This window comes from Dreissena polymorpha, chromosome 1 (assembly GCF_020536995.1).
Source record: "Dreissena polymorpha isolate Duluth1 chromosome 1, UMN_Dpol_1.0, whole genome shotgun sequence".
Lineage (NCBI taxonomy): Eukaryota > Metazoa > Mollusca > Bivalvia > Myida > Dreissenidae > Dreissena > Dreissena polymorpha.
This window is the reverse complement of record NC_068355.1, coordinates 36,220,696-36,292,784: the sequence shown is the minus strand read 5'-3', so window position 1 is coordinate 36,292,784 and position 72,089 is coordinate 36,220,696. Positions and strand designations below refer to the sequence as shown.

The 72,089-nt window shown below is 33.3% G+C and overlaps 3 protein-coding genes and 1 long non-coding RNA gene across 4 annotated transcripts; 1 reads left to right on the top strand and 3 right to left on the bottom strand.

Moving 5' to 3' along the window:
• Positions 1-1,148: 1,148 nt before the first annotated feature.
• LOC127876980 (furin-like protease kpc-1) lies at positions 1,149-16,706 on the bottom strand. The gene is made up of 12 exons (XM_052422546.1): positions 16,503-16,706; positions 15,921-16,016; positions 15,232-15,346; positions 14,620-14,748; positions 13,740-13,834; positions 13,268-13,356; positions 11,342-11,544; positions 11,006-11,227; positions 10,594-10,679; positions 8,391-8,494; positions 6,364-6,475; positions 1,149-5,863 (listed from the first exon to the last, which is right to left on the bottom strand). The coding sequence occupies exons 4-12, from the start codon at positions 14,620-14,622 to the stop codon at positions 5,836-5,838; spliced, it is 942 nt and encodes a 313-aa protein (XP_052278506.1). The 5' UTR covers positions 14,623-14,748; positions 15,232-15,346; positions 15,921-16,016; positions 16,503-16,706; the 3' UTR covers positions 1,149-5,835.
• A 793-nt stretch (positions 16,707-17,499) lies between these two features.
• Positions 17,500-22,621, top strand: LOC127876952 (uncharacterized). Its single transcript, XR_008048167.1, has 3 exons — positions 17,500-17,803; positions 18,466-18,516; positions 21,779-22,621. It is a non-coding gene; the product is annotated as an uncharacterized LOC127876952 (long non-coding RNA).
• A 3,933-nt stretch (positions 22,622-26,554) lies between these two features.
• Positions 26,555-43,374, bottom strand: LOC127876946 (neuroendocrine convertase 2-like). Its single transcript, XM_052422502.1, has 13 exons — positions 43,094-43,374; positions 40,199-40,294; positions 39,163-39,279; positions 38,465-38,593; positions 34,694-34,788; positions 33,721-33,809; positions 33,049-33,251; positions 32,005-32,226; positions 31,050-31,147; positions 29,598-29,701; positions 29,091-29,202; positions 28,364-28,692; positions 26,555-27,652 (listed from the first exon to the last, which is right to left on the bottom strand). The coding sequence occupies exons 1-13, from the start codon at positions 43,265-43,267 to the stop codon at positions 27,315-27,317; spliced, it is 2,106 nt and encodes a 701-aa protein (XP_052278462.1). The 5' UTR covers positions 43,268-43,374; the 3' UTR covers positions 26,555-27,314.
• A 4,248-nt stretch (positions 43,375-47,622) lies between these two features.
• On the bottom strand, positions 47,623-52,279 carry LOC127867602 (uncharacterized). The gene is made up of 3 exons (XM_052408921.1): positions 52,062-52,279; positions 48,552-50,348; positions 47,623-47,700 (listed from the first exon to the last, which is right to left on the bottom strand). The coding sequence occupies exons 2-3, from the start codon at positions 50,346-50,348 to the stop codon at positions 47,623-47,625; spliced, it is 1,875 nt and encodes a 624-aa protein (XP_052264881.1). The 5' UTR covers positions 52,062-52,279.
• Positions 52,280-72,089: the final 19,810 nt, after the last annotated feature.

Genomic DNA, 72,089 nt, shown 5'->3' with positions numbered 1-72,089 from the left:
GCGTTAAATAATGAAATAGGAATTTTGAATTTACGCTTCATTGTGCAAACATATTTAGTTTTAATGCAACTCTTTGGAACTATTGAATTGCCCATTTACGCAGATGGAATACTTCCGCGCACTTCACAAATGTTAACAAATGAACATAATTGTTATTGAGTGACGTTAGGCATTGCTTCAGCGGAAAACGTGTATTTTCAGAGAGGAGACGGTCAGTTCTGTTGTACCTTATTTTGCTAGTTGTATACGGGAAAATATAAGATATTATGGTATTAGAATGTTTTCTTTAATTCAGTGAATGTAATGTAACCGTCGTACAAGAGATTGTATAGTATAGACTAGTGTAACCTCCATGATGAATGCTTTGAATGATCGTGACATAAATAAGACGCTTTCATAAAAATAGTCCGTTCTGAGCCCATCACAGAGGTGAATGTAATCAACCGTCGTGCAAGAGATTGCCGATACGGTACGATTTAACTGATTGAATTCCCGATGAGAGCCACCTCTGGGCCGGAAGCCCGGAATGATTTAAATATAATTCCGAGTAGCAATCAAGTGAATTTATTATTAAGATTTAAACAGATCGTTTCAGACCGTGAATATTTTTTGTTGCATTATATTGATGTAATCTGGCTTTTTGTTCTCATATTACAGCCAGCGATTATTTCAACACCAAGTATACCTATAATTTTGTATACACTGATCATTTCCAGTGAAAAACGCGATTATTACAAGAAAACAAAGTAAACCGCAATTCCATAGCCCTATATAATCGAAAACACTATTTAATTAAAATCGACATGAGCCGACATAGGAAAAATAACGCAGGGATTATAACTAGTATACTACCTTAAAAACAATTAGAGTAAGGTAAACATTCAAATGTTATTTGCATTTTTGAAAATCTCAAAAGCATGTGTACATGAAACATTAATAGGCATTTTGTGATTATGTATCAAACCTATATACTACAAGCTACCGACAACAGTTATTGTTTTTTTAACATTCACAATCTGGTATATTACTTTAATTGTGTATGTTTTTTATGTTCAGTATGAGTTAACAGTTGCAATTCTATGAAAAAAGAAAACAGATTGGCAGTATTTTTCCACGATAAAGAGAGCAATGTTACAACATCTGTATCGCTATTTTTTTCCTCTTTATTTTATTCTTTATTCCGATTTTATGGAATTTTTAAACATATTGATACTCAAAAATCTGATCTCTGAGAAAAACCAGTACTCAGTATTTTAGGAGATCTTGAAATTGCTCTCAGAAAAACCAGAGACCCCCATGTCATAAGGCGATAATAACTTTATCCAAAACATTATCGCTACACTTGGTTAGTTGCATCACGATTCATAAGGTTGCAAAATCTTTATAAAAACAAGAGAAGCATTTTCAATGCTTTTAATACACAATTAAAAAAGTATAATTATTCCAATATCAATATTGAAGCATGAATTATTGACGATAATCATAAAACATTTTGAATAATGTAAATATAATGAATATGTAAAAATAATGTTAGTTGAAAAAACAACAACACATTTGTCTATGAAACACGGATGCCCCCACACTGTACTTTTGTGTCAGAAATTCAATAACGTCGAAGAAAAAAATCAACCTTGATAAGGCACATTTTTGGCTGAGACACGATAAATGGAAATGTACAAGTTTAACCTTTGTATTCTCTAATATCTTTAGGTATGTCACTTCAAGGTGGTACCCCAGTTTTTGCACCTGACACATTCTCTCATAAAAGTCAACAGGTGTGCCAAGTACTGTCAATTTTTAAAATGGCTTAGTTATGGCTGCGACATGAATGGAAATCCTCAATTTTACCATTTCCAATTTTTTACTTTCAAGTGTGGCCATGTCCCATGGCACACGTAATTTCATTAAGGTTTACATTTGTGAAAAGCTACTTAAATACCCATCAATATATGGCAAACGTATGGTTGAGAGGTGATTGTTTAATCTATTTTATTGGCAACTTTGATCGTTGACCTGTACAAGTGACCATGACCTTTTAGGTAAAGAGGCGGTGATACACGCAACATAAGTTTTTTATGGTGACTATTAATGGTATTTTTTTTTAAATTGCATGATTCATGAAAAATGTGTAGTCCACACAAGAAGTTTCAATACCAAATTTCGCCTTTGACCTCTTAGTACATGTATGAACTTGAAATTGGAGATAGGGAGGAAAGAAATACGTTATCTTATGATGGCTGCATTTGTGCCAAGTTAGTTTAACATCCATCACTATATGAAGAAGTTCTTGTACTGACCGGAAATGTTAGTCTATAAACTGGCAAAATTTGACTTTTGGCTTGTAATTATGACTTTGACCTCCGAGGAAGGGACACATGTATTACACGTCAAATGCTTTATATTAGAGGTCTGCTTTTTTTTGAATCCACCAACATATGGCAAAGTTATGACTTACACTATATTTTAAAGTTGTTTATTGGTCTAATTTATAATTCGAACTCTAAGAGTGACATTGCCCTTTGCGATATGGAGATGGGTGTTACATCCGACACATTGTCTTTTGATGGTTTAGATTTGTGCTATTCTAAAATCCATCTATACGAGACGCAGAGTTGGACAGTGCGACTGCTAAATGCCACCCCTTTTGAGGGGCATACACATTGATGAAATGGCTGATGCATACCAATGTAAAAGTAATGGAAACAAAGAAGCAACTTCTTAAGATCAACTTTTAAATCACAAAACCTGTATTGAACAAACGATACAAGTAATAATAAATACTGAGTCACATTAAGAAAATAAAGAAATGCCCGGAAATCAAATGTCCATTAGTCCATTAAGTGCTCATTAAAGAAATCATTATTTTCAGTATATGAGAATACCCCTGAAAAACCAAATTCAATAGCTATTCAATAATGTCACCTTACTTGATGGTTATTTTTTTTTAACATGTCAGGGCTGTTGAATGAAGACTTGTCCCTGGATGTAAAACATGTTCCCAGAACATTTCCACGTCATAAATACAATTTAACTGATAACAGTCATAATCTTGTACAGTAAAGATGTTATACTAAAACAACTGAAAATCATGACAACCCAAGTTATCATAAACTCCTCATTTGCATAGAAAAATAAAACATTCAAACATAATCTGGAAGGACAGACTTATACACCCAACCAATGCCCAACATCACACACAAGGAGTCAGACAGTATAACTGCTATATTCTCTCCTCCTTAGGCATAACAATGTATGAATAAATGTTTTCCTTATAATTAAACATTTACTTAATGCCACTGACAAGTGAGTTCGACTTCCAAGTTGCAAAGTGACATATCATGCCACACATATGCACCCTGCATATACTTATTTGTGAAATAAATACGAATAAGAAAGCTACAAGAAGGCTTGGCCAGAATTTTCAATTATCCTTAAAATATAAACTCATAAAATAATTAAAGTTTTCAAAGATGTGACAAGTTTCGTCCAGATTGGTTCAACATGTATCTTTTATCCAATCAATTTTTGCTTTGCTTTCCGTTATCTAGTTTGTGGCATTATCATCCTCTTTTAAAGCTTGATTTGACATGTTATGGTCATGACAGCTATGTGGACGATCGATTAAGATAAATTAGACATTAGATCTCAATGTTGATAAAAATTAGTTCGAAATGAGTAAAACTCAGATTCCATAGCAATTTAGTGCTGAGCTTGAACTGCATTGAGGTGTGAAAGACAAGGGTCTTGAACTTGACCAACTGTCTAAGTTTCCAAACAATGCCGAAACAATAGACCTATAAAATATGAACAAAACAGATCCAGTAGTGAGATCATGAACTTCAGCTCAAACACTAGAACAAGCTGAATTAAAAAAAAACATAAAAGTAATTTATATAAAGCTAATAATAGACTATTTGAAATTGCAATATTCTTTACAGTAGTGAGATCATGAACATCAGCTCAACCATAAGGACAAGCTGAATTAAAAAAAACAACATAAAAGTAATTTACATAAAGCTTATTATAAACAATTTAAAATTGCAATATTCTTTACAGAAAGTTGTGAAACATTTTCAATTTTTATTTTAACCCAATGGCACTAATAATCCGTGCTTTTCCCTAAACACAAAATAAGAAACATATTGATGAATGTTGCTTCTATAAATACTAAAAGACTCTGTTATGATTTAAACAATAAATATGATGCCAACATTAATCATACATGCAAGCCGTTCACGAGCATGATAAAACAGACGTATCATCCTGCATTCTGCCGATTTTGTAGTCTAATTCAGCTATGACCATTCAGTTCACATCATTCAAAGCAATTTTGTTTTCAGCAACTATAACAGGAACATTCACTGAATGTGTTTCATGAAACCATTCAACGATATAACTACAGATGTTGAGCTTTGACACCTCTTTTTAAGAGGAACATTATTTGAAATGCACAAATGAGTACAAACGGAAAATGTTCACACAAACTTGACCTCTGACATTGAATCTTAAAGCAGGGCAAATTGTTTCGTTTATAGTAAATATAGTTAATAATCATAATCTAATATTAAAGCGTTCACAAATGTGACAAATACACCTACTCCGCTTTATCATAGATATAGATGTCATGTCCATGGCTAATTTCAAGTTCATATCACTCACTCAGGAATAAATTGATCAATGTTTGTGAAACGTGTTTGTTTCACATGTTCATTTCATTGCGATGAGGTATTTGACTTTTCAATTTTATATCATGAACAATTGTGTAGTTCACTCTACAAACGTACATTATTTATTTGTAAGTCAAATACTTTGGTACGTTCAAAGCCACATAACTCATGAATCATTGCACATGAACTTAGGGCTGTTACATCTACACTTTTTTGTGATGACTTAAATGAAGTTTAAATGAAATTGCTAGTAAAATCAAGTAGATTTTGTAGGATGCACTTATTTTATAAATCTTCTAGGATATGAATCATTAATACATATTGAACCTTAAAATTGTGAACTTGACATTTGATTACAACCATCTGTCATTTACATAACCAAAGTACAGCATTTCGATATTGGGAGAGTATCCATTTTCATTTAGGACTTGAAAGTGTTATCTTGATTATAAAGAAAGCCAAATGGTTTGAATGCCCATGTTTTTTATATTATGTAAATATTTTGACATTTTAAACCAAAGTCATTCAATTGCTGGTATAGGGAAGATTAAAGGCTATATACATTTTAGACAGACCTATGGATGACAGACAGTGAGTCCATGACAACCACTTACACTGGTTATGTGTGTAAAAGTATTTTGGTACAGATCTTTTTTAATACATACATGCCGATCTACTCATATTACAACTTATAATAATGTTATTGATTTTCTGTGGTTTAAATCTAAAACATAAGTAAAATGATCTGTGTAATTGACTGTTTTAAACAGTGAAGAAAAACATTGTCAATTATTATGAATGATATGCACAAATTCACCATTATTCTTTTTCTTGTTTTCCTGAATTAATGAAAGTAAGCATAAACATGACCAGGTCATGGATATATTATTTCAAATTCATAAGTGTCTAAGTAGGCGTTTAATTGTTGACCTGATTTTCGGCAAGTGGAAATAGATAGCGTTTGATCCTAGCCAAAAGTTTATACATTATTAAAATGGTGATAAGTATTCCAACCACGGAACCCGCAACAGTCTGCAACTCAGGACGTTTTTGTTCAGGAACTTCATTGTAGGCATCAAAGTACTTTTGAAGTACATAACTTGGGTCGTAGTCATGAAAAAAACTGTTGTTAGGCTTGCACATTTCACACTTGCCGTAGATTATTATTTCAGCACGAAACTGTTCGAATTGAAATCCTGAATAAAAACATGAAAAGTTAATTTGCCTGAAATACCAATTGTTTTGATTCAATAGTTTAAAGAACACTACACATTAAAACAAGCAGTTTTTAGTCACTTGTTATATGAAACGAAAATAATATGGGCATTACCACTATAAATTGAGGGAAAGATTATTGTGTCCATCCAAAGTCTGGATTTTTTAAAATGACACTTGTAAACAGAAGAAAAAATGTTATTATTATGTGCAAAATTTACTTTTTCTGTTCATTGGTCTTGCATGATTATCGTGTTGCTTATGTTGAATCCTGATGTTCCATATTCCAGCAGCTTTTCACCCCAAAACTGAACTGTTATGACTTTTGATTATGATATAAACTTTAGTGTTGTATTACAACAACTTTGAATGAATAAGCTTTTGCTATTTACAATAAGGTTACCTGTTAATTCAACTTTATTTTATATTTGTGCAATAAAAAGGATACTATTTTGGAATATCAGTAGCACTATTTTCTTACATCATAGTGGCACTGAATGTCCTGTTTTGAAGTGGAGGCACCATCTCCCATTCCTTTGCTTTCAGGACCATGGCTGTTTCATTGAGCAGACCAAACCCAAAGTAAGCATTGACTGAAACATAATTTCACTTACTTCTGCGACGAGTGCATGACTTATTTGAAAATGCTGATCACATTTGTTAATTTTTTAACTAAAGTATCATTGGTCTCAATGCGCTACCCTAAGACCCGAAGGAAGAGCTACTCTAAGGTGGAGTTAAGATGAATAAAATTACTTCAGAAAAAATACATATTAAATTTCCATGCAAATTGTTACAGTTAACTATGAAACTCCAGAAACTATATCAGGAGAGAATTGTTTGTATTAATTCACTGCTTTTATAACAGGACACAAATTATAGACATAAATGATTGAAACAGGGATCGTCGCGTTTCAATGGTCAATACAAAGCATTTAGAGCTTAAACCTGTTTTTAGGGCTGGCCGATCCGAACACTAATCCCCAAAACTAAACGCGCGTCTAATAATCCAAATTAAAAGTACATATGACATATCACGTAAACATTCATGCCAAAACGTGATGCGCAAATCGAATATTACACACATATTTGTTATGTATGACAGAAAAGTCGAAAGTATCGGGCAACTATTTACACAATTAAGGGATAGGTCTTAAAGTTATATGATCATACATGATCTTCCAGAAAGGTTATGGTTATGAGGGTCTGTATCGCATTTATAACTTATCTCAAGTATATTGTGAGCTAAATACAAAACGGGATCTGTCTCACATGAGCAGTATTTAAAATCACCATTATTGGTTCTGGGTATTATTCATCTGTGTACATTTGTAGTGATTATTAATATTTAGATAAATGTTATGCTTTTAAATGCCCTTTATAAATCAAAGCACTGGCAACGAAAATCCGATCATTAATTTTGAAAGAAGCTTTATGTTCCAATACAAATACCTAAACATATATAATTTATTTTTACATGGTCTTTAACATGTTGTTTTGGCTTAAACAGTAAATAAACAGCGAGTATACTGTTATATTAAGAGGAGTCAACACATCAATTTGCAAACAATAAGCAAACAATTAAACTCAATAATCTTTATTACCGTAGCATATTGAAAGGTGTAAAACTTTTCATTGATATATAAAAATAGAATACAAGCGATTGAAAACAACATCGAAAAATAACACATACGCCAAAAATGGGATGCCACACATAAGAGATCTATTTATCGATATTTAATATACCCTGGCACAAATGCATATACAATTTATTACCTTATATTATATATATGTCGTCTTAAATAAAGTTTTATTCATTTTGGAGTATCCTTTTTCGTTGTGATAGTCGTTAAAATTGCGAATGTGAGACTCGTTTATTGATATTGTTTTTCAGCAGAAAATAACTCAGAATATGCACCGATAGAGAAATTTTGCATAAGTAATCGGGTTCCATTATAAATGTCATAGAATGCAGTAACATCACACATCTATGAATAAAATGTGTGGAGACAAAATTACTGGGATGTACAAATAAAGCAAAGAAAAAAGAAAAAATAGCAAAAACGCAAAATACGCAAATGAATGACTGAAAAACACCTTTTGAAAAATAGGTTATCATCATTTTTTTTTAAAGGAAAACAATCCGGATTCGAACACAAAGTTTTAAAAAGTAATAGCATGGTAAATTGGCATAAAAGAAGAATAGACGTTTAATCTGATGCCTCATAACAAGCAGTGGAAGTGTTTTAGGTCTTACTCTGTATTTTGTAGCACTTGTGAGTCGACATCTTTTGGTAGAAACATTTTTTAAGACAGACCATTAACACTCACTCCAAATAAATAGTTCTAATAAATATCTAAATCACATGGTACATTCTCACCTTTGTACAGTTTATCAAATGTGTTTGAATCTATTAACAATCATTATGGTCTTTCAAGGGTGCTGAAGACTGAAGAAATCGAGTATGCTTAACTATAAAAGAATACACCTCTTACTCAGATACATACATTTCAGGCCAGCACCGTTGGTTCGTTTCGTCACATGCTTGGCAGCATCTAATGATGAAGTGTACGCTATTATGTATGCTGCATCTCTCCAGGTCAGATTTCGACTAAAAAAGGATAAACTTATTGGTTGTGAAATATAAACAATATGCTATAAAATCACGCGCCTATACCTTGTTCTATTCCAAAATTTACAAAAATAGAAGGGATTTTTTCCTGCGGCTTAATTAAAAAAAAAGTTATAGCTACATTCCACTTAAACATGGCGTAATATTCCGTGGTGCATATTTCTTAAGAGTTAACTTTCTCTTTTGATTGCCATTTAGCAATCGCACCATTTATTTTGTTTTTATTTCCTGTATCCTATGGGTTTCAGCAAGATTGTGGTGCATTTCACTAGGGACTACGTTGAAAGACAAACGTGTGGGTACGTATATTGAAGTAGTGTGCTATTGTCGAAGTTTTACAGCCGAAACTCCATTTTCTGAAAAAGCCTGAATTACGACGAATAAGATTTTCTTAGAATAAACTCCACATATATTGTGAATTCATTTTTAAGACGGGGTTTTCTTTAAATTGTAAATTGACTTGTACAATCTGAAATAAAAAAAGTCAAGAAAAATGCTTTGAGCTATGGCAGTTTCACAATGGGAGCCCACGGGAAGTGGATTTAGTATGAACATGGCATTAAGAAAACCATATACCGGACCTTAAGAGTTGACTTCTATACACAATAACTATGAAATGGCATTTTCGGATTGATATCTTTAATTCTTGCATGAATTTATATCACACTGTATGTGTTTCTATAATTTTATAAAAGTTACACACTAGCTTGCGATGCCTACGGAATAAAATAAAAGAAAACGCAAACCAGATGGCTTAATTGTGACATACATAGGTGCGTTTGTGAGGCATTGCTACTTTTTTGATCGATCTAAAAATTGTATGTGAGGAACACTCAGGTTAATACTGAAAATGTTTGTTCATGATCTCACAGTTTGTAGTTTTCTTTAGGTAACATTCTTCTTTACTATTTTGTGACCGTTCATGATTTAAAGTAGTGCATATTTCCAAAGAGTTCATTTTCTCTTCTGGTTTAAAAACCATTTAGCAATTGCACAAATGCCTTTTGATGCTATTTCCTTTAACATATGTGTAACTACAACATTTTGATGCTTTTCATTCGGGACTAAGTAGAAGGATGAACGTTTGACATGCGTTTACTGAAGTACTGTGCTTTTGCGGAAATCTCACTGACGAAATCGTGTTTACTGAGGGTACATGCAATTTGGCGAATCGGCAATTGTTAGAAGTTGCATGACCAATCTTTGTTTTATTCCAATTTAAAAAAGTATCATTCTCATTCTGAAATGAATGAAAGGCACAAATGTCTTGAATATTGGCATTTCCATAATTAAAGGGACCCTATAAGATTTAGTGTGAACTAACCTTATGGCTCTAAAATACACAGAATGCGACATTGTCGCATGGATATTACGTATTATACAGACTAGACTATTTTAACGACAGGATAAGTTGAGTGCAGTATACAAATATATAGTTACATGAACTTAACACAAAGAGGGACACCAAAGGAACATTAATGTGCATTTATTTCAAAATTAGGTCAGCGGCCTCCGCAAATAAGACTTTTGAAGTTTTCTCTACATTTTCTCAGGAAAACTGCAACACACCTTGCTGTCAATGAATTGAAATATGAACACCATTTTAGGTAGCTTGTCACCTAAGGAACTTTTCAGCACAATTTTTTAGAAATAGTGTTATCATATTAAATACAGATTTTCAAAACAAAATTTGAATATATTGCAATATATCAAACGCTAATGTTTATGCCAACCATGATTTGACAGAGTCAATTTTGTGGAAACTATTTGGAAATCCAATAATTGGTTTAATGAAATAGTTTAAAGTGTGCTTGTTATTTCAAGCGTGTGCTTGCCATGGAAATAACATTTGTAAAAATATGGTACCGTAATCCAGGAAACGTATTGCCAAGTTCGGTTAAAATCCACCAGCAGGTGGTTTAAGAGCATAACGTTGAAGGTAAATGCTGATGCAGGAAATTGTTTTCCGGATGGAAACTGACCACAACACATCACCTTGAGTACATTCAGCTTAGGTGAGCTAACAATGTACACTTAATTGATAAAGATACGTGAAGAGACTGGAAAAAGATACATACTTAGCTTCAAGCATAAGGGCAATGAATTCTGCAGCTCTAGCTGTGCCAGAAAATGCTTTACAGCCATCGTTGTAACTTGTGGTCGTCTACAAACATAGTAAACGATGAAATAGTCTTCCTAATACGCTATGATAGAAGTTCTATGCGTAAATATTTATAAAACAAGTCAATAACAACAGTTACTAATCTAATAATTAGTTCAATTATGTATATTAAATTATAGGAAAGATGTAAAACGTATCCAACATTCTTATGTGAAGCTCTTTAACCTTTTGATCAATGCTGTTAATGGTTGTGTCATTATAGCGGACCTATGCAATGATTATCTTCAGTTCAGCACGACACTATTATTTTGTGATATTATCTCTCTATTTAAACAAAACCGCGAATATTGTGATATTTCAACACATACCAACGGATCCCCAGTCAACAACTTATGATCACCGACTGTTGCGGCCAGAATACAAGCTCCTTTTCTGATGTATGTTGGACGACTTCCGTTAATACCCATACTGTTAAAAACCAGTGTGAAGATGCTGTTTGCAAATGTTTCCAGATTTCGGTCATGTATCCAGGTTTCGTCGCCAGAATTTCCCGCTGAGAAGACATAAATGCTTCCCTTTCCGTGCCTACCCTGAAATTTTAAAACTATTTTTTTCCAAACATTTCAAGACAAATGAACTTGATGAATATAATTAGTTATTAACAAGTATTCTATTATCAGTTCAACTCTTTGAAAATAACAAACCTTCTCCACTCCTTCCTTTAGCACTGATCTTGTAAGAAGTTCGTTTCTTATGAAGGGCTCCTCAACATTGAAGCTACACGAAAACATATCAATTTCGTCTCTTTCATGTTCCAACGCAAGATGGACCTTGTCGTAATTAAAATGTTTTCCTTGCCATCGCCCCTGTTCTAAATACCGTTCTTCAATGCTAAAAACTTTTAAAGCTGAAAAGAAGACAGTGATTTTGTAAGGACTGACCTTTGGTACCATTCTCATACTGAAAAGGTACATATTTTCCCTGTAGTATTTCCTCTAAATTTCCTTGTAAATATAAGCTTTATTTTGTAAAAAAATAATAATAATTTGGACAAAAACTGACTACTATGTGTTTTGTATAAAATCCCAGCTTTTGTCATCAAATGCATTTTAGCATATGGTAATTAAGGACTAGTTGCGAGGCATTTGCGAAAGGTATTATAACAAACTTTAAAAACACATTTACGCATGCCTAACTAAGAAAGAAACGCATACAAATCTGAAGGGTTTCGCCACAATTCCTTCACAGGTAAACACAAACAAAAAACTTATTGCAAAATATTATTAGAAATATGCTTGTTTAACTATGAAGTAATTTACTTAACTGATGCGACCTTTTCGTAACCCCATCCAACCTTGACGCAATCCTCAAGCAAGATGTACATGTGAGATTTCTATGAATGAAGTAACATCAAAAGAGCCACGTTTAGAGCGGTATCAAAGTTTTTATAACATTTGACTTTTTTACCTAGTTTTGGAACGCATGTAAGTCACATTAAAACTCGATCTACTTACTTGCTTTGTCAAGTTAAAATTCTCTGAACATGTTTCATGGAGATTAAAATCATAAATGTGGAATCTAGAGTAGCAACTATGGAGGTTGTTATATAAGATTTAACCTGCTCAATTAGTTAAAAAAAATTTTGGAGGCATGTGACCGAGCTTCAAACATTGTCTAGGTATTGTCAAGAAGACCATTCTGACAAAGTTTCATCAAACCAGAGTCATAAATGTTGCTGCTAGTGTTTTGCCAAGGTTTTTCAAAATTTGACCTGGTGACCTAGTTTTGTAAACACGTGAACCAGTTTCGCACTGCGCTTAAATATTGTCAAGATTAACATTCTGACAATGTTTCATCCTGATTCAGTCATGCAATTGACTACTTGAGTGGTAACAAAGTTTTTGTTAGATTTGACGTGACCAGAGCTTTCTCTTTTCATTCGAAAAACTAGAAAATGGCTTCAAAATCTACCATTAGAAAATAAAAATCAATTTGTCTAAAACATTTTCTTTATTAGAACCCATGAAGTACCCAAACTGAGCAGAATTTTTTCGTAGTGACGCAAATTTGGCTACAGAAAATTGTGACCCAGTTAAAATCATGCCTGTGACCTAATGTTTTTATGGTATGACCCAGATTCGAACTCTGCTTTAGAAATTGTCAAGATTAACATTCTGACCAATTGTTTTCATTAAAATGAGTCATAAATGTAGTTCTTAGAGTGGTTATATGTGTGTTTTCGAAGATTTAATCTGGTGACTTAGTTTTGGGTCACACTTAACCAAGAATCGAACTCAGCCTAGATGATATTGTCAAGATAAATATTTTTACTAAGTTTCCACACGATTAAGTCATTAATAATTGTCTTAGGGTGTTAAAAAGGCTGTGTTTTTACTCCCTTGACTTTTAACAGTGACATTGGATTTGAACAAGTCACAGATACTGCGTGTGCAGTGTATTCATGTAGTGATTCAATATTTAAATGTCCAATATACTTTTACAATATTGGACTAAAAATCAAACCAAAAAACCATTCCACCGTATGTCCACTATGAAATGGTTTAACATAAACACAAATACAAATTATTCATATTCTCTTACTATGTATCTCCATTCAAAGAAATACTAACCAACTAATGTTGCATTGTATGCTACCCCTGCTAAACATATGTCATTGCCCTTCTCTGCCGCTATCACACCAGCACACAATGTTCCATGCCTGTATTCATTGACACATCCTTTGTTTAATGAATTGATTTATAATATCAGTTTGAAACAATTTTTACTATTAGACTTTGTGACCGTCAGTTTGAAAAATCTGATTTATTTAAATCTTACACAAAAATAAAAATAAGTTATCCAATATAAATAATATTCACAAACTCTTAATCATCAATGTTTCTCCAATGGAAACTGTGTTCCTTTAGGCCTAATTTTATATATTGATTTTGTATATTTTGTACAAAGTCATTTATAGAATTTGAACTACATATGAAAAGGAAATTACTTTATGATATTAAAAATATTTAGAAATAAATGAAAGCATCCCAAAAATATTAGTTTGTTTGCCTGAAACAAGAAATATATTAAGCCGTAACTTACACTGTTACTTCATCAAACTCCCTGTAGTTGTGATTTTTCTGGGGAGTAATATAAGTTTGGTTCTTGTCGATAAAACTACGTGACAGCTTTGCATTCTAAAATATAAGCAGACATTAGTTATAAGCGATGCATTTTTGAGAAGAAAATTTAATGGATATATTTATATAAAATGTCAAGATATGTGCACAAGTTATTAGAATACATCAATTAAAGACAATTTCTCAAATGTTTACAAATGAAGATATTTTTAGCAATTTTCTTACAAAAAAAATAGTGATATTGTTTTCGTTAATTGTGCATTTATTGTGATTACACAAAAAACATGGAAATCGGGACACAGTAATCACATGTTATATGAGTTTCCGGCTAAAACTTTAGCCCAAACCAAATTTGTGTGTGTGTGTGTTCATGCGTGCGTGCGTGCGTGCGCGTGTGCTTGTGTGTGTGTGTGCAGAGAAATAATCAACATGAAGTGAAACATTTTGAGTCAAAGATGGATAATAAATATGGTATCAACCATGTTACAATTATATAATGTAATTGTCTGACTCAGGAAGCATAAGATTAATTTCATATTACCAGGTTATGGTTCTACACAGGGAATGGACAAAGACAGCTATTTTGTATTTGCACACTGATACAAAATCCATTATCAAACAACAATGATTCCATAATTTATAATTGATGTATAACAACAGAATAATAATAAACAAATGCTTTCAATTTTAGGCAAAACCAATTTAAAAGAGAGTGTGTATTCGTGTTAATAAATATTTACTTCTACTGCATTAAAAAATTAAGTTCACATATATTCTAATGAATCGATAAAGTCTAAATTCCATTTAACAAAAAAGCAGGGAAATCAAATATGAGGACTCACCATATTTTTCACCAGGTCCGGATGGTGGATTTCTATTCCCGTATCAACGACAGCCACTGTGACTCCCTTCCCGGTGTAACCCAGGGCCCAGGCTTCCTGTGTACTGGAGTCTTAGTAGGGCTCACAAACCTTCAAACACAAATTACCTATATATGTAGTTTGCTGAAATAGACCCACCCAATGTTGTTCAATACTTAATTAGTGCATGTTAAACAACAAATGGATGAATAATTTTAAATCCATTTTTTTTTTAATTTTAACATATATTATTCTGTCAGAGTGATCAATTAATAACTCTGTTGATTAAATAACTGTTCTAAAAGGATATTTAATATATATTTCAAGTTGGTTATCTTTATAAATCAAAATATTGTGTTCATGTATGGTAGTACATGCGAACAAGGTGTGAGTCAATGTAAATATAACCTTCAAATGTGGTATCGTCACTGTGTGACCCAGTTTATGAACAGTGTAAAAAGCTTAACAAGTGTAAATCTTATGGTGCAGAAGAAAACTGATATGAAGTATAAAGCTATTATTGGACGTCTTCTGTACACACAATGTAAAGCAAGCTCAAATATACTATAAATGACAATACAAGCTTAAACTTACCAAATGTGCAGACCGTTTTCCACGTGAAAGTAATGCCTCATAAAGTTTGTTGGGTGTAGTCTCTCTTGGGATCCGGTGCCTCACTGTGGCCCGTTGGTATGGGGACACCGATAATCTAACATTGAATGTACAGGGTTTATAGTTCCTGATATGATCACCTTTTTTAAATACATAAAGTGTGTTATCTCGTATTTAAATTTGTCAATTTAATTTTTTAAACGCAAAATTGAACATTAATTGTAGTTTAGTTAAAATTGAGTAAATTATAAAATTTCGAAATTGGAAATGCATATCTGAAAGTATCGTTTCAAATAACTTAAACAGAAATTTATTTAGCAAATTTATCTCAAATGTGTGTTATGGTAATCCTTTGTTCTAATAGAAAGTGCGCAAACAAGTTGAAACCACGTTTTCGACACGATACGGATTGTAAAGTTTCATACAAAAAGTGTGATCTAGAGAACAGTGAGATTAAATTGGGTATTCCACGGGCGTTTAGCAAAATCGGCGTTACAACGATAAATTGATGTATGAGCAGTTCTATCTTTTTCCGAATTGACATTCTTCGAATATAAGATTGTGTCAATATATAAATTGCGCTAAATATGTATCTCGAAAATTTAATGGATTTAAATATAATGTAAAAAAATTATTGCATGTCTCTAAACATTTTCAATGTCTGACCTTACTTCATTTGGAAAAGCCTCCCTGAAGTAATCCAATTTCTTCTTGGCCTGATTTAAATGTTCTTCTCGCAATCCCAAAATAAGAATGTTTAAGGCAATCTGAAAACAAGCAATCACAATACGAATGCACATTTTATTCATTAATGTAATGGGTCACTTGCCTTAAATAAAATGCTACTAGAGGTTTCAGCAATTTCTTTCCTGATATTGTTTCCGGGGTGTCATTTTCGTTATTATAGATTGAGAAATTAGATCCCGACCCTTCCAACACATTTTTTTTTAGTTTCTTGATGTAAGGATGTGTTTCTGGTGATTCGGAGATACCCTGAATCAGAAAATCAGAGAATCAAAGAATTACGCATAAGCAGACGTTTGGGTATGTAGTGTAGCTAGAAGTATTTTATGAATTGTTGAGCTAATAATATTAAATATACAACATTTATTTGTGTAATGCATTATGTACTGACGATTGCTCATTTATGATTATTAACAAACATACAAGTTTCATTCAAGTATACATGATGGCCACATAATAAATGGCTATATTCTTTCATGGTGAAACTCTTTTTACAATTAAGTCATTACCTGTGTAATATAGGTAAATCCAAATGCCTCTGTCTGAGTTTTAAACTTATCAAGACTAAGGGAATCTATTTCAAAAGCATAGTGTGTTATAGTTTTCTCCAAACGAATCATCACTTTTAAGTCCACGAACTTCAAAAACACATAAACTGCCATTAAAACTTTAGATTTCATTTCGTATCGATAACGAATACAAACCCTGTATCTCTCTATACGTTTAAGTCTAAATTTAGAACTTAAATCAAGTGTAAACCAGATATCTTACTATGACCTTTTAAAGTGTATGCGACACACAAAATGCAATGTAGACGTATATTATTAAGTGTTTATGTTTGAACTATGATAGTGTTCAATGACTTTAACATTATTTGCAACATATATAATAAATTAGCAGTCATGTATCTATTTGCTAAATCATATTTACAAAAACATACCGATATCTGAAGATAGAATACAACAAGCAACACTGTATAAAGAGATTTAATAATCTGTTTCATTTGCAGTAAATCATAAGTTACTTTGTTAAATAATAACTAAAAGAGTTAAACGTTAAGACAGTCAAACAGTCTAAGTAGCGACTTCAACGTTTGCGTCTAAAAATAGCTCCCCTTCTGATTGTGTGGTGAACAGCATGTTTGTAAATTGCCATAACATGTATAAAACACATTTAATTTTCAGCAGGAAATTACATTTTTAGCAAGGTAAGATATTTTTCTTGTGTTTAAGAATAGTTATAAATTATTTTAATAATAAATTAATGACGATTATAACGAAAGTTTCCATCATAGTTTTGAATTTCAACGTTCAAAATCCGCAATTTTTGTTTCCATAGGTGTCGTATTTTCCGCTTCCTGAATGATTGGATTTTGGGAATTGTGGGTAGACATTACATCATTTCTGTTGTAAACAGACGTGCGCACATAAGTAACTTGCAAAATTGAAGATTAAACAATATTTTCTTTAAAAATTTTACAAAAAAAGGGCTCAGGTGAACTTTAAATGCATATTTTTCCTTTTTGTAATTTCGTTGTCATCGATTTTATTTTATTTTATTGAAGACGAATCTGTTTTCATTTCGAAACAAGAAACACTGACCTAGTTGTCGTCTGCGCATTTTATTTGTTTTGCTTTTACAAAGTCAAGGTCGATCTGTTTATAAACCGGAAGTTGTAATATTGAAAACGAAAGTAAACAAAACAGGTGCCCGAAATTTCGACCGAGATAAATAATTTACTACTTAACTTCTAATTTTCATGATTTAAGTAATGCAAATTCACTGACACCAAAAGACAAACATAATTTGAGTAGGTAGCAATAACGTTTGTGTTATTTATTTGCAAATTTAAATAGAATTTTGATATTTGACAGCTTTGACATGTTTCAACTTTCAGTGTTTGGCAAGTACATCTTACTTATTATGTGACTTAACATTAAAAACTTGTTACCTTTTTGGGAATTATTGATGGTGATTTGAAGGTTCTTTGTATTGCACTATAAACTTGTTAGACATTAAAAAACTATCATGATTTAATGTGTACATGATAATGCAGCTCTGCTGGTGATGTGCATTTTTTTTTAATTTGAAAATGTTGAAAGCATGATACATTACATCAGTTTTAAATGGACAGTAATGTTATTTTGAGAAGTTGAAGTGATTGGAAAGAACTGTTTGCATGATGCATGAACATGATACTGATTATTATATGTTTTAACCGGGACACATTGACATTGCAATTCTAATTATAATGCATCAATATTTATCTTATTACTTTTCATTTTTTTGTATAATTGTATCTTTAGTAGTTGTTGTACTGATTCATATAAATAAATGTATAATTAATTTATTGAAAGTGGAATCAAAACAAATGTATTTTCTTTTAATTGAAATAAATACAACCAATGGGTCCCTGTATTTGAATGTTTTGAAATGTTATATTTCTTGTTGTGTTGTTTCCATATTTTACAGTTCAATTGTTGCACATACCAGAAGCTTGCAGCCAGGATTGATGATACACATGTAAGTATTTTTTATTTTTAAAATGCAATTTCAGAAAAAAAAATGTCTGGAGTTACCAATGCAGAGGTGATCGCCATGATCAAAAACAGAGGCATGAGTGAAACATGCAAAGTTTTGTTAATGGAACAACAAGAAAATACTAACAGATGTGCTATTATGAAATCTCTAGAACGATTATATAGCAAATATCAACATTTGAACAAAAATAAAGCGCGAGTCAAAGGAAAAGAAAATTTAAATAGATTCATGGATACCAAATACACATGTCCTGAAAATCAAGTCAAATCAGATGCACACATTAACTTAAAACCTCTTAGCCAGATCTGTCCAATTAATGATCCGAAATCAACAGAAACACTATCCACTGTTGTGTTAAGTATAGCAAGTGAACTGGGAGAAAAAAATTCTGAGAATTTGCAGATGAAAGATGAATTGGAGACTGTGATTGAAGAGAACACAAATTTATGTCTCAATTTAGATGAACAATCAAGGATAATACAAGACAGAAACAGACAATTAAAAAGAACATCAAGTAGGGAGATTTATTGGAGAGAGAAATGTCAGAAATTAAATTATGATGAAAGAATTTACACTGAAGATGATATGATAACCAAACACATGACAATAGCAGGACTTGAAAAACAAGTTAAAGACAAAAACAAACAAATAAAAGAATTAAATGAAAGACTATCTGAATTGGAAGTTGAGAACTGTAAACTTAAAAAGACTAAAGAGGCAATCATTTTTGATGAAGAAAGTAAAACTTACAGCACTGATGCTCATTTATGTGTATATTCATTATTAAATTGCAATGTAGCATTTGAACAAATTGGACAAGTAATGTCAGCAGTTCTTAATTTAGTAAATATTCAGCCAAATAAATTGCCATCTGTTGGAACAATTCATAATTGGTCGATTGAACGTGGATTAATATCAAAAAAACAAACGGCAGATTTAGTAACAAAAGAAAATACAACCTTGCATAGTGATGAAACTTCAAAATATGGCACTAAATGGGGAGCATTTGCAACAAGAGATGATGATGGTTGTTACACTCTTCTCGGTTTGCAAGAAATGGCAACAAAGTCAAGTGATGACACTTTAGATACATTTAAAAACATACTCAAATATATAGAGAGTGTTTCTTCTGATGGTGTTGGAAACAAAATATTATTCAATATAAAAAATACTATGTCCGATCGTGCATCTACTGAAAAAAAATTCAATGAATTACTTAAAGATTACAGAAATTCTATATTACCAGAAGTATTTAATAATTATGATTCATTTTGTGAAGAAGAAAAAATTGCATATTCTAAAATGAATATATTTTTTTGTGGACTCCACACTCTTGTTCATTTAGCTGAAACTGCTCAAAAAACATTATTAGAAACAGAAAAATTACATTTCAACAATGACATTCCTAAACTAAATAAACATTTTGATAAACCTTCTCAGCCAGGTACAATACGGCTTATTCATACATCTTGCAAAGCATTTGCAAGACGGGGTGATGCAAAGAACGGTTGCCATAGTAACTTTTTAACTTTTCTGAGTGACACTTTAAAAAAAGAAAAAATGTCATTTCCATTGCAGCCTTTAAAAGGCAACCGATTTAATATTCTTTTCACAAATGCTGGACAAATTTATTACTTTTTAAATCATATGTGTGAATTTTTGGATAAAACACCAAACCTTAATTTACTGTTGGCATCTGTATTACATGATTTAAAAGAAGATTTTTTTGTAGCAGGTTGTAAGGCTCTCGGCCTTGTTTCAAAACTTATTACAACACCATTTTGGAATGTGCTTGAAAACAATGAAATTAGTATATCTATGTTTAATGATCGTTTGATTATACTTGCTGATTACCTTAAACATGCCTCATCACACATTGAGGATTTTATTTGTGGAAAAATGATGTTGTATGATGATGTGCCTGTTAAAGAAGATAAAATATATAAATACCTCTTGGAAAGTTCTGAAATTGATAAGCATGTTATTGTTATACTCAGTGTTATGTTACCTGCATTCGCTCAATTAATCAAAAATCATTATAAAGAACATCTTCCTGGTGGTGCATTGGTCAACCTAAATCTCATACAAACTAAGAGTGTAGATAAACACAATAAATTCCCAGAACGTGTTTTTTCTTATGTAGATCATCTGCTGTCTTGCAAACCCAACATTAATACAATAACTATGGAATCACACATTACATTTTCACTTAACAAAACATCAGAATGGCTTCCTGAACATAGCAATGCTCATGAAATTATAACACAAAGTCGAAAGGAGGTAAAAAATGAAAAAATTAAATTCAAGCAAAGAGAAGAAAATATACATGCAAAACGCCTTGAAAAGCAGCTAGAAGATTTCAAAAAGAAGAAGATATGGAAAGGAGGAGAATTGCTAAACTAGAAAAAGAAACACTTGATATGACTTTTTACGGGTTATGGCAGAATGAACAACAGATGGAAGATGCCCTTTATAAAATTAAATCCAAAACTGAACAAGAAAAAGCTTGAAAAGTTCAACTAAGATTTAGAAAGAATGTTTTTAAACAACAATGTAGTGAAGATATTTACAAAATGAGCTCAACCATTAATGGAAAAAGAATAAGCTTATCTGTCGATAAACTAAAAGAAAAAGTAATTATACTAATGAACAAAGCAAAGGAAATTCCTGCATCTGAAACGCTACATGACTTGGTTGGTAGAAATATAATGCACAGATTTATAGAAGAAAATGGACAGTACAAATGGTACAATGGAACAGTTATCTCTCAGGTATTCTTAAAAATCAAAACAACAACATGTGTCTGTGCTTTACATAAAACTTCATTTGGACTGACAACTTTGTGTTACAATATAGTTTAATTTTTAGTTTAAACCTATTTATTTAAGCTCGAATGCATAGAAAGCCTAAGGCTTATTTGAAATGCTCTGGAGTCCATTTCCTGGGACTAGAACCCGTACTTGGTGTCTATGGGGGAGATCTAAAGAACGCTCTCACAGTGGGGATCGAACCCATGACCTCATTGTCACTAGGTGGACACCATATCCATTACGCCACGGCGACCATAACTAATACAATATAAATAACGTAACATATAACATTACAGCATAAGTATTTGTATAATAAATCAATTTCATGTAATAAAATAGTAATAAGTGAGCTAACAAGAGCACACATACGAATACATGTTTTCTTTCAATGTGTTTAAAATAAATATGTTAATTTTTTTTCCACTGTTCAATAGGTTCCTGGCTTTCCGGAATGGTTCAACCTGAAATATGAGGATGATGACGATATATACACGGCAAGGCTAGAAGAGGAGTTCCAGGATGGTGACGTTTTGATCCGTGTTTAGAATATAAGAAAGGTGGTGAGACAAATGCATCTTGACATGCTGTTTAATGATTAGTGAACGACATTAACATAACAGAAGGGGAGCTATTACCACATGTTTTAAGTCAGAATACTTGCATTTATGTTGTACATTTTTTTTTGTCAGTGTGTGATTTTACAGACATGTTGTGTTTGACTGTAGTTTGCCATTATTGTTTATGGCAAATGTGATTGTTTATATAGAGGATATTTGTTGGATTCGGTGGAATATCGATTTTATTTCACGAGTGATCATATAAAATATGTATTTTTTATGATCACGAGTGAATTAAAATGGATATGCCATCGAATCCAACAAATTTTCTATTCATTTTATGCTTTTTTCACCGTTTATTTACATTGTAAAAGAGTTAAACTGTATAATTTCGCTGGATTTATGACGTCATTTCGTTTAAAAAATGACGTCATTTCACAATAAAACAGTGAAAAATATCGACATTTTTCACGGTTTAAAACAGTGAAATACCAGTTTTATTTCACTGATATTTTTCTATAAACCACCTGAAAGCATAAAATAAATTATTTTCTTACTTTGACATTCACATATTTAACATTAATCAGCAGACAACTTGTATTCTGCATCATAATATCACATTAATAATTTCAACACTCAAAATGTGTTTTTTACATGAAAAATCGCCTTTTTTTCAATTTTCAAAGGGAGATAACTCCGCTAATAGTCAACCGATTTTCTTTTTTTTTCAGTGTTGTACTTGTTATGTCATTCCTTTCAAAACTATACATATAATCACTAAGTTCTCACAAAAGAACTAATTAAATAGCTTGAAATGTGTTTTTAGCAGAAAAATCACATTTTTTGAAATTTTCAAAGGGGGATAACTCCACTTACGTTCAACCGATTTTCATTTTTTTTTCATTTTTTGTACTTGTGATGTAATTCCCTTCAAAATTTTGTATAACATCAATTGGTTATCTAAAAAAAATAAAAATAATTGAAGTCGCTAGTCTAAGGCAGAATCAACTGACATACATGAGTACAGAAAAATGCAAAAAATATCATAAATAGTGACTGAATTGTATATCTTACAACTGGAACTTTAAGGGCTTCATAAAGTTAAAGCATGGTAAATTTTAGGATACTTACATGCATCTTAAGCAAAGTTATCAATTATTTCATTTACTTGTATATTATACAATACCTTAGTTGTTAAAGTTTGAGATAATTCACAAATAAGATAAAGATAAATTGCCAAAGAGATCAACATAAACCGAAGCCCGATCGCCCGGGACATTCATATTATAGATCCGGGCAAATAAAAAAGAATCGGCTAGTCCGAGTGGACAAGTTGAACACGTGAATGCCTTTTTTTCTCTAATAAACTAACAGGAAAATGTTCAGTTAAACACTTCATTACTTTTGGCTTAAATTACGATTCAAAATGTAATGCTTATATTTAAATGATAACATGACAGGTATATTTCAATAGTAACCTAATAGTCTATACTCTTCTGAAACAACGAAGATAAATCGCTTAGTTCGATTCACAATAGTGTTGCAGTTAGGTCCCTTGTATTTTATAATTCTCATTTGCAGTTTATCTACATCGCAGTTTTTCAAGACATTGATTGATCACAGACGACACCTTATTCAAAGTTCTAGTCCTTTTTGTTTGCTTATAAAATGAATTTATTAGTTATGTAGAATAAATATGTCTGCAAACAATGTAGTCGCGAAAACTCAGCGATGAATATTCAAACTACATGACAAAGTCATGTGTGCTGACACAGATTCATCTCGAGAAATTATAAGGTTGCTTTCTGTTCCGCCTTCCAATCGGTTCCGAGAATCCTTATGCGGGCGGGGTTAATTGACGGCTGTTAATTTTGATTGACGTTGGTCAATGAAGTAAGAGTTTACCGCAGATTGTTTAACAAATAATTACAGTTTAACCATTTACGTAATATTAAACGGTAATTATTACAAGACATTAAAGACCATGTCGGACATAATCCTCACACATTGTAACTGTAAACAATAGTTACGTTTGAAAAGTTTAAAGCAAATGGTGAGTAGTTATGGCGAGTAAGTAGTGAAAGCAATAACCTTTAAATAATCTACGAGGTAGCAATTTAATTTCAGTACATGTATTTTTCGCTTTTCTATAGCAATGTGTTAATATTTGCTAATTAAAATCTTTTAATACGCATCTACGCTGAAGGCGCTGAAGTTGTTTGCTATCGCATAATCTTAGCCGCAACTCATTTTTCTCAATAAGGTTATAGCTTTTGTAATCGTAAGTTTGAAATGAACACAAGCCATTCAGATTTATAAAGAGTGTGTTTCAACGCACAGGTCGAGATGTGTGTGCACTGTTTGTTATCATATTTATAATACAGAGATCACTTAGACAAAATAACAACAATATGTCCCTTTTTGACGTTCTGAAAGTATAGAGAGTAAGATGGAAATGAGAACCAAAGACAAAATAAAATTTGCAATTACCATCATATTAAATGAATATTGTTGGAATATCGAATACCTATCACACTAAGAATATAGTTTAATGATGGATATTCCATGTACAAAACTTTTGAATATTAACACCATATACAAATTCAAAATATACAATAAGATAATTGATGAAAATATATCAAAAATAAATCTGCGAGCAATACTTTTTATTAATAAATAAGGTAGTCATAAATACAGCACTCTTGACCCGTACTTTTTTGTTGATGCATTACTTGTAACCCTAACAGTTCACACGGTGTCACCAGGTCTATGTCCTACACATCAGTATAGAACACTGCTTTCCCTGAACTTTGGCTACATCACTGTGTCTGTGCACAACGTAAACGATGTAGCACTGTTCAGTGTCATGATTTCCGTATTACTCTCTGCAAGTTCAAACGACACATAACACAACGTGTGGCCCAGATACAATTTCGCGTTAAAATCCATTTCGCAGAATTTCAGGGTCTGTACTTATTCACTAAATCGTCAGGGGAAGACATTTTTCACTATCGATAAACACAGTTTTTCTTTCAAGATGAGAAAACAAACATTACCGAAATAGTTAAGTGTCACGATAAGAGGAAAATTGTTTAATTATCTAATCACAAATGTTTGCCGTTCACGTTCAGCACGTCTGGAAATCGTTCCTGAACGCCTGGATACGCTACCCTTATTTGCCAGTTTAATATTTGCTATTTTGAATTAATTTTTGTATCGAAAAGCATTGTGCTAAAATGTGCCATTTACAATTCAAAATGAGATTTATTTTTAAAAATCCGCGTCATGCGAAAATGGGGCTTATGCCATATGCGCCCATCATATATATAGCCCACCCAGCCTGCGCATCTCTCAGTCTGGCCAGGACATACATACTGAGAACATAACGACTTGAATGATTTTATAACGGACATAATCGCCTCTGACCAGATTGCGCAAATGCACACGTTGGGCTTGAGTTACGCTGGCCGAAACGCCATCAGACACATTTTCGCATGACGCGGCTATGAAAGTGTGATTTAAATGTGTCGAAAGAAAACTGATTGTTGATCAAATATTATCATACGATATATTTCGATGATGAAGAAATAAACTCATTATAAAACATGAGAGGACGCATATGATGTGATTTTGCATTTTTCGAAGCCGTTCGATTGGCCTATGTTAAAAAGTCGAACTTCATGTCTTCGACTGTAAATAATGTTTAAGACGTTCAAAGAGCGAACAACTGCAGTGCCTTCAGCGCTTTGATTTCTATATACGCTTCGTTAAATAATATTCCATTTAACACGATATTACCATTATGTGTCCATTTGTGAATAAATATAGTGGAAGAACTGAAACCTCTTGCATAGATGTTCCAATAATTTTGTTCGGTGATCAGTACCTAACGCATAACGTTTTCGAGAACGTGGTATAAACCTCCGTTGTTCGCATGCGAACAACTAAAAAGTGTGATGATGATGCTCGACATTGTATTTAATGTACTGTATCAATTTCCATTTTAGATTACGTAAATGGTAAAACTGTTATTGCTTGGTATTCTATCTGCGGTAAACACTTACTTCATTGACCGACGTCAAGCAAAATAAACATTCGCGATGGCGCGTTTATGGCGATTATGGCGGTTACGCGTAGAAGTAGTTTGGCACACCTGCCCCTATGACCTTCAAGGTGAGCTGTGTTATATAATTTCAACGTAACAAGCAGTGGACTATTTTCATGGTTCATACATTTAATGTGGGGAAAATGTACTTGTTTCTATGGAATGCCCATGATCAAACCCATGTAAACGACCATTGTTTAGCCCCCACAAAGGTTTCGAACATCAGCTTGTGATAAGCTATGAACGCACTTTGATGTCAACCTGACTTTGGTATTGAACACCATAACGCGTTCGATGTTTGGCGTTTGCGGTAATAACACAAATGCGGTTTCCTGTGGCAAATCATTTTGATGCTCTCCTTTCATCTCCGTCTTCCCCTCCTCCTGATCTCCATAGATAGCAGCAGAAACATCAATATCATCTCCAGAATAATGACTACCAACATCATAATCCTTATCACCACCATCACCGTCGTGATCAGTTTATCTTCGAAGTCATTATCATAATTATGTCATCAACATCATAATCATCATTATACACACTTGTGGTAAGAACTGTTAAAATTTTTTATTTATGAGTAATAACTGTCTGCATCTAGATTTTTCACTCTGTATGACACACATTTGATATATTCTGAGACGGTTTTTAGAACAAATTGAAGTGTTCACTATATACATGTAAAACAACTATATAAAAACTACAAACTATACAAGTCTAATATACATAATTTGACCCTTGGTCGTGGCAAGTTTTGATGTCAGGGTCATGATTGGGAAAAACTAAGCGGAGGATCACTATAAGATGTAACAATACATGTCCATAAAAATTATGTCGACCCTGGGGACTGATTAGTTTGACCATTGGACATGATTTGAACAAATCCTATAGATGAAAACCAGACAGTTTTACACATCAAATACTCGACTCATGACCCTTGCGATTTTTTGAAGTTATTTACTTTAGAAGTTTCTATAAGTCATTCGACCAAATTGGCATAGAGAGTTTCGACCTCGGAACATGATTTGGACAACCTAAGCGCAGGACCATTCAAAGGTGACATGCTAATTGACAATTGACTGGGGCTTCAAGGAAATTAATTAAAAATTTGTGTTCTTTTTCGATGTTCCGATGGTATCCCAAGGAATAAAACTGTTAAACTCGGAGGTGTCCTGGCACACGAATTGTAAGCATTTGAACATGAAAATCGGGCCCTGTAAATCTCTTCTATTGGAATATGCGAAATAATAAAACACGGCTGGAAGAATTCTACGAGTATATCCCATATGATCCAATGCATTACGGTTTGGGTCATTCGTCCGATCTCATGTCGCTTTCTTCTTTGTTCATTTGACTCTGTGGGATGAAAACGGGGGTCACTTGTCGTTTTTGTATTGTCAATTTAAATAGGTTCAAAACAAATGTAATCTTAGAAAAAAGATTATAGTAATAAAATATTATGGTGACTATCGCAACAGCAACTAGGGTTACAGCCACTTGAAGCCAAGTGTGTATTGGCAGTGTTTCATAAACATTGGATATCTTTTGAAGTAAGTAACTAGGAGCATTTTCTTCAAATAAGCTGGCGTTGCAAATCTCACAATACCCAAAGAACGTTATTTCAGCATGGTGCGGCACAAAGTTCCAATCTGAAAAGATATTGACATACTATAAAAGTATAATGCTTTTCAGAAGTTAATATATACAACACACATACAATTGATGAGATCCATGTTTCCTATAAAGTGATTAAAGTGAATACGGCAGACAATCTGTGTTGAAAAGTCAGATCTTTTAACAAGAACTGTCGGTTGATTGAATACTTGGATATTGGAAAAACATGGTAGGGCATATTTGTCTCTTATTGAATGATAATGATAAAAAGTGTTATGAAATTGTTTATGCATGAACAGACACCTTTGGCATTGTTTGTTTGTGTTTGTTTAGTTGGAATTTTCCCGTTTTCAACCGTATAACAATCATTTTACGGCGGCCAGTACTGTCCTACTTGAATCCGAAGTAGGAGAAACTGGTTGTAGAAAGGAATTCGTTACCAATACCCACACACGTGTGGCCGAGCTGGGATTTAAACACGCGATACTCGGAGTTTGAAAGAAAATGTTTTAAATGTCTTATAATTATATTCTAAACACATAAACACTGCCATGAAATTAATAAGGAAATAATATATGTATATACCGCAATTATACGGTAACTCAATAACATTATATATAGTTATATAGTACACACAATTTATTGCATACGATAACACATTCAAGCAAATGATAAACCTTCATATAATATTTGTAATACTTATCATGGATCTATAAGATTGTGAGAGGATTTAAGAAAATACTCACTGAATAATTCTGTCCATCGTGTGTGATGTACGTTTATGGTCCATTCACCTGCTGCATTTTCACCCCAAAAATGAACTGAAGAGAAGCTCCATGTTTCATGGATTTGCTTTTTAAAGTCAAACGTGTTGTTACCTGTATAATGATTCAATACGTAGCTCTCTGTCCCTGATGGGGATACCAATATGATATCAGTCGCCTTAAAACTGGCTTCATCAGAGGACAATTTCATGTTTACTGATACTTGTTCCACATTTGTAACACAATTATTTGATGATGGTTTGCATGTGTGAACTAATACTTTTGACTTGACAGAATGTGCGGAATTGTGTCTGAAATAAACAGAATTAGATAAAAATGTTCGTTTGCAGCATTTTTACTTTTTTTTAGGAATTCTTGAATAAATATCAAGTCACCGTTTATACACCAACCATACACCTTACAAAACGTTTTAGACAGAAATTTGCGTAAAAATTATTCAGTATTTGAATTATTGAAAAAAGTTAGAAACACGATATCAACTTACACTTTAATTCTTAGTATAACACACAAGCTTAAATTTCTTTATGTTCACATAATATACAATTTATTACCAGTAATTATCTTATATTTTGTGTTGAGGTGCCAATTGTGATCAATAAAATGGTTATTATTCTTCATTTGTATGTATTTTCTTAAATTCAAACGTAGAAGTAAGTGAAAAGGTAATAAATAATCCATGCTTTCTTACATAATAGCGGCACTAAATGTCATATTTTGAAGTAGAGGCACATTTTTCCAATCCTTTGCTTTCAGTACCATGGCTGTTTCATTGAGAAGACCAAACCCAAAGTATGAATCAACTGAATCGTAGAAATACCACATTCATGAGTCATAAAATTGTCCGTGCTTCCTTACAAAATATGTGAAAACTTCTTTTTGACATGCATTACTGACAGAACTGTTTTATCATATATTGTTTTATGTTATATTTATCATCTAAAAGATGCACTTCTTCTTTTCAATTTGACACAGCTTTTTGTTTATTTAGGTGTATTAAACATGCACATTTATGGCATACACCATTAATTTCGAATCCAAGTTTAATATTTTAAACATTGACAAGATTTTATTTTTTTAGTTGAATTTAAATGTATATTGATGTCTTCGCATGTAATGTGGATGTCATATCCTTTTAAACAATGACTATCAGAAACACTTGCTTTGAAGGAAATTTTAATACTCTAATTTTACATACATTTCAATCCAGCACCATTGGTTTGCTCCTGCTCATGTTTGACTGCATCAAGTGAAGAAGTGTGCACTATAATATAGGCAACATCTCTCCAGGTTAAATTTGAACTGAAAAGCACAATATTATCCATGACTTTTTGTGATATTGAATAGACCGGTGAATTTGAATTTTGAGCACAATATCTCAAAATTGATAAGTGTTGTCCTTCCCTCAAGACTAACCGTATGCTAATTAATATAATCTTATGATCTCTTGGTCTTGTGTGGAAATCGATTTTATTATACAAGCGTCCTTGACATTGATCTTTGATTGATTGACCTAAAAATAAACAGGCTTCTTATTGAAGAATAACCAGCACACAACGTCAAAGCATGGTCTAGATATTTTGTTAAAGCAACCATGACGCTTGAGAAAACAGTTCTGACCTTGATCTTTGACCTGATGACAAAAAATTGGTGAAAGAATTCCGTATGTTTTGTGCAGGTATAATATTCATGTTAAAAGGCACTGCAACATTGACCTTGGACCAACAACTCAATAGGAATCATCCTTGTCCCCCCCCCCCAAGAAACCAGCGTACAAAATACAGATGATTACAGTTCAGATAGTTCTCTAGATATCTCTTACGTTGCCCTTTAACATGTTTATCTCAAAATCAAATGAGCCTCATAAATAACCATAATAAAATTACGCATTCTTTAGACACCTTGCAGAAACAGAGGAACAAAATAATTTTGAAGAATTTGATACATCTGTACCATGTGACCGTTTCTGTTAAAATAAAACTTAAAAGGACTTGTTCACAAATGTGCGTATATTTTATATATCATAAAAATATTTTACTATTATTCTGTAATATTTGAATAGTTTTTAATAATTATAGTAACAAAGAAAAAGATAAAAAAAATTGTGCATGCTATGGATATTGAACAAAAGCTAAATCGCTACACCAAGCAGGTCATCGGCCATTAATAGGATATAGTAAAAATCCTACATAGTTAATACACGTTTTGGCTAAATTGTCGATGAAATGTATTAAAACTTTGATCATGGACTACAAGTAAAGAAACATATGTTTAAAAAATATATTTCTCAGTTAGGAAAATATTTTGCTTGTTTGAATATAATTCATACATTTTTCTTTGAAACATGTTATTTTGCAAATATGTGAATACTTTTTATTAATGTAAACTCTTCTGACAGCCGTATACTTGAACAGATGAAAATAAGTTTGAGAATTGAGGTTTACGGTTACCATATGAGCAAGTATGTGAACACTCATTTTAAATCCACCAACTGTGTTCTGACCTGTAGATTTTTAATGTTTTAAAAGCAACCAAATATTTAAGATATTGAATAGAATAATTTGGTTAAGGACCAAACGAAGAAAATTCCTGCCATAAAATTCACTACATTGTGTATGTGGGTTATACAACAACTAACAAGAATACATACTTAGCATCGAGCATGAGTGCTATGGATCCTGCAGCTCTAGCAGCAGCCGCTGACGAGCCTGAAAACGCTTTACAGCCATTTTTGTTACTTGTGGTCCTCTACAAACACATACGAGAATGACACAAACAGTGTACCCTTTTGTTGCTTGAGTCAACGTTAGGTTTATGAAATTGCAATAATAACTAACGTTTGTCACAAATGGGGCGAATGATACCCCTGACGCCTGTTGTTGCAATATGGCAATATATTATTTGAAAAAAGGTTATAATCATGAACCAAAATACAATGTTGAGATGAAGCTATTGCTAGGCAACAAATGTGACACAAAGATTGTTCACAAGCGTTGCCTTTAATTTTACCTAATTACCTACTATTTTGCCACACCTGACCCATTTTCAAACTATGTCAAGCCTTAATTGGGACAAATATTTTTATCAAGGTATACTAGTATTTTTAACAAGTTAACACACATGTTTTACCATGATTCATAAAGAATCGAGAAATAAATGAGCATCTAGAAGAGCGTTCACGATGAATATATTGATTAGAGGCAACACACAAGGGACGGCAAACAACAGACAAAAAGCTCCATATAACCATCTAAGGTGAGCAAAAACAAATTATATCATATTAGAAATGTTAAAGGCAAAGATGCCCTCACAACACTTGTTTAAACACCGAGAAAACCATAGGTCACTAAATAAACATAATAGTGTTTGTTTACTCAATAAACTGCAGAAAGCCTACAAGTTGAATTCAGTTCTTTACGTCTTTTTTTGTGGCTGTTCAACTGTGAAACCAGTTTAAGAGTAGTTGCCACCACAATTGTATTTTACACATTTTGTGATCTTGACTCTTAATATTGAGATATGTTTTACTAAACATCGTGACTTATTTGAAATTGAAATTCTGTCAATATTCAACAAGTCCTTTCGGCCTTCTGTGAAATACTTACCAAAGGTTCTCCAGTAAGCAGCTTATGATCGCCGACTGTTGCGGCCAGAATACAGGCACCTTTCCTTATGTATATGGGACGACTTCCGTTAATACCCATACTGTTGAAAACCAGAGTATAAATGCTGTTGGCAAATGTTTCCAGATTTCGATCATGTATCCAGGCTTCATCGCCCGAATTTCCCGCTGAGAAGACATAAATGCTTCCCTTACCGTGTCTACCCTGAAATGTGAGAATACATCTTTATCTTCACTTCTCCAAACCCACAAACATGCTCATGTTTATCCTTTCAAAAAAGAAGAAAATGTTTGCAGCCTTGTAAATTGTTTTCTCTGATCATATGATCATATCGCGGTAGGTGCAGATTTGGCAATTAATCCGCTTTAATTGCAGAAGTGACATGGTGATTTTTTCCAGAATCACATACGGGGAATAATTAGCACTCTAGTTAGTTCGGTGCTTTATTTGCAACGTTAATGTGACCTTTTGAGATGTTTATAGATTATACAAAGACATTGTATCAATGTATCCCCTTGTGAAATTGTAATCCAAATTAAAATGGAACATACGGGGCAGAAGACATCAGACAATCTGTGATTCAAAGGCAGACAACTAGCATATCATTATATAACATCTTCATCATACAGAAAAATAAATCATTATGATGAAATGTGTACGTATAAGTTGTATATTCATATTCTGATGACAAACCACCAACGCCTTATGTAATCAAGTATATCAAGCTGTTAAACATTCTGATACAAATAAATACCTTAAAAAACGACCACAGACTCAGCAAAATCCTGATATAATTGCAAAGGAACAACAACACATAAGGAATAACGCATGCCTGTTTTATTGTTGTATATTGAATCGTTCAGAAGTAATTAGCCGAACAAGTTTGTGAGTACTGAAAGACAAGCAAGTGTTCATTCTGATTCCGTTATAGCATCATCTGATTCGTAATAGGTGGTATGATAATAAGTCGGTTAAAATAAGTGTCATGGCATTTTAACAATAACATGTGATCTTCATAAAACAAACCTGCTCCACTCCTTGCTGAAGTACAGTTCTACTTAGAAGTTCATTTCTAATAAATGGTTCCTCGACATTAAAGCTAGATGAGTAGATGTCAATTTCATTCCTTTTATGCTGCAATGCAAGGTGGACCTTGTCATAGTTAAACTGCTTCCCTTCCCAGAGCCCTCGTTCTAAATACTTTTCTTCTATGCCAAAAACTTTTAAAGCTGAAAACAGTGACAAATTCCAACAGAGAAGTTGTGTTGTAGGATAATCGCTTATGAACAAGAAACATAGAACTCTAAACTCTCAATCAAATGATTGTTGAACACAGAAGTTTTATCAAGTCAATGACGGTTTCTGGACTTCATCTAACCTTCATTTAATGTAATTATGAATACAAATGTATCACATATTAATTATATTAATACTTCTTCTTCAGTAAATATGTAAAAATTATATTAAGCATTAACTAATAGTGGTCTTGACCTTAAACTCACCCACCCCAGATGCAATCTTAAGCCAGGTCTCAAAAGAAAGGTATTTGTGTATAACGCTTTGTCATAATTCAAAAGTTATGACCTTTAATTTTGAGCTCTAGTCCCATAATATGTCCATTTGGCAATTTGTAATGACATGAACATTTGACTGTTTGTTCTTATGCTTCCATATATATCTAAAAACTCGAACACTTGCCGACTAATGTTGCATTGAATGCGACTCCTGCTGAACAAACACCATTGCCTTTCTCTGCCGCTATAACACCGGCACAAAGCGTACCATGTCTGAAAGATGTGACATTTATCATACCGCTTCATTGATATAATCCTGAGAACACGCTGCCTGATATATATTTTATATCAGTTCAACCGGAAGTTGTAAGGTGGTAAATCATATAAATCGAAATAAACTATGTATTCATCAGTTTTAGACTTTTAGTACATCAGACTCAAACATTCAACTAAACACATAATGTGATACCAAGGTCCAATATATTTAAAACAAAAAACAAAACAAATTAAACAGCAAAAAACATATTTTACCACTATAAAACGCCCGTGCTCATGACGTCATGATTAACATTGTCAAACGAAAAAGAGTATATTCATTCCCGCCAAAAGTGTAGCGTCGAAGCGATTTTGTTACTTATTTCTTTTAAAATGGGGATTAAGAAGTATGATAAACATAAGAACAGATTACTGCCTGATTGTTTTGTAATATATCTGGCTCGGTACGAATAAAATAACGTAACGACAAGCCTCTCCATTAATATTATTCAAAACCTCATCTGATATATTACAAAACTATACCTGCTTTGATATCGTTAATAGGCAAAATAATCATTAAACATCATTTTAACAACTGTAACCACTGACTTTGATATAGACAATTCAAGGAATCTAATTATTTTTTTAATTGCTTTAAGAAATATTTACATGATAAAATATTAACGCAACATAAGTATTGTTCAGCAATATTAAATAGTACCTATTGACACTTTGGAAATTTAGTTTATTTTTTCAAGTTATATGGCATATTTACTTTTATAAAGCAATATTTATACTTAAAACAACAAGTGAAAAGAACTTAATGATGTAATAAATAGGTATCCTTATTAAAAGATACTCAACAGGGTTTGTTTGTTTGGCTGTAACCAGAAAAATATTACATTGTAACGTCATCAAATTCCTTGTAATTATGTGTTTTCTGTGGTGTAATATAACTTTGGTTCTTGTCGATGAAACTAAATGACAGCTTTATATTCTGAAATATAAAAGGAATTTAGTTAAAAGCAATCCATTTTGATAAGAAAATCTCATGCAGATATTAATACTAAAAGTATTGTGCAAAAAGTCTGCTCACTACACTTATAACTGGCAATTTCTTAAATTTTAGAAATCAAAATACTTAAAGCTTTTTTCCTCTGCAAAATATATGCTTTCAGATATATTCTATATGCTTTAGAAGCATTAAGTGTCATCTACACCAAAAATATTTAAATCCTGACCGACTTATAACATTTTGTGTTTTCGCAACAAAAATAATATGAGTGTGCGAAGAAATAATTAACATAACATGAACAGTTTTAAGTCACAGTGAGATATTTAATAGTGCATGCTTTATTTTACAAAGGTATTAAGTGTTTTAGGCCAGGACCAAGTAATTGTTCGACCCAACGAATTTACAAGGGACGTTATTTAAAATATGCATACACGTACATATACAATATTCAGCATCAAACTGATATGTTACCATAATTGATAATTATTATCTTACGCCAGAACTATTTTGAACAAAACGTTAAAATTTTAGTCAAAAACTATTTGAAACGAAGTTCGTATTTGTATCACCCAATATTTGTTTCTCTTGCTGGCCAAGAATATTCCATTTAATTGAGAAATTCAAATCATATTTTAGCAAAATATTCCATTTATCACGGACTCTAGATTACACGGATTCGAAACGGGACCGTTAAGCCAAATATCTTGTTGTGTCTAAGTCACGTGACCGTGTCGTAACTATCGATCTTTTATCGAAGCGCCGAGGTTATACATTTGATGTACCCACTCACGTATTTTGTTAAATTATAGTTTCATTTCTAGGCCGATTTTGACAAATTATATATCATTAGAAAGCTTACGTAACGTAGTTTTCAGATATATAAATATATATTAAGTTTTTCTTCTGATTTCGGCAGCCCGGCGAGTTATAACTTTAACTTTTGCAAATATCATACCGTTTTGGAGTTTTAGAATCTAGATTTACGATTGACATGTGTGTACTTTATACCGATTTGTAGCGTTTATATTTGGAGTTCAGTTTTAAAAATAACATCTTGCTTAGGAGAATAGAATTCTGTATATGATAGAAGAAAGAAATGGTTTAAAAATGAAAGCAAGTAAGAAATGAAGGCGGAAAAAGTAGCGCGCGGTCCTAACGAACCGAACTGATGCTATGGTCTTGGCGATAAGGCTTTTGTTTAGATACCGGCCATTGAATTCCCTTTGCCATGATTATTATATTTTTTATGGAATATATTGAAATATTTTGTTCTAGAGACATATCAAAAAAGCTAAGTATTAATGAAGCTTAATAAATTAACGATTTCAGCTCTTGATTATAACACAGAAAGGGTGTTAATTTTATGATGAAACAGCGTATATAGCGGACCCTCTTGATATTTTTCGGCTTTGCATACTTCAAATATAATGGGTGTCAAAACATTCATCGTTTGTTGTTTATTAGTAAAGGTAATTCTGTAAAACTATTTGAAAGGTTATTAACCATAAATTATCAATTAATTAAAATTATTTAAAGATTCTTGAAAATCACGGTCAACTGTCTATGCATGTATATTGAAATATCTTTATAAGTTATCAGAGTTATAAATATATAGAATTCTAAATTATAACTCTGTATTATTTGTATTTTTCGGAAAGATTATTTAACCCCGTTGTGGTCAAATGAGAATGCTGTTTTTAATCATGTTGTTCCGTACACTACCATACACTCTTTATAGGAATACGAAATGACGGAGTTTTTTAGCGGTACCCGCTAAATACGTTAAATGTTAAGTATTATATTTTTAAATGTTTAAAATGTACATGTATAGGTATTAAGCACTTATAATTACTATGATTAAGCTGGCTGACATCTATACAGTATTTAGTTTATGGCAATCTGTATGGGCAGATGACTATAAATGTTTTCAATACGCTACATATCTTATAAACGCAAAATTGAGTATTTGGCGTTACATTACTCCAAGAAATGACCACTAATGCCACGAGAAGACATGGAGGTATCATAAAAAGTGTAAACTGACCAGACATTGCCACCTGTGGTTAGGGACCAATATACAAGTATAGGTCCCTGCTGTGGCGTATGACACCATAGTGTTATTTAGTATTGGTCGGCACAGTATCTGATCATAACGTGATAATTGGTTTGTGCTGAACACAGGGGCAATAAAACCACAGATCTATCAATAAATAAGATTATTGAGATATCTTTTATTGAACACCGCGATAAAAATGCTCAAACCACGGACTCTAGATTACACGGATAAAAACATGAAAACATTCTCAGAATCATCACTGCTATATGTGTAATCACCTAACAATTCGTCTAAAAATAATTTATATATTTGAGTTGAAGACGATGTACTGCTGTATAAGTCTGAATAAACTATCTGTCTGCCTGTCTAAATCCAAGCCGTCATCGTCCCAATGAAAAAAATCTGATTTTGAATAGTTGGACATGATGCCCTGATGTCAAAATACGAAATGACCTTCGTAACACCGACCGTGATTTTCAAGAATCTTTAATAAATTGATAATTTAAGGTAAATAACATTTCATATAATTATACATAAATACCTCGTTGATAATAAACAGCAAACGATTAATGTTTTTATACACCCATTTTATTTCAAGTATGCACGCAAAGCCGAATAATATCGAGAGGGTCCGCTATATACGCTGTTTCCTCATAAATTTAACACACTTTCTGTGTTATAAACAAGAGCTGAAATCGTTAATTTATAAAGATTCATTTATAATAAGCTTTATTGATGTTTCGTGAACAAAATACTACAATATATTCCATAAAAAATATAATAATATGGCAAAGGAAATTCAATGGCCGGTTTCTAAACAAAAGCATAATCGCTTAGACCGTAGCATCAGTTCAGTGCGTTAGGAACGCGCGCTTCTTTCTTCCGCCTTCATTCCTTAATTAATTTTAAACAATTTTTTTTTAAACGTATACAGAATTCTATTCTCCTAAGCAAGATGTAATTTTTAAAACTGAACTCCAAATATAAACGCTGCAAATTGGTATTAAGTACGAACATGTCAACCGTAAATCTAGATTCTAAAACTCCAAAACTATATGATATTTGCAAAAGTTAAAGTTATAACTCGCCGGGCTGTCGAAATCAGAAGAAAAACTTAATATGTATTTATATATCTGTTTACTACGTAACGTAAGCTTTCTAATGATATATAATTTGTCAAAATCGGCCAAGAAATGAAACTATAATTTGACAAAAGACGTGAGTGGGTACATCAAAATGTATAACCTCGGCGCTTCGCTGTACGCTAATTGTAAAAGATCGATAGCCACAACACGTTAAAACGCGCGGTGGTAAAACATAAAATGTGTATTTCTTGTGTTTAACTCGCTATAAATCCATTAATAACAACGGGAATATACTAAAAGTTATATTTTTTTGAAAGAGGAATAAATAAGCAACAAGATAACGTATAAACCAATAAAATCGGATGAATAGTTTTTGCATAAGATTGAATTTACTACAATAAGGGTCAAATACTCGATTCATCTCCTATCAATATACACTCCGTGCATTTATCAATTGAGAAATTCTAATCTTATTTTAGGAAATCAATAGAAGAGGATATGCAATTAGAGGACCCACCATATTTTTCACGAGGTCTGGATGGTGGATTTCTATTCCCGTATCAACGACTGCCACTGTGACTCCCTTCCCAGTGTAACCCAGGGCCCAGGCTTCCTGTATACTGGAGTCATAGTAGGGCTCACACACCTACAAACACACATTACTGAGTTTTTATAAATTACATGATAGTGAATAAATATTTCTTAATCAATATAAGTTCTTGCTACCCAGTTAAGTATTCTGCTGAAATAGATACACCTCGGGTATAAACACTTAGTTAATGTCCAAAATAAATGGAGTAATTATTAAATAAAATAGTTTAATAGTAACATGATATTGAACATATTTTGAGATAATTTTGGGTTAGAGTTTCCTATCAGAAAATTAATTATTAATTCTGGTGATGAAAAAACTGATCTTCATTCAATTATTACTTATTGAAACTGTCCGAGTTGGCAATCTGTTAACAATCAAAGTATGTGTTTGTTCATTTGTGATAACACATGCGAACAAAGTGCGATCCAACGTAAATAAACCGTTCAACAATGTAATCTTCACTTCGTCACCCTGATTATGTACAGTTTATGCCGCATATGGAGGACAAATGTGGAAAATACAACTGATTTTAAACATGAAACTATACTTTTAAAAGACTTTTTGCACAAAATATAAAACACGTTCAAACACAGTAAATAGCAAAACAAGCTCAAACTTACCAAATTTGAAGACCGTTTTTTACGTAGGAGTAATGCCTCAGATAGTTTGTTGGGTGTTGTTGCTCTTGTGATCCGATGCCTCACCGTGGCTAGTTGGTAAGGGGACACAGATATAATCTAAAATGAAATAAACAGACAATACATCGTTAGGTTTATCAGGACATTTAGCTGATAACGAGGGAAGTATTTATGTTCACATGGTGTATATCGTTTCTCACTCAAATCTTCATACGACTTCAATATAGTTTATCTCATAACAATGTTCATTCAGCATGAAACTCTGAAGTACGTTTCCACTTAGCGATACGGAGCAGGCGATTACACATGTACCAAATCGAGTGTATAATACAGTACTGTGTAAATCAAAATTCTTTGCGAAGGTCTAATGTTTGCACTATATCGTATTCCTGCTAATGCGCAAATGTAAGACCACCGCTTATAGTTAACAATGTAATACCCTTAAAAATAATTAAATACCCTTATATGGTCACATGTTTTATTTTGTTTACATGAAATGTGATATGTTAGAATTGTTAATCTTAATTATCAATTTTATTTAGCAATTTTATTTTGAATGTTTGATATGGTAATCCTTTGTTCTGCAAGAAACCGCCCCGAAAGTGTTGAGAAGTTATAATATCATGTTTTTCACTTCAAAAGCATATGAGTGTTTCACGAAAAAGTGTAATGTTGAGAACAGTGAGAATAATTGACACTTGTGATAAACAATCATCTGTATATGGAACTAATTATGCAGACCATATTAGACTTGAACCGCTTCAAATAAGAGCCGTTTTCCATATTCCCCATGTCCCGCTGGCGTTTAGCAAGATCGGCTTAACAAAGATATATTGATGAATCAGCACTTTCCGTTTTTATCTTAATTGACACAGCTCGAATGTAAGATTATGCGCATATGTTCGCGATTAAAATTGCACGGATTTCCAAACCCGAAAATTTAAGTGATTTATCATAATGAGCTAAAATAAAGTATAATCAGTGTATGGTTCCAACCATTTTCCAATTGTGATCTTACTTCATTAGGAAAAGCCTCCCTGAAGTCATCTAACCTCTTCTTGGCCTGATTGTCATGATCCTCTCGTAATTCAAACAGAACAACGTTGGAGGCAATCTAAAACACGCAATTACAATACGAATAGATGTTCATATAATGTTCATTCATAAATATAATTCTTTCTTGCGCAAACCGTCACAGTCAGGCTTAAAAAATGTAAAAATAAAAACCAATTTTCAATGAAACTGTATCAATTTATTATAAAATAGACTAATGGTTTCATAATGACATGTTAAAAAAAATCTAAAAATAAATAAATACTATAGCTTATTATGCAAGCCTAAACAGTACGGTGTAGAATGGTGATAAATGGGACTTTTCACATTACTTCTTGATGTCTTGCATCGTGTTGGATTGATAGGGGTTTTACTTTCCTATCTAGATTTTGGGAAGAATGAAATTCCAAAAACATAATCCGAAAAGGAATTGCTACTCATTTAATAGTTATGGTGTGTGCAGTTTCAAGCTCACAAAGAAATGTCCTTAAGTGAATCAATATTTAATAAGCTTTATTAATTACATTAACACATTAATATACTTTTTTACAAATGGGCTAGCTTTTCAAAAACCCGATTGATCTGTGTATATATATATATATTACGCTGACACTTTTAAAATTCTTTCCAAATCAGATGCCATATGAATTGTTCTTGTTTGAATATAACATACACGATTGGTGGATAAAATACTAACTCAAGCTAAATTTTAGGAGAAAAATAAATACTCTTTGGATAAAAACAAAGCTGATTTTTCTAAATTGTCGAGATTGTGTTATCACCTATGGGTCACCTATTGGTCAGCACCGTTTCTACCTACAGATAAGATGGATTTGCCCAAAGTGGTGGAGATCTGGATAACACATATTTAAGTTAATACTGTTAATATGATTAATATGTCATTTTCCACACATTGTGATATAGATTGAGTTAAAATAGATAAACATGCCTCTACTATCTGATTTGAGAATACTCGAATATGTGCACAATTAAAGCTAACAGCTCATAAAGTAAACAAATCAATTATTTAATTTAATCGATGAGTTCAAAAATTCCATGTTAGTGTTTATGAGCTTGACTCTCAGTACCCCTTTGAATATCGGGTTTAAGTTATATTTTGAAAATACTATCGAGGTAAATATACTTAAAAGTAAGAGCTGTTCCAAGACACTTCTTTCATCTATTCTTCCGTTTTGATTGTATAATGAATGTTTTTTTCTCAATTACTTAATATAATGACCACAAAAACATATTTGAAATTTAATATATGTAGTACCAGTAGATATATGGTTTATATTTACTTAAACTTAAACAATTGTAAAAATTAAATCAAGAAATGTGATCATGCTAAAAACTAAGATTTATTGTAGGCTTTCCGGTGGTTTGTAGAGAAATATCAGTGAATAAAAACGTGATAATTCACTGTTTCAAACAGTGAAAAAATACAGTGACAATTATCGATGGTTTTCACTGTTTTACTGTGAAATGACGTAATAATTTTCTACGAAATAACGTCATTCATTCAGCGAAATTCTCGAGTTTAACTCTTTTACACTGTAAATAAACCGTCAAAAAAGCATAAAATAAAAAGAAAATTAGTTTGATTCGATGGAATATCGATTTTAATTCACTCGTAATCATAAATGATATACTTTCACTCGTGGTTGCGCCACTAGTGGAAAATATTATTTTATATGATCAATAGTGAAATAAAATCGATATTCCATCGAATCCAACAAATATCGTGTTAATATCAAATTTTACTAGCTTATTTTCTAAATTTAATCTACTTTGTAAGCCAACTCTGCATATAATCTACATGTACATGCAAACAAATACAGCACAATATCTGCCCTCGGATTAAAGTTATTGAGTAGAATGTTTCAATTTTTAATAACAGTGACATTGACCTTACTGACCCAAAATACAATCCCGATGTATGTATGCATGATTCTAATCTACCTATTACACAATTAAGAATTGTTGCAAGCAAAATTTACCTGAATTTCTTAGATACTAAAAGTGGCATAATTCTGCTAAATTGCAGGTCACAATTAAAGGCCCTGGTCGATGAAATATGTGCTAAGTTTCAAGTGAACGTGAGTATTATTTGCATAGATACGTGCATGTAACACGCAAAACTTAACTTACATTTCATCTTGCACGCAAACTAAACTTGACTTTTATAAGTACAAAAAAGGGCATAATCCTGCCAAAAAGATGGTAACGGATTTATGTATTGGTCAGTTAATGTTCATTTAGAGCATGGAAACAGTTTTATTTCCATATCTTGTGTAGCTAAAGAGCTATGGAGTACCGACACGCAAACGCCATCCAGAATAGTGTGCTAAATTGCATATCACATTTATGGAACATGGTCAGTGACCTCACACAATAACGCCGAACATATGTGTGAAGTTTCAGTTGAATGCATGTTGTAGAAACAAAAAGATGTTGCACGTTTACTGTAACAAATTTTCTAAGTTCAAAAAATGTGCATAATTCTGTTAAATCACAGGTCAAATTTATGGAACTTGGTCAATGACCTTAAGTAATTATCCCAAACACAACTGTGAAGACTCATTTGAATACCTGTAGAAGAAACAGTGATATGATGATGATGCACGTTAACCTTAACCAGAGCATTAAGCAGGCGAAGCGATTTTGGTGTATTGTATAGCTCGGAGTATTTGGTTAATAGTCGAGCTAGTAATATTAAATATTTAATTTTATTAATAATGTGTTCATTTTTGCTTATTATGATTATTTAACATATTTTGAGAATGCAAAAACCATTATACAATAATACCATTGAATAAACAGTTAACTTCTTGGATGGTGACAATCTTTGTATATATACCTGTGTAATAAAGGTAAATCCAAACGTCTCTGCATGTGTTTTTAACTTCTCAATACTATGGGAATCTATTTCCAAAGCATAACGTTTAACATTTTTCTCCAAGTGATTATCCATTACATTTAAGTATACACACTTCAAAACCACATAAATTGTCATTAAATGGTTAAATTTCATTTTGTATCGAGCATTTATTCAAACGCTGTATATCTGTATGAAATTAAGTTTAAATTTAGCACTTTAATAAATTGTAAACACGTTATCTTACCTTGACCTTATAAAATTTCACCGACACACACAATGAAATATAGACTTATCTTAAGTAATCATGTGTAATATGATAGTGTTCATTTACTATAACTGCTTTTGGAACAAATTCATTAGATTAGTCATGTATCCATTTGCTCCAGTATATTAAAAAACACACACCAATGTGTGACAATTGAATAAATCATCCAGCACAGTATATACTTGATTGTATAATCTATTATTTACGTATATTACCCTCAATCATAAGCAAAGCGTTATATCATTACATTTACCATGATAAAAGATACATCAGTTGTGAATTTTGAGAAAGACCAGTTAAAAATGAATTGCCACTGGGCTCAACATTAACAGAAGTCCGACTGTCCGGGTCAATCAAATTAAAGGTCCGGACAATTAAAAAAAGAATATGCTAATCTGTGAGAGGACAGGGGGGGTCTCTAATAAACAAGAAGGAAAATGTGAATTCAAACAATCCATTAATTCTGACTTTAATTTCCATCCAAAATGTATGTTGACATTTGAATGATAACATGACAGGTTTTCAAAAACTAACAAAATAGTCTATACTCTTATGAACGCAAAGGAGATAAAATCGCTTAGTTAAAATAACAACAGCGTTGCATTTAATTCCCTTATATTATAATTCACATCTGCAGTTTATCTACATTTGCAGCTTATCTACATTTGCAGCTTTTTCAAGACATTCATTGATCACAGTTGACACTTTATTTAAAGTTCTTGTCCGTTGTGTTTGCTTATAAAAGAATGTATTTGTTATGTAGAATAAATCTATGCTAAACTGATCCTATAGCTGTTATAACATAATTTGCAGCTTTAATTGTGTAACTTGATAATTTACTATGTCAGTAATTTTGGAAGATTGGTTTAAAGGGGCCTTTTCACAGATTTTGGCATTTTTTTTAACTTATTCATTAAATGCTTTATATTGATAAATGTAAACATTGGATCATAAAAGCTCCAGTAAAAAATCAAGAAAAAAATTAAAAAAAGGAAAAGAACATTGCCCGGAGCAGGTTTCGAACCAGTGACCCCTGGAGTCCTGCCAGAGTCCTGAAGTAAAAACGCTTTAGCCTACTGAGCTATTCCGCCAATACACATTCTTGACGTATTTTATACCTTATATAAGCAATCTTCGTAGTTTCACAAAATTTAACGACAAAAACAGAACTCTCCAAATTATTCAATCGTTTCGCGTTGCAACGCTTTATAATTTTTAGGTTTTAAAATCGTCAAAAGATGCATATAATGGCTATATTAGAGCATGGTTAATGTTCAGTATTACTGTTTCCTCACAAATATCATAACTAAAACGAAAACTTACGAATCTGAAACAACTTTTTTCAATTTTGTCAATTTTTACCAAAGCGTGAAAAGATCCCTTTAAGTTTATTAAATTGATTATTTAGTGAAACCATAAGCGGAAAAAGTTCGAGGTCTACTTTTTTAGCTTTTGATTTAAAAAAATGATGTTACAAAATTACTGTATATGCTTAATAATTATTACAAATCTGACAAATTACATTTTAAAAGTAAGGTTACGTAATTTTGCGGCCATAAGGAGTAAAATTGTAGGGCGTTATTCAGACTGGAAAAGAGTATTAAAAAGTTTACGAAGAGCCATGTGCGATCAAAATTGTATCTTCATATAATTTCTTTAGTCAACAACACAATGATCCGGGCCCAGTTGTTAAAAAAACTTAAACGGTCTATTAAGCTGAGCAGCCATTTATCTTTAAAAAAATAATAATTAAATGTTTAAATTAAAAGAGTGCATCTATTTTATTCTATGAACATTTCTATTCTAATTTATTTTTCAAATGTTTGATAAGCGAGTTGCTTATAATATTAGCTTGACATAGTTACGTTCAAAGTTAGCGGTTTATGCTAGTTTTATTAACTATTTAGGTTTTAAACAACTGGGCTATGTTATTTTAAAATGTTGCCCTAAAATATTGAAGCTAGCTAGCAAAAACGTATTTTTTGTTTTGTTTTTCGATATATATTCAAATATATATAGGGGTTAGCAAAAGTTACCAACAAACAAATGTATCTTTTCCACACTAATTGAATAACTCTGCCAAATTGGAACATTGAAAGCTTTATATATTGCCACTTAGTTTCTCTTCAAACAGTGTTTGCCATTGTCATTTGCAGTGTTTTCCTCACCACTTTGGGACTGGCGCCGGTACCGGTCAATTTGGGAAAATTAGCGTCGTTTTCATCAAAATTGGGAAATTTATTAATTATGTTTAAATCTTAACAAATCATATACTAAACTTAAAAATCTGTGTGATGTCTAGTTATTTTATATTTTTCATTGAATAATAATATATGGACAGAATACAATTCTTGCATTTGCCACCCAGTCAAATATGACATTCCTGTATTTGAATTCATACTTCGAAGTTAGAAATCAAAAGTAAACGCTGATATTTAGCAATGATAAACACCTTTAATATCAGAATTGTATATTTTATCATGTTCAATTGGCCTTTTAAAAACATCTGAACAATCAAGCATGTTTCATGTTATGTGACATCAATGGCATACATGTAATATATTGAATAATCAAGACGTGTTATAACAGCAAAAGTATTAATCCAAGTGATGTCAGTTTAGATAGATAGTCCATACAAACGAACTCCCAGAGCCTTTGATAATTTTTGATATGGCGGCCCTTGCAGTCCATATGCACCCCTTCATAAACAAGGGTGCAGTTCAGCGCAGCGAATCCGTGCGCTTCACTAAACAGACGTCGTTCGAGACAAATTGAGGAAAATAATGAATAAACTTCATAAACATGTTAAATTTACCTGAATGGCAACCTACGGATGTTATCCTTTGCATGCACTGTATAAAAACACGACGATGTTTCAACACACTTTTCTCGCTGACATGTTTATGTTTTTATGTATTGTCCTTTATAATAATGAAAAGGTCTTAGACCGGACGGACTCGTATGTCATAGGAAAGAACAAACACAATAGGATTGATCGAAAATGGGCATTTATTGTAAAATGCCATAACATAGATGAATATATATCATGTTATTTCCTATAGTGACATTTTGGGCGGAACAAACACGCCCGAAAAAACAAGCATATTATGCATATAAACAGAAATATGATGATACAGTATATAATGGTATAGAATAACACAATCGTATAGAAATATAACTGTACATGTAAAAACATATGGCGGAGAAGGGGTGGTGGCGGGTGTCGAAATTTATGTCAATAATAAAGATGCAACTGCGTAGTAAGGATTCCAAAACGAGTATGATTTTTATTGGTATAAAGAGCTCCTTTATAATAATGAAAAGGTCTTAGACCGGACGGACTCGTATGTCATAGGAAAGAACAAACACAATATGATTGATCGAAAATGGGCATTTATTGTAAAATGCCATAACATAGATGAAAATATATCATGTTATTTCCTATACTGACATAATGGGCGGAAAAAACACGCCACAAAGGGGAGCCGTAAGGGGAACCCCGCCGCCCGTTCTAAGATTTTACCTGAAGAAAGTGGCTGTGACAGGCTCCCCGTTAGCAAATTTGAAAAGGGGGCCTGTATCAGAGGGACACAACCGTATGTATTTAAATAATGCGCGGACTGGGCATAGCTGTTTGTTGGATTGACTGGCTAGAGGAACTGAGGTACATTGACCCTTGGAATGTTTGTAATTACGGATTGTAACGACTGCCGATGAGAGTTTGGAATCGGTGTACAAAAAAGTAAGGTCCTGGCGGGAAATGGTATTTTGATGACCATTATGTGAAAGTGACAATTCCCCAACCCGGAAAAGACTAAAAATGCCATGAGAAACATTGCCTTCAACAGGACTCGATGGTAATGGTCTTTTATGTTTGCCCGAAGGAAAAACAGTAAAGTGCGAATATTGGCAATAGTGAAAGGCAGACGTTTATCTGCGGTTGACGTGCGGCGTAAACTGTACAACAACTTTTTGATCACGAAGGATTCTATGGGGTTTGCCAAATTGTACAATTTATGAATGTAACCCAAAGCCGAAACATATGTGGAAATAGTGTTGGCCTGGAAACTCAGATTGGGACAGAAAGCAATAAATTGGGCTAAACGATCAGTGGTAATAGGCAGGCAGTATGACAAAGGATGATGAGTGGAATGAAAACGTTGATATTGGAGGAAAGCATTTTTGTAACTGGCTTTTGTGAAGGGAGCCAGGGATTTGTCCAATAATTTGTACACTGTTTGATTCAAATTGTAAAATGGTGCTCTGGGATGGGTGTTGGCAGCAGGTCCATGTGGGGAGCCATTGTCTTGAATTCGGAGATCTGTAAACGAGAAAGGAGATCCGGTAACAAATTGTACTTCCCGGGGATATGTTGGGCATGTAACAGGATATTGTATTTCATACGGGCTAAGACTACGCGGCGTACTAGAGACATAATAACTGGTACACGGCACGACTGTTTATTTATTATATGTACTACTGCCTCATTGTCCGTGTGCAAAACGATGCACCCATTGCGAAGTTGGTGACCCCAGATTTCCAGAGCGAGAGAAATGGGAAATAACTCTTAAAAGGTAATGTCATAACCTAACCAAGTTTGAGGCCATGTACCGGAAAACCAGTGTGTCTCAAATGTGGCTCCGAAACCTAAGGTTCCGGATGCGTCTGTGTGAAGATGTAAAGTGTCGGAAGTGAGCCAGCGTTGTTCAGAAAGTAATTGTTTCCCATTGAAGTGATCAAGAAACATTTGCCAAGCACGCAGGTCCCTGCGGCTCTCTTTGTTAAGAGTAATGTGGTGATGAGGTTTTGAGACCTTGATAGTTAAATCTATGAGTCTACGTAAGAAACTGCGACCAGGGACTATAACTTGGCAGCAGAAATTTAGAAGACCAAGAAGGGATTGAAGTTCTTTAAGGGTGACTTTACGCGACTTCACAAATGAACTTAAAAGGGTTCTAGCTTTAATTAACTTATCTACAGGGAGTCGCGCTTCCATAAGTATTGAGTCCAATTCAAGACCCATAAATGAAAATGTGGAAGTAGCCGTGACTGTTTTTTCATGTTTGATGGGAACAAAATGTGCGCACAAAAATTTAAGAAATTGTCCAGACTAGTCTGACAAATATGAGAATTCTTTGGACCCATTAATAAAAAATCGTCAATAATGTGAACATTATGGGGGATGTTCAAATGTGAAACAGAGATAAATTGCAAAGCGGAACTAAATCGTTCAAAAATAGCACACGAAGATGAAGCTCCCATAGGGAGACAAGTATCGTAATAGTAGCTGTTCTGAAATTGAATGCCGAGTAAATGGTGGTCAGAGTGGTGAATTGGTATTAACCTGAAAGCCGAATCAATGTCGGTTTTGCTGAAAAGAGTACCCGGGCCAATACTCAACAAGAGGGTAACGGCGTCGTCGAATGAGCAATAAGAAACAGAAGAGAGATCTGGTTCAATAAAATTATTAATAGACTGGCCCGGATGATGGCTAAGATGGTGAATTAATCTAAACTGTCCTGGAGATTTTTTGGGCACAATACCAATTGGACTGACACGAAAATTATCTAAGGGAGGGACAGGAAAAGGACCCTGAATCCGACCAGCGTCTAGTTCATCAAGAAGTTTGCAATGTACAATTTCAGGATGTTCTTTGCATGATTTAAGATTTGGGGCCGAAAAAGGAACCCGTGGACCCAAATAACCAAGTTTAAAACCGTAGGTGAAACCATCCATCAAATTATTGGCCCAGTGGTAACCCGACAAGTAAGGGGCAAGAATGGCAATTTGAACTGGGGTAACGATGGGTGTTTTATCTGACTGGTTTAGAGGGTCTAGGAGTGGAGACGGCTTTAGCAGCGGGCTCTTTGGAAGGGAATGAGCATTCGTATGCTGGGTGGGACCCTCTGCAATAACCACAGGTGTGGGGTTGGGGCAAGAGGGAGTGTGGCAGAGGGAACGTTTGTTGTAGTTGAAACAGGTGTTCTCAAGATATTTTTTGTAGGACGAAGATTGTCTGTAAGGGGCTCGTGTGGGGTTTCTTTGAGGGCGAAAGGAAGGGCTTGAGTGTTGGGTGGGAACGGATGTACAGGCCATTAACCAAAATTCCGTGTGAAGACGGTTCCACGGAAGGGGAATGGATTCCCTTAGAAGGCGAAATTGAGTATCGTAGAAGATAAAGGCAGAGCCTGGACGACGGCTGGAAATGTCACGGACAATCTCCGTGTATTTCAGTAAAGCCTGAGTTTCAGAGGGGAACTTAAAAGTATATACTGCCATAAATCTGATCATGGCGGTTGTCCACTGTTCAATAGTTGTTATTTTTCGCAGGTTGGACTTTGGAGTTATGGAAATTTGCGAGTTACTGTCCAACTGTAACGTATATTGATTGGCCTGTCTGGACAGTGTTGAAGGGAGCAGAGCTGCCATTTCAACAAATTTGTTGCGCAAAATGTCTTTACAGATGGACTTTTTCACCTGACTCAAAATTGGGGTACTTATTGGCTCTGCATAGAGGTGACCAGTACCTGGTAGTATGTCCCTGGCATGTGTATGTAGTGCCTGGGAAAAGCTGAAACCCTGGTCCTCATCGGAAGAACTCGAGGAGTCAATGTCAAAAGAGGGCATGGCTGTGTGTAGGCCGACGTTTGGGTCCAATGGCACTGTGTGTAGCCCGACGTTTGGGTCCAATGGCAAGGGTAATTGACGATTCGTCGTAGCAGTTGGAAAGAGAATGTCCGACTGGACCTGTGATGGGTAGGGTGTGGAGGAGCCTGTGGCTGCTGGAGCATATGTCAGGCTGTCGGGCACAGCCGGTATAGGAACATCTCTGGGTTGGTCCGCTGCCGGCTCCATTGTCGGCCCTGCTGGTGTAGAGTTTTTTGGTTGTTTGCCAGAGGATGTAGTCCCCTTGCAACATAAGCAGGTTGTAGACGTGACCGTCTTTTTACGCTGCCTTGTTCGCTTCATCTGGAATAAGGTGTAATATTGAATAACAAATATGGTAACTATAACATCAATATCAGCCTGAACGGTATAACTAAAATCAGGCATAATATTGGAAAATATTAATATGGCCTGAACGGTATGACTTAAATCAGGCATAAACATAGTTCTAACGTAGGGAACTATAACAGCCATATCAGCCTGAACGGTATAACTAAAATCAGGCATGATATGGGAAAATAAAAATATGGCCTGAACGGTATGACTAAAATCGGGCATAAACATAGTTCTAACGTAGAGAACTATGACAACAATATCAGCCTGAACGGTATAACTAAAATCAGGCATGATATGGGAAAATAAAAATATGTTCGAACGGTATGACTAAAATCAGGCATAAACATAGTTCTAACGTAGAGAACTATGACAACAATATCAGCCTGAACGGTATAACTAAAATCAGGCATGATATTGGAAAATATAGACATAGCCTGAACGGTATAACTAAAATCAGGCATAAACATAGGTCTTACATAGAGAACTAGCACGTCAATATCCGCCTGAACGGAATAACTAAAATCAGGCATATTATTGGAATATATAAAGCATAGCCTGAACTGAATAATGAAAATCAGGCACAAATATAGTTCTTACGAAGAGAACGATAATATCAATATCCGTCAGAACTGAATAACTCAGGCGTAGTATTAAAGAACGGCCTTAATAAAATCAATTTCATGTGGATATGATAGCTAAAACCGTCATAATATAACGGAAAATTGTGTCCAGTTTGGATTGATAACTTTAAGTGACAAAAATATGACACTGAATAGATATATCTGGTCTGAACCTACTAAAACAGACCGACTTAATTTGAAAAAAACTTGAAATGTTATCAGGCAAAATATGATAACAAATCAGATCGATTGTTTTAGGGCAGCGACAACCGCGGTCCGAATGTTGTTGAAAAATCTATGCTGGCCACGAGGTGAAAGGTGACAACCGTCATCCGCAAAATTAGTACGGATACATTCTGGTGACCAAAACCCCTTCAAACGCCACAGTTATGCTCGGCCATGGGGCGGAGAATTCAGCCAGTCGATGAGAAGACTGTTCAAATCATCGACCCTGCTGTTGAACCAATGAATGTCAACTGGATAACGAGTGTGGCAAGTAGGGGAATGTCTGTGCAGTGTTTGCAGCACGATAACTCGAGCAATCCCATGAACAAAAAGTAAGGTGTCCACAAAATCACGTATTGCCGAAGCTACAGAGAGTGGCGATTGATTCGGGTTGTAGATATCATTGGTTCCCACAACCAAGATCACAATGTCTGGAACGAAAACCAAGATGTCTTGTAATTTATTACGGAGTCAGTCCACTGTGGTGCCTGGAAAACCCGAGTATTGGATCATCGGACTGCCGGTTAGGCCCAAATCGTAACGAAGTGACGGATCCTGACGAATGAAATCCTTCAACCTCTTCACGAACGAGTGTCCAAAGATATAAACTTTCTTCGAGATGGGCGCCGCCATCTTGGATCACGTCGCGGGAGTCAGAGCTTAATCACGCGAGATTTAGTCGTGCACACAAAGGAAACAAAGGAAACTAGATGCTTGTCCCTTAAACACGTTTAAAACACAAATAATGTAGATCACCGTGTAAAGAAATGTAATCCTTCAAAAACACCACATAAGACTGTGTCATATGGTGTAATAAATAAAACGTTTATATTACCGCTGAAGAGCGAATTTGTCGAAATTTATGACAATAATAAAGATGCAACTGCGTAGTAAGGATTCCAAAACGAGTATGATTTTTATTGGTAGAAAGAGCTCACGTGATCCTATAACCCGATATGATTGGACAATAAAAATAGAAACAATTTACGTTTTGGGTTATACACAAGTAATAAAAGACGAACAATGACATAAAACTTTTTATGTGTGCATAAAATGTTATAAATTTGAAACAGTGTATTTTGTATTGAATACCACATCGTTATCGACTTTATAGACCGGAGCACATAACCCGACGTGCAAAATATTGGTGTTCTGCGACCTAACCAATATTGGATCAATTTTCCAATATGGCGGATACAGCGTACAAAACAAAACCTAAGTCAATAAAATCATTGCAACTCGAAGCAGCCCATTGGGCTATAAAGCTTAGAGTTGAATTATTGCAACTATATAGATAGATAGATAGATGCCTGCAACAAATGAAATTAAAATCATATTTTAAATTACAACTATATACCACACTATGCTAGATAATAATGTCTATATGGAACAACAGCTATTCTACTTCACATACATGTGTCTTGCACAAGTTCAGTAGCACAGACCTTACAAAAGGAATTACCAGATTTGAGAATAATTCAACTTTTAACTTCAGAGAACACAGGAATTCTCTTATTCAAACATGGTCTGCTTGCTTAATTTACCAGAAAGTAAAATATTTATCAAATTTCTAGTAATTGTGATGTTGACGTACATGGATGTGAATCTGCACCTGTCAAGCCGTACCTAGTAAGAGGGCTGAACTTATCGACCGCTTGTTTGTTTAGTTTCTTGCGATAATGCTTCAAATTATGCTACGCCATCGTTGCTGGTAATTCGCGAAAATGTGTTGCGTTTTGATTAAGGTTCCTAAGACCGGTGTGTACACAATGCCATTCTCCTAGCAGAGTTGTCGTTCGTTCCTCACCATACAGAAATGCAATGAACCGCAGTGTAAGAGAGTGACACAATGCATCAACACTTGCTGCGGTTACTTCCCCTGTTGGTTAACAAGCACCGATTTTAGTTTTACTCGATATTCGGGGTAAGAGAAAAGAGTAAACATCGCCGATTTTTCGCTATGACTGAATAGCGGAAAGGGCCCCTTTCCGCGGAAAGGGCTTTGAGTGTTCGGAAAGGGCCTAAATTTATTTATTTTCAATGTTTTTAAAACATTTATCGGTATTTTTATAAACAGCACTATTCATTGTGTTTATATTTAAATTTCATTCAAATCCATCAAGAAATGATTTAACTTTACAATATTTTGGAATGCCGTACGATACGAGAAACGGAAAGGGAAGGGGCGAGCACCACGGAAAGGGCTCGTAACGGAAAGGGGCCTCGACCTTCGGACAGGGACTAAAATTATTCCTTTTTAAAGTTTTAAATTCAGTTATTGGTATTTTCATAACTGAAACCTTACTTTATGTTTTACAGTTTAAATTGCATTCAAATCCATCAAGAAATGATTTAATTTTACTATATTTTTGAATGCCGTACGGTACGAGTAACGCGAAAGGCGAGAACCACGGAAAGGGCTCGTCGCGGAAAGGGGCCTCGGTCTTCGGAAAGGGGCTAACATTATTTATTATTAAAGTGTTTAATACATTTATAAGTATTTTCATAAACGAAACCTTACCTTACTAATATAGTAGTCTGATACTTAAAGTCATTTAAAAAAGGAATCCAGAATTCGCATTAGTTTTTCTAATTGGTTAACCTGAACAAGTCAATTGAGTTGAAAACCAATTTGATTTGTAATCAAAATGATTGGTTCATTGCACGGTTAATGCCTCGGTCAATGATTAAACTTGTTTATCTAGTGCGTTTATTATATGACTTTGATGTTAAAATTATACTGCTACAAACAAATTCAATAACGTATTGGATCCATTTTAAATGATATTCAGAAGCATAATTGTCATTGATTAAGTTGTCACTATGTATATAATTATCGAACGTTTAAAGAAAATTATTTTTAAAAAGGGACTTTCAATAACATCAAAAAAGATTTTGTAAGTTACCGACTTTCGCTATATAATGTGCAAGACTTTTAATAATGGCTTATTTCGTGAAAAGTAATGAAAACCTATGTGCATAATGAAAGATTTGTTTTGAAGGATTTGTTTTGAAACATTTGCCTATTGTTATTGAAATGGATTACTTGTGTTCGGTGTGCTCCGAAACTTGCAATGACCACCGCATCTACTGCGAGGTAATGCTTATTGATATATCAATGCACATGTACACACGTCAGCGTATATTCCAAAGAAGTTTTCTTCTTTGTTCACAATATGACATTGTTTTATTGTGTCCTTTTATGGGGGAAAGGGTCAAAAGAGATAAAGCTAAATAACTTTTTGTCTCAATAACTTTCCAAGAATGAAATGATTGTACACCGCATGACTTACAAAAAAGTCCAAAATGCAGCCACAGTGAGTCATAGGTTCTTCCCACTAAGGTTTGCGCTTTGACAACCAGTGATTGTCAGGCTTGTCTGCATGAAAACTACATTTAGACTCACATCGCACATCAAATCATGCATTTCACGGGCGTCTGTCTATAATACAATTTTAACATGCGATCATTGAGGTTGGAGTTTATGAAAGATAAAGAGTTCAATGAATGAGATCAAGGATAGCGAATGTCTTTTTCTGTGCAGTTCTTAGCTGCATCACACGCAGTACGGGATGTTACGCTGAGTTTTTGCGGCTTATTTTACATTATTACATATTGCTGGTCATAAACCTATAGATACAAAACAGAAAACCACAAGAATAATGGAAGTGAAATTTAAACATATGAGTCAACCGGCCACACGCGAAGTATCCGTACATATTTTTAATATTTTAACGCGCGTTCTTCGAACAAACCTGTCTTAGTGGTTTGTCGGGCATTGCTATTTGATTCGAGTATTAACAGTATCGAGAATCATCGCGCTCATGCTTAATACATTAGTCAATATAGTGGAATAATTCTTGTTAAATTAATTAAAAATAATATGTATCATGGTATTGTTGAAAACACATTAAGAATCTATTATTGACATTCCATAATTATATCGCTGGATATCTTTATTTAACATCTTTCTGGTCTAAAGAAAATTCCAGTTCACCTAGTTCACGCTATAGCGTCTTTACTATATAACCGGTCAGCACAGCGATGACCTGTATATAAACTCTGACATTCACACACACTAATCGCGAACTGACGAAGGTGTAGAATTTACGCACAAATTGTATTGATGTGAAGTGTTGAGTGTAAAACTGTTCTATCTATCATGCCTTTTCATAAGAGATAAAATTGTTTCACGCTGAACACGCAGTTAAACAGTGTTAGAAAGACGCGGCCATGTTTCCATTGTTCTGGTGGTATTCTCAAATCAGCCAATGGACTAAATGAAATGTATTTATTCATGGGTAGCCGCGGGCATTTTTATGAATGTAACCTAAAGGTCACCTAAGGTCAAAAGTGACGTTAAACAGCTATGCCGAAAAATAAAACGACACATAACTATAATCAAAGTACTGAAAGTACTGGTGTGACGATGCTTTTGAAAAGGATGGATATATAGAGGATATTTGTTGGATTCGGTTGAATATCGATTTTCCCCAAAAAAAACAGCGAAGAATATCGATATTTTCACTGTTATTTTTCACTGTTTAAAACAGTGAAATACCAGTTTATTTCACTGATATTTCTGTATAAATCACCGGAGAGCATAAAATAAATAAGCATCCATTTAAGTTAATCTACATTACCGCAATTGTGTAATTGTTATTGCTTGTCATTTATCCGCAGGTCAATAGTTAATGGTTGTGGTGCAATAGTTTTCGTTCTTGGACACTGCACTCCCCAATCTAGCCCCCAACACAGTATGTAACAGCACAATGTGGCTCACCTGAAACTGATTGTTTCCTAGTGATGTTAACTAATTTTTCATGAAGATCTAGAAAAAAATATGGCATTGTGAGTATGAACAAACTATTTGCGTCTATCCGATCTAGTTGAGCCTTGTTACCGAGTTCCTACTTTTATTTATTTGAACATTCTGATCAACTGCCATGAATATCAGGTAAACAATGTAAGTGTTAACATAGAATTTAATGACTTTAGTTATTGATCAAATGCATGGAAGCACATGACCCACTTTGGAACGTGACCTGTTAATCACTGAGACTAGACCTTGTGAACTCAATTTTGAATATGCTTCTTTCAAGCTTGACTTTGAAATCATTTAAAATAATGTTCTAACCAATTTACAAGTGGATCAGAGAGAGAATGTGACCACTAAAGTATGAACAGACCTCTTTCTTATATTTGACCTAGTGCCCTAATTTTTGACAGAATATGAAACCCAAAATGACATAGAGGTGACTACGTTTCATAAGAATCTAGCAAAGAGGTGACACCCAAATTTAAACATTGTAAAATGATATCTTATGAGTTCACAATAAACTTTGGATAAAATTCAACAGAAAAAGAGTGATAACAAAAGCTTACCTTGTTACATCATAACAAGTGAGCCAAATAACCAAAACTATGACATTGAGCGAGTAATGGCGGCTTTCTTTGAGCGCTCGAAAAAATAAGTGATCATTTATTAAATAAAGCCATAAAAACATTTTTGCGACAGTGCGTTTTAGTGTCTGTGCAACCCGGAATAAATGATGTAACGAACCACAAAAGACAGCTTGGCATGGATTGGAACTAAAGGCATTTTTATGACACGGTAACTTTTGAATATAAATGTATTGGGTGCGGCCATATTGTTTTTACCATATGTTTACCTGCGTTACCTGCGTTGTACACAGTTTATGACCTCAAGTGTAACGGTACAATGTGAAGGCCACCCACGCTCGACAAACCAATGTATACTGGGCAAAATTAGTGAGATAATAAAGTGATTTGGACAATGACAACTGAAGAAAAGAAACGTAAAAAGGGCATAAACTCTACTGGTAGTATCATCGAAATTGATTTGCAAGAATCACCATCACAAAACAAACAACAAGAACAAACTCCAAAACCTCAAAAAACTCGAAAGGCAAAAATGTCAAAAGTTGGAGAGACAAATTGGAAATCAGAGTATAACGTGTCCTCTGAAATAAATGACATGAAATATCAACTTAAAGACATTAATCATAAGTTAGCAAATATAGCATCAACTGTCGATAGGTCTATTGAAGAATTTAATTCCAAAATTAAACAACTTATAGAAAAAGACGACGCACGAATTAAAAATACCATGAGAGAACTATTATCTGGCATGAAAGACGATATAGTGATTTCACTTTCAAAACAGATCGAAGTGCTAGAATCGAGATTATTGGAACGCAAAGTAGAAAATGATAAACTTAAACAGGAAGTTAAAGGGCTGAACAAGAAACTCGCAGATCAAGAAGAAGTCAATTCCAAACTGGCTATTTCAATCGCCAAGAACGAATCTGAAACGAGAAATATTGAGAATGAGGCAAATCAATATAACCGAAGTAACAATGTAATAATTAGCGGAATTTCGCATATTGAAGAAATCGTTGATGGAAAAAAACAATTCAAGAGGTTTGAAACCGCTGAAGAAACAACCAAATACATGGTTGAAACCCTGAACACCAAACTGGGCTGCCGTATAGACACAAGCGATATCGACATCGCACATCGTTTGAAGAAAGGACCAGACGGTAAGAAGGACATTATAGTGCGTTTCCAGTCGAGGTTACTGCGAAACTCAGTGCTAAAACAAGGTCGTGTTCTCCGCAAATCAGGCATATTTGTTAGAGAAGACCTCACTCCTCTGAACTTAGAGGTCTTCATGAGTGTCAAACGAAAAATGTCTGACGAAGTGTCCAGTGTATGGACCCGTAATGGGGTTATGTTCTTCAAAAACGCACAAGAACAGGTCACCCGCTATGAGGACTATCAGACCTGGTTTGACCTGCCCTGGCCGAAACGATCAACAAAATAACGACGGTCAGTGCCGTCATTATCTATCACTGAACAGTATAGACTTGTGAATGATTTAAACTGTGCTATCATGCGTAACAGAACTTATAAATGGCTGTAATTATAACAGCTCTCGTATCATCATAATGTTCAGAAGCGGTTAAATAGGTTCACGAAATAAACGCATTTCTTTTGTGTTGTCGCCTTTTTATAGACAATGTTAACAATGAATAGCATAAATGATAAATATTGATTTCACGTAAATAAATAGTACAATAATAAGCAGTTAACAAAATCAACGTTTTGTATCGTGAATTAGCATAACATGCCAAAATAAGTAATAATACGTTTGATGATATTTATTGTTAACAACTTCTTATGTAAAGTGCTTACATCAGGAAAAACTATATAGAGAACATAATAGAGCAATAAATAAGAATATTTAAAAATATTATATAAATGTTACATAAAGTTTACTAATTATTGTATACTGATGGCTACACCAATGATACATCAAGCTCTCGATGTTTACATAGTGTATTTTGTCTAATAAATGTAATAGTGTAATTAAATTGTAAAATAATAAAACTATATAGAGAACATCAACTATAAGCAATAAATAATAATATTTATAAATATTATATACATGTTTCACTAAATAGACTTATTATTTTATAGTGATATATACAACAATAATTAATCTAGATCACACTGTTTATATGTTGTATTGCTGTATGTTTTTGTATAGTGTAGTTAAATTGTAAAATAAAAAAAACTATATAGAGAACATCAACTATAAGCAATAAATAAAAATATTTATAAATATCATATACATGTTACACTAAATAGACATATTATATTATAGTAATATATACAACAATAATTAATTTAGATCACAATGTTTATATATTGTATTTTTGCATATGTTATTCAATAGTGTAATGCAAGTGTAAAATAATAAATACGTATTCAAATAATAATAATAATCAAACTGTAAAATAATAAATAAGAATTCAAATAATAATAGTAAATATATACATCACAATATATACATATGTTTTCTCTTTATTATAGTTTGGTGTATTTGCGAGCACCATTCTTTAAAACAGTTGTCGAATATATTGCCTTCCACCTTTTTTTTTTTGGGGGGGGTTATTCCTTTTTGTTAAAGGCACAAGAGAAGCATACATACATCTGTTGTATATTTTGGGTCTATATCCATATATTTACGATGCTATTATATAAAAAAAAAATAATATATATATATATATATATATATATATATATATATATATATATATATATTTATTTATTTATTTATTTATTTTTTATTTTTTTATAATACCCCTTTGTGCTCTTTTTTCTTTAGAGAAATGGGTAATATTCATAAAGTTTGGTGGCTCATTTTGCTTCTATATCCATGTATTTACGATGCTAATATTTCAATTATAGCACATGTTCTAAACACTATATACTATTCTTGCAAATATTTGTCAATATACTGCCTTTTCATTGTATTGTTTGTAAAAAGATCGAAAGTGAAGCATGCAATTATTTGTTGTTGCAATTACTTTTATACCTATGTGTCTACATTTTTTAGGGCAGAATTGTTACATGCAATGTTTCCAACTTTCTATTAAATATATCTCTCAATGTTACGTGTGTTAAATTCCTAAACCGCATCTCTTTTTTTCATTTTCGCAAAAGAGAGCAACTTAGGAAAATGATATAGCATATTTAACAATTTGTAGTATCTCCATAAGTTTCTTTAATTGGAAGATTCATTCCCACGGGGATCCGCACATACTGTGTTTTCTATACTAGTCCTATATTAAGTACCATTCGTACTAAATAGTGTAGTTACGTTGTACATATTTTCCTTTATTGTGTATGTTCTGGCTACACTATCCTTACAAACAGTTGTCAAATACATTGCATTTTCAACAAGCGCAAAGTGGTATATTTGCGATGCACCTTTCTATTTTCATATTTACTGAATTTGTTCTGGCAACACTATCAGTAAGTTGTCCAATATATTGCCTTCCGCCTTTTTTTGTTTCTGTATTGTTCCAATCTATTAGAGGAAAAAAGGAAACACATAAATTTGTTGTCTCGCTTTGCTTCTATACCCATTGATTTACAATGATAATATTTGTTTAATGGTACTTTTTCACGTTATTTTTTAAGGCAAAAGGGAAGCATACATAAATGTGTTGTCTCATTTTGCTTCTATATTCATGTATGTTTGTATTTATGATGCTATTATTTCATTTACAGTACATGTCCTAGTAATACTATCCTGGTAAACATTTGTCAATGCATAGCCTTCCACGGTATCGGTTGAAACACTAACAATAAAGATGTGTGAATATGCGCAGTGCAGTGCAAACTGAAAGTCTATTTAATTTAAAAGATAAGATAATCTTTACACTACACTAAATATTGCAATTATTTTTTTTATCAAATATAATCCCTTTGTAGGATATAATTGTAAGAATTTATTACAATCCACAAAACCTTCCAATGTTAATCTGTATTCATTTAATCACTGTTAATATAATAAGACGTGAACTAAATTTATGCAATGCACTGCATATTGTAATAATATAGATGATTTAGTTCATTTTCTTGTATTAACACTCGGTATGTTTTCCAGCTGCATATTTTATGTCGATATAGCTATACATTGTCACAAATTGTATAAAATGTGTTTATAGAGCTAATCCATGCTTAGGCTGTCTGACTAAATTGTCAGGTATTGTTTTTGTACATATAATGTTTTTTGTTGTCTCCTTTTAATCTATATATGGTTGCATAGAGAAAAAAATACGTTCTCACGTATGATTTTGTTAAGCATAATACAATGTATTGTTTATGAAACATCCATTGCTGAGACTTGGGATATGAATTTTTGCATACAGAGTACTCATCTGACCCATAACTCCATTACTCTTAACCTATTGTTTAGGATGAATAGCTGTTCTCTATTTTTTAAAATGAAACGAACCGGACAATCAGACACACATAATCATTCACATCATTTTCCACCTTTTTTTAAATGATAAAATATGTACTTTGAATGTAAAAGGGCTAAACAATAAAGACAAACGAATAAAAATCTTCAAATGGTTAGACGAAAAAAATATAGTGTATGTCTACTACAAAAAAGTCACTTGACACATACTTTAGCACAAACCTTAAAAGATGAATGGGACGGAGACATCTACCTCAGTGGACAACATACTAATAAACACGGCATTGCCTTTCTGATTAAAAACAATATAGGGATCACAGTCGATAATTTTAACGAAATAATAATTGGCAGACTAGCAAGTATAGATATCAAAATACATGAATCACAATTAACATTAATCAACGTTTACGGCCCTAACATAGATGATTCCACATTTTACGAAACATTACACTCGTTTGTAATTAATAACCAAGATAAAAACATTATAATCGGTGGTGATTTCAATACTGTTCTTAGCCCATTATTAGATAAGAAGAAGGGAAACCTTTATGCTCATTCTAAAAATAGAAACATTTTGAATAACATAATTGAAAATTACAATATGATAGACATCTGGCGTACACTAAATCCAAACGAAAGCAAATTCACCTGGCACTCAAACACAAAACCAACAATATTTTGTAGATTAGACTATTTTTTAATATCTGAGTCACTTTGCAACATTATTGACACATGTAACATAAAACCAGGATATATGACTGACCACTCTCTAGTTGAACTTAAAATACACAAAATAGAACCTGAAAGAGGCCCAGGATACTTTAAAATCAATAACAGCATATTATTAGATACACAATACCAAACGCAAATAAAACAAGAAATACTCAATACAGTTCAAAATAATAAAGATGCGAACCCAAACACCTTATGGGAAGAAATTAAAGGAAATATACGTAACACAACAATTAGATACACATCATTCAAACAAAAAGAAACTCGCAAACTTGAAACTGAAACCATCAAAATCATTGAAACACTTGAAAAACAATTACATGAAACAAACACAAACGATACCAAAGACATTGAGAATGAAATAACATAAAAAAACAAGTATTAGAAGGAATTTATCATACACAACTCAATGGAATTATATTACGAGCAGGTGCACAGCATGTTGAAGACAATGAAAAAAACACAAAATACTTAGCAAACATCGAAAAACGAAGAGGTGAACAAAAAACTGTACACAAATTAGTAGTTAATGGCGAAGATATAACACACAGAACTGAAATACTAGAAGAACAACGTTTATTTTTCGAAATCCTCTATAAACAAAAACATGTTGAAAATAACACCCTCTTTAAAAATACACATCATGCTTAAAATCAAGAAGAAAAACAACTGTGCGACGGATTACTTAATGAATATGAATGTGGATTAGCACTTAAAGAAATGCACAATAACAAAAGTCCAGGATCTGATGGCATCACAGTCGAATTTTATAAAATATTCTCGAACGATATTAAAATACATTTAATTAATTCACTTAACTATTCATTTAACAACAAAAACCTAACTACGCTACAAAAACAAGGTATAATATCACTCATTCCAAAACCTGGAAAAACCTAGAATCCTTATCAAACTGGCGCCCGATTAGTCTACTTAACAATGATTATAAAATTGCAACTAAAAGTATATCAAACAGAATCAAAAAAGTATTACCATCAGTCATTTCAAGATCTCAAACTGGTTTTATTTAAGGACGATACATTGGTGAAAATGTACGTCTGATACAAGAATGCATAAATTATTTCAACCAACCAAACAATTCTGGCCTCATTTTCTTTGCAGACTTTGAAAAGGCTTTCGATTCACTAGACCATTCGTTTATGTTCTCTTGCTTAGAAAATATGAATTTCGGAAAAAGTCTAATTAAATGGGTAAAACTATTTTATACAGATATTAACAGTATAATAATTAACAATGGCTTCTTCTCAAACAGTTTTAACATCGAACGAGGGGTACGACAAGGATGTCCACTCTCATCCTCACTATTCATTATATGCATCGAGTATCTATCACACTATATCCAATCAAATAAACATATAAATGAAATATCGCTAGAACCAGACGAAGATATGAAACAGTCCCTATTTGCTGACGACGCAACTTGTTTGATAGTATTGACTCATTCAATAATTTTATAGAATCGCTTACCCTTTTTGGAATGGCATCGGGTCTTAAACTTAATAAAAGTAAATGCACTGTGCTACGAGTAGGTAAATTTAAACAAAGTAATATTCAACTTTAAAAAGAAATGAAATTCCACTGGACATCAGATGAAGCAACAACGTTAGGAATAACCTTTACAAACAATGAAAATGAAACAGTTCAACAAAACATACTGCCTTAATTACAAAAATTTAAAAATTGTTTAAAAACATGGCAGCATCGTTAACTTACACTAATCGGAAAAAACACGGTTTTGAAAACGTTTGCACTCCCTAAATTAATTTATACACTAACAGTTCTCCCAAACCCACCAAATGATATTATTAAAGATATACAGTCAAACCAGAATTCAGCGGTCAGTCAAGGGAAATAGCCAAAGTGACCGTTGTCCACAGGTGACCGTTGAATTCGGATCACAATTTTAAGATGGTTTGTCAGTTGGTAGTAGTGCTACCTCGTTACCCCACCCAGTCGTTTGCATACAGTGTAAAACAGATGCTCATTGCCGTTAACTAACCATTATAACAGAATTTACTAACATTGAATAATACATAATAACATCTTATAGATTGCTTTAAGTTCATATTGTTATTAAACTAAAGCAATGAATTTATCAACGCTAGTATAATTGTTTACTTATGCATCTTGATCATTCCTTAAATAAAACTTGTGACGTGCCGTTGACGTCACGTCCGTACAAGTCTAAAAAGCGGATTCGCTTTCATAAACCGATAGTACGGTGATATTGTACCGTTCTAATTCAAAGAAAAAGACGCAAAAAGTTTGTAAAAATTTATTCGTACGCAAACATCACACAAAAAGCATTTCAATTCAACAACCTCATACAAAATACAACGCTTAAAACTCACATTTGCATTCGATTCATACTTCTCCATAATGTCTCGCTTACGCTTAAGCACACTCTATACTTGCGTACGTCCAAAACAGAGCTCACTTGCTATTACCTCGAACTTTTTCTAGATTCAAAAAGTTTCAAACACTTGACTCGCTCCTCTTATGTGAGGAACTTAAGTTTACCACTTATTGTTATTCCGTGATTTATTATTCCGATTGCTTTTAAAAGCTAGAAAGCTCTTTTAAAGAATGATCCGAAAAAGTTATTTTAAAATCGATACTCAATGTTGTAAGCACAATGCACTAATTAGCGGTCATATAATAAGCGATTATTACTTGAAACGTGTCAAAAACTCTGACATATTTTATGTTGAAGAAACCCCCACAATTATCCCCGGAAAACAAACCTTCTCAACACCTTATTATTTTTTTACTCGCAGCGGACCGCTTTTATAATATCAAAGGCAATTACCGCTATCAAACGCTTTGACCGCAAAATAGACGGACAAATGATGTGCAGTGTTTTTAATTTTCGCGACTCGAGACGACTGACGCGTGACCGTTGATTTCAGTTGAAACATGAATTTCGGAGTTGAATATAGTGGCCGTTGGCCGTTATGGACAGGTGGCCGTTAAATTCAGGTGTTATATAGATTGTTTTTCGTCGGGGGGATTCAAGACCGACCGTTGTCTGCAGGTGACCGGTAAATTCAGGTAGCCGTTAGGTAAGTTTCGACTGTATACGGAATACCTTCAGGCAAATTCCTAATGTATTACACATTAATTAAAAGCATACCCATACATATTAAATCAACAATTAATACAAATAACACACCATGTACTCAAACATCATTCACGGAAAACATTCTTGCAAAACAAAACAAAACAAACAAAATATTTTACAAACTACAAATTAATCACCCTGCAGAAAACTCCAAGATTCAAAATAAATGGCAAAGCCTTCTTCGAGAACAAGAATTTAATTGAAAACAAATATTTATCATTCAGTATAAAACAACACTAAGAAATTTTCAATATAAATATGCCCATAGAATCATAGCTACAAATAAATACCTTTTTAAGTGCAACCTATTCAACACAAATGTATGTGATATATGCAGCGAACACATTGAAACAATAGGACACCTTTTCTGGGAATGCAAACATATTCAAATTCTATGAAACCAGTTAACATCATTTCTAGAGAAACAACAATTAAAATTAAAACTGTCTCTTTTAAATATCAGTTTCGTTGTGAATACTTTTAAAATACCAGAAATTAATAACACTGTGAACCACATTATCATATTAATGAAATATTTTATATTTAGTTTCAAATACAAAAAACAAATACCTACTTTCAACTGTTTTATAAACTATTTAAAACTTAAGATCCAAATTGAAAAAGAAATAGCCCTCAACAACGATAAACTTCATATTTTTTAACAAAACTGGAAACGCATAACCTTTCATAACCTAGTCCAGTTGTCTTCTACCTAACTCTACGCAACTCATCTATAGGATTGATTATTACATTAAAAAATAACAGCATAGACCACATGCAACCAAGGAAAAAACAGTATATCCTAGCATATCATGTATAATATGTGTTTGACATTATACCTGTTGTATTATACCACTTTTGTTCTTGCTTATGCACATATTTACATTGTATATTTTTATATTGAATAAAAAAACACTATGACATCATATAATTGCTAAGTAACTTCCAATAACAATAAAATGTTACTTTTGAGACAAATACAATATCTTCTCTTTCTTACTACAGGCTGTTCTAAAACAATATAGCTCTGTATCGCTCACCCAAAACTCCTTCTATAGTGTCAAAAACTTGTGTATAATTTGACTAAGTTGTAACCTAGCTTTAGCCTGCACATGACCAACTTGCAAAGTCAGCTTTTGATTTGATTATGTTGGACATTGTAAGAAATTTTCATGAAAATCAGAAAGATAATGTGACCTGTAGAAAGGTAAAGGAAGTTTTCTATAATTTGACCTAATGACCTAGTTTTTGACAAACAACCAACTTTCAAACTGAAACTTTATTTCACCGAGATAACATTCTGTCCATTTTTCGTGAAGATCTGGAAGAAAATGTGACATCAGGAGTGTTCACTAATATTTTCTGTGATTTGGTCGCTTGACCTAGTTTGGACCACATATAACCTACTTAACCTAGAATTGACCGAGATGAACATTTACCAACATAAGACAAACAAGGGCTGTTTGTAAAACATGCATGCCCCGTATATGGGCTATCAGTTGTAGTGGAAGCCATTGTGTGAATACATTTTTTGTCACTGTGACCTTGACCTAGTGACCTGAAAATCAATAGGGATCATCTGCCAGTCATGATCAATTTACCTATGAAAGTTCATGATCCTAGGCCTAACTATTCTTGAGTTATCATCAGGAAACCTTTTTACTGTTATGAGTCACTGTGACCTTTGACCAAGTGACCTGAAAATCAATAAGGGTTATATACCAGTCATGATCAATGTACCTATGAAGTTGTATGATCCTAGGCGTAAGCATTTTTGAGTTATCATCCGGAAACCATTTTACTGTTTTGAGTCCCTTTGACCGTGACCTTTGACCTAGTGACCTAAAAATCAATAGGGGTAATCTGCCAGTCATGATCAATGTAACTATCAAGTTTCATGATCCTAGACGTAAGCATTCTTGATTTATCATCCGGAAATCATTAAACTGTTTTGACTCACTGTGACCTTGACCTTTGACCTAATGACCTGAACATCAATAGGGGTCATATGCCAGTCATGATCAATGTACCTATGTAGTTTCATGATCCTAGGCCTAAGTATTATAGTCACTGTGACCTAACCCTTCTACCTAGTGACCTGAAAATCAAGAAGGTTCATCTGCCAGTCATGATCAATGTACCTATGAAGTTTCATGATCCTAGGCCTAAGCGTTCTTGAGTTATCATCCGGAAAACATCAGGTGGACGGACCGACTGACGGACTGACCGACATGTGCTAACAATATACCCCGAACAAGCCACATTAGAAATGCAGCATAACACATTCTAAAAGTAAAAGACATCTGTGCAATGATATCTTTTCTTCAAATGTTAAGATGAACAAACAAGAGGGCCTGAAAGGCCCAACGTCGTTCACCCGAGATAACAAGATATTATTGGGACAAATATTGTGACCATAATTCATGAAGATCGGAAAATAAATGTGGCCTCTCGAGTGTTAAAAAGGTTTTACTATAGCAATTTAAGGAAAAATGCCCCACTCCCTGGCAGCCATGTTTTTAACTAGAGCTGTAACGATTCACCCAGCATTCGATTCGATTCGATTGCGATACCAAATGGTCACATTCGATTATTTTCGATTCGATTCAAATTAAACTATTTGCATCTTATGTTGCAAACTATTTCATGTTTGGTTTGTCCAGAGCATGAATTAATATGTTTGGTATTTGTTATTAACTTATATTGTACATTTAAAGTGTTTAATTTTTGAAATACAATTTAAAACGCAACATTGATTAATGAGTAACACATTTATTGAACACAACATCCTGTTGATTTATTCTGAAATAACATAAAATGCACATGCGTTTAAAAGAAAACAACAACATACAAAAATCTAAGTATATAAACAACATCCAGTTGACTTCTTAACAGAATTCACACAGTTTAGTAAACAAACCATATGTAGTGTTTTATACAGGAAGGAAAAGGGGCGTGGTGCAAAATTTCAGAAAAGGGCACTTTAGCGCGCGACATCCATAAAAAAGGCACACATATATCTGTATAGTGACTTAATAACAAGCTTTGTTACACACAAACATTGTATGTATAGTTTTGAGATTTATTGTTGAATAATTAAACCAACAAAATCCAGAATGTATATTTTATTATGTGTTTTATAATTTCATGTAGTAACAAAAAACAAGATTAAACACCATAGGATATGTATCTTATACAAACTATAGCTTTTCAAAGAAGTCTTAGAATACTGTTAAATGAGTAACCCTCTTAAACAATTATTTATATTTAAAACGTTACACACATTGCACAAACAAGTCCTCTATATGCATCTTAAATGGAGATTCACAAACACTAACACTTTGTTGAATAGTCAGAAAGTTCTGCGTAATGACATTGTTCTGGATCCTTTATATGACAACTGGGCTTTCAAATAACTTAATTATTTTATTTTTATTTTATAAATGACATAGTGAAATATGCATGCACTAAAATTAAAGTGTTGCCGCATAAAATTGTAAACGGGTATTGTTTTCACTTTGAACTTTCATGACCACGTGTTGTATTGTTTACATTTTATTTCGCAAAAAGTGTAACTAGGAACGGCGCCGTACTGTCTTTTGTTCATTGTCAATTAATTCAATACATTAATTGGTCTCCGATATAAACTTGTTTGCTTACAAAGCAATTTGTATCAATTTCTAATTTACGTTTCGTCGAAAGTGGAATGCCAAAATCGGAAAGCGTACGTTGCGACATTCTAAACACGAATGATAAGTGGTACTAGTTCAATATTTTTGTAAAATTCATATCTGTGTTTGCCAATTAACATATTTTGACAAGTTACAAACGGGTCATAATGTTCTTAATTGAACCAATGGTGCAGGCTTACTACTGTTGCAACAATTAACAACTTTTGGCCAAACAGGGTCCCAGAAGGGGTATCAACTTCTTTGCCGACATTCACACGTTATTGTAATCAAAACATCGTGACAATAAACAAGCACGTGCTCCAATTAAGCGCGGTCTGCCTAACCGTGAACAGCAAACGTGTTAAGATTGTCGTCTGCTACAATTCATAAACACACATCTACTGTGAGCCTGCGCCAATTGTATTGGATAGGAGGCGGAGCGTTATTTTAATCGACAGCTTTAATATGTCACGGGTTGCTATTTTCGGCGTATGGCCAATTTTCAGGAAGTACAGTGGACGTCATGGGGTTTTGTAATCGGCGTATGGAAACAATTATCGGGCGTAATATACGGCCGTACGCCGCTTAATGCAAGCCCTGTTAAAATTAATTTTTATTAACTTAACACTGCTTTGCATTAAATTGAAATCAAATCAATATTTTACAGATACAACTGGTGTTTTTATTTGATTTAATTAAGCGTAAAAAAAATGTTTTGATATAACTGAATTATGCATGAAATGCACAATTTCCACGTGAATAACATTGTTTTGTTGACGTAACTTACCCAAATAACATATGGGTAAGTTACGTCAACAAAACACGTTTTGCAAGTTGCCTTTGCATCAGAAACTTCGAAAACCCGAAATGTTCGAAATACTTTTAATTTTGATTTTTAGGGTGCGTCTTTCGGCATGGTTTGAAGAAGCCATTTTACCGGCTGATGTAATGCTCAGCATGTTATTCATTCATTGGGCCCATATTGGCTATTGACCAATCACAATACGTAGTACAAATGACAAGAACGTTAAGACGACCGTTTTGGAAAGTAAGGTTTAAAATGCGGATCAATCGGGATTGCAGTGAATCGAATCGAAATTGGCAATCTCTTTCACGACGGCTACATTACATTCACCTCTGTGATGGGCTGAGAACGGACTATTTTTATGAAAGCGTCTCATTCATGTCATGATCATTCCAAGCGCTCATCATGGAGGTTACAGTATACTAAACAATCTCTTGCACGACGGTTACATTACATTCACTGCATTAAAGAAAACCATCTCATACCATAATATCTTATATAAGTATTCATTCATTATTATAAAATTGATATGATTTTTATGTTAACAAACCTACATACATACATACATACGTCGAAGCAATGCCTAACGTCACTCAATACAAATTATGTCCAATTGTTTACATTTGTTAAGTGCGTGGACTGATTCGATCTGCGTAAATGGGCAATACAATAGTTCCAAAGATTTGCATGAAAACTCGCAAGTTTTTGCACGATGTATCGTTAATTCAAAATTCCTATTTCATTATTTTACGCCTCTGATCCTAAATAATGCAAATCAAATATTCTTTGAATGCGTTTGTTCGGTTTTGCCCAGTTTCTGGGCAATATTGCATGCTGAGCCTTTCGCAGAGTTGTATGTGAGAGCAAGGAACGACAACTCTGCGTGGAGATTGCGAAATTTGCCGTATTGGTATCGAAATCGAATCGGCGGCGTTGAACCGGTTTTTCGATTCATCCAACCGAATCGTTACAGCTCTTTTTTCAACCAAATGTAACCATTTTCGAACTGATCCAAGATATCATTGATACTTATTCTGGCCAAATTTTATGAAAATTGGAATATAAACGTGGCATCCACAGAGTTAACAAGGCAAATGTTGACGGCTCACGACGGCCATAAAGCGATCACAAAAGCTCACCATGAACACGTTGTGCGATTACACTCAACGTGTTCAAATTTTTCTTACAGGCTTTGCCATTGACCTTTATAGTATGGATGGCTTTGTTATTATTTCTTGCTATCATTTACCTGCAATATTGTGTTTATGTTAACAATACACAAAGCAAATAATATAAATAGACTAATTGAGCTTATAATAATCTAATTACTATAGCCAGGTCAATTTAGGACTTAAAAAAATCATTTTTTTTGTCCTGATTTTATGACGACTTGAGATATTTATGCACATAGAGTTTCAAGATATGGGATGATCCACAAATAAAAAGTATTTTTGATCTGTTTTGTGCAGGCTCTTTTTCCATGACTGTCAAAGTGAAATTTCCATGTGAAAAGGATGTCAATTTTTTCTGAAGTACTTCATTCAACCATGGTGTATAATGAACTGTTCTGCATATAATTTGCCATTTTGTAAAGAGATGACCAGGGTGACAGAGAAAAGGGATATGCATTTGAGATCTGGTCAGGACTCCATATAAAAGTGGTTATATTTAAAAATGTTTAATTACCACATGACCACGGACTCTAGATCTCCGTGACATGACTAAGGTTCTAAATTAATCTAGTATGAACATTTGAACTATATCTTTTTAACACTAAAAATAAAATTTGATGTACAAATTTAATCTACCAATGTGTACAGATACTTCTTAACATATATTTGACTGTATTGAATGTAAGAACTAGTTAAAATTTCAATTAGAAAAAGAGATCAGGGTATGAAATATTCATTGCCTGAAGCACTGACCCTGGAGCTATGTTTATATTTCTTTAAACACACGGATTAAAGAAGTAAAACAATACATTGATACAACAGAGGTAAAATCGTCCCCTCTTAACAATATGATACATAATTATGTATCTTTTTTTTTATCTGGATCTGGATAGGTACACAGCAGGATGTTTAGGTGTACGCGCTGCGGGAGAGATATAGGAGTTACTTATATTTTGGATTTAATTTAATTCACTGACATTCATCACTGAAGTTACAGTATGATCTCATTTGATATAGATGTACATGATTGTATCAAGCAAAATACATGAAATAATTATCAGTATTAATTCACTGTTATGATTTCAGTATCATTTAAATGATTTCAGTAAAGTCTATCATCCATATGCATCAATTTTGTATATATCAATAACTAGTATACTACATGAAAACATTTTTGAAACAAGGGCTGTTTGTAAAACATGCATGCCTCCATGTGGGCTGTCAATTGTAGTGGCAGCCATTGTGTGAATACGTTTTTTGGCACTGTGATCTTGACCTTTGACCTAGTGACCCGAAAATTAATAGGGGTCATCTGAGAGTCATGATCAATGTTCCTATGACGTTTCATGATCCTAGGCGTAAGCTTTCTTGTGTTATCATCCGGAAACCATTTTACTGTGTCAAGTCACCGTGACTTTGACCTTTGACCTAGTGACCTGAAAGTCAATAAGGGTCATCTGCGAGTCATGATCAATTTACCTATGAAGTTTCATGATCCTAGGCGTAAGCGTTCTTGAGTTATCATCCGGAAACCATTTTTCA

Excerpts from the sequence above, each read along its gene's own strand:
- LOC127876946 (XM_052422502.1), bottom strand. The coding sequence starts at position 43,267 with ATGAAATTTAACCATTTAATGACAATTTATGTGGTTTTGAAGTGTGTA. Across the intron at positions 33,810-34,693 it reads GAATTTGATGACGTTACAAT|ACATGGTACGCTTTGTGCCG; the intron begins GTAATATTTTTC and ends CACATCTTTCAG. Across the intron at positions 33,252-33,720 it reads ATTCAATGCAACATTAGTCG|CTTTAAAAGTTTTTGGCATA; the intron begins GCAAGTGTTCGA and ends CACTGTTTTCAG.
- LOC127867602 (XM_052408921.1), bottom strand. The coding sequence starts at position 50,348 with ATGAAGCGAACAAGGCAGCGTAAAAAGACGGTCACGTCTACAACCTGC. Across the intron at positions 47,701-48,551 it reads ATTTGAACATCCCCCATAAT|ATCTCCGAATTCAAGACAAT; the intron begins GTTCACATTATT and ends TCTCGTTTACAG.
- LOC127876980 (XM_052422546.1), bottom strand. Across the intron at positions 6,476-8,390 it reads CAACGGTGCTGGCCTGAAAT|TCAATGCTTACTTTGGGTTT; the intron begins GTATGTATCTGA and ends ATTATGTTTCAG. Across the intron at positions 5,864-6,363 it reads ACATTCAGTGCCACTATGAT|GATTTCAATTCGAACAGTTT; the intron begins GTAAGAAAATAG and ends GTTTTTATTCAG.